A 72,089-nucleotide genomic window follows, 5' to 3' on the forward strand; every position below is an offset into this window, starting at 1 on the left:
AGGCTGACTCAGCACACAGGGGTGTCTAAAGAAATAAAGGGAAACAACATCCAGAGTCCTCTTTGTGAACCAAAAATATGCCCTCTAGACCAAACTTCTTAGCAAGAATACTAGATCCATCACAATCTCACCCAAACCTGCTTATAGCTGCATTTCATGTTGTTCTTTTTCCATGCCTAGCTTCCAATGTGGGTAACCCTCTGGATTTACAGATGTCTCTTTACTCAATGCCATGCTCTTTCCTTTATGCCTTGATCCTAGGCACATACAATTTTCTTCATTCGAAAGGCACTACCAACACTTACTTTAAAATCAGATAATATGTTTTCTGGAGAAAAAGCAGTTGCTTCACTCCAGAGAGGGTATGTGGTCTAAAGAGCTGTGAGAATACATATCTTCATGCTATTTTTCTCTGCCTCTTGCTCAGTGCCTGGCAACCGGTAGACGTTTGATAAATTTCTTTCAAGTGAATAGAGGAGATGCTAATTCACTCATATGAGTGCTTGCCTGTTGATCTGAGGTCAATCACTTTTCTGCCCTTATTGGGCTTTTCCAAAGTAAGCCTTGCCCCCACAATCTAATAATAATAATAGCTAATATTAATTGAGGACTTAGTATGTGCCAAATACAATGCAGTCTTAACATGAATCATTTCATCTAACTTCACAAGTTATCCTGCTTTACAGATGAGGAGCCTGAAGCTTAAGACACTAAGTAACTTGCTGCGGTTATAAATGAGGGAGCCAGGATTGAAGCAGAGCCTGTGTACTGCATCATTAAGCTATACTGCTAATCAACACCACCGGGCTCATGGCTATTGGCTCGTTACTGGTGATACTGATCTCCGCTGAGAAGCTCTTCCGCCTCTAGCCGTGCAGCATCAGTCTCCCTACTGCTGGCAGAGAGGAGTGCTGAGCCTTTCTTTTTTTGTTTGGTTGTTTGTTTGTTGCAGAAAGGTGATTTTATTTAGGTAGAGAAAAGAGAAGGAAAAGGAGAAGAGAAAGGAGCATTTCATATTTATGTAGGAAGCATGGCAGCAGCCTTAGTATTGGAACCTGCCGCTGGAAATGTCCACAACACACTTGGCAGGCTTTCTTGGTGGGCCCTGGCATGGTAAGTGCAAGTTTTGTTATTCCTTATGGGTTCCGAAAAACAAGACCTTACCTGTTAGTGACTGGCTTCACATCATGTACCTGGAGGAGCTGGCTTCACATAAGTCATAAAGATGCACTCTAATAATGTATTTAGAAGTTGTTGGCTAAAGTTCTAAGCCTGATTCTAATAGTACTTCCTCAATGAAGCTTTTTTTTAGCACTCCTTCAACTATATCTATTTTTTTATCACCCACTCAATTCCTCAGTATTGTATCTATCACTGTTTTATAGTTCTTTACTTTCCACACAGGGCTTAAGAGGATATTTTGCTATAAAACATGGCAAGCATTCTATTAAAAATGCAAATAGCTGCATCAAAATGCCAATTCATAAAATTTTTAGATCAGATAAGAAAAGAGCGATTTTTCTGGAAAAGACCATTGATCTTTTTTTTTTTTTTTTTTGAGATGGAGTTTCGCTCTTGTTACCCAGGCTGGAGTGCAATGGCGCGATCTCGGCTCACCGCAACCTCCACCTCCTGGGTTCAGGCAATTCTCCGGCCTCAGCCTCCTGAGTAGCTGGGATTACAGGCACGCGCCACCATGCCCAGCTAATTTTTTGTATTTTTAGTAGAGACGGGGTTTCACCATATTGACCAGGACGGTATCGATCTCTTGACCTTGTGATCCACCCGCCTCGGCCTCCCAAAGTGCTGGGATTACAGGCTTGAGCCACCGTGCCCGGCTGACCATTGATCTTTGAGAGTTAAGAATACAGCTGTTTCCCAATTTAATTTCTCACTGGTAAATGGAACAGGAATGGTTTGGCAGTTCTACAGGAAAGAGCACGTGTGCCTTGTGCTTCTGGTTTTTCCAGATGTCCGTTGCTGAAGGTTTAAGGTGTGAGTCTGTTCATGTGTTTCTAAGGAGCAGTCCCTGTTCAAAAAGGCAGTGGGAAAACTGAGTGGGGCAACTCACACATGGACGCCCTGTGCATCAATGTGCGTTCAATTCAAAGACAGACCTCATTTGGTAGCAATCTTAGTATGTCATTCTAATGAATTAGAAAAAATGAGAAAATGGGATATGAATCCCCATCTGGATTCATGGGGATAGTATCAGAAAGATTTCCAGTGCCTTTGCAGAGTGCTAGCAACATTTAGTTAATACCTCCCTGGGTGCTATGTGCTTACATGAGAAGCCAAAGGTATCTGTTAAGCCACGTAGGAACTGCAATCGGCTGGTTGATTCTCATTTGGAGAAAGCAAGCAAGTGGGCAGTGATTGGAGTGTCCAGCAGGGGGCTGGCATTCTCTGTCTATAAGTAACCCTGTTTCCTCTTCAGAGCCGCGGCTCAACGGAGCTGCTGTTTGCTGGTGAAGCCTGTGACGTGCAAAGCACCCTGCCTATAGGATTTGAGGATTTCTCAGTGCAGTTTTTTCATACCCACTTTAAACCTTCAGATTCTAAATATCAGGAAAGACAGCAAATGCTGTGTGAAAATAGCAGGCCAACTCAGACTAGAATGGGGGTAGAAAGAGCTGATGCAGAGTGGGTTTAATTCTAAGGTTTTTTGTTGCTAAGTTTTTGTTGTGGTTAACTTATTGAATTTAGAGTTGTACTGCACTAGTCAAGTGAGGGCCAGAGCAGCACCAGTGTCAAAATAGTGACAGACAGTTTTGAATATATACTTAGTATATATGTACTCAGAGTATTTTTATTAAAGAAGACAAAGAGCCCAGCATAGATCTCATCTTCATCTTCACCTGGTTGCAAAATCAATAGTTAAGAAATAGCATCTAAGGGAACTTTTAGGTGGGGAAAAAAATCTAGAGATGGCTCTAAATGACTGTTTCCTTCTAAACTTGGAAGTGGACCATTTCATGCATTGCAACATCTCCAATCACAGTGCGGATCTCCCCGTGAACGACGACTGGTCCCAGCCGGGGATCCTCTATGTCATCCCTGCAGTTTATGGGGTTATCATTCTGATAGGCCTCGTTGGCAACATCACTTTGATCAAGATCTTCCTTACAGTCAAGTCCATGCGAAATGTTCCAAACCTGTTCATTTCCAGTCTGGCTTTGGGAGACCTGCTCCTCCTGGTAACGTGTGCTCCAGTGGATGCCAGCAGGTACCTGGCTGACAGATGGCTATTTGGCAGGATTGGCTGCAAACTGATCCCCTTTATACAGCTTACCTCTGTTGGGGTGTCTGTCTTCACACTCACAGCGCTCTCAGCAGACAGGTAAGTACTGGCTGAAAGTTACATGCTCTCCAAGGGTGGTAGATGCCTCGGTAAATGAACTACCATGTCGGGACAGGGAGCTGTTTGCACAAGGGGAAAGTTTTACTCAAACTCGGATTCCTATCCAGGCAGGTTTTGTTCTGGGGATGACTTCTTGAGTAGAACATTGGTTTGAGAAAGAGAAGTGAGAGAATAATGGGGACAGAAGGAGAGAAATGAAAAAAAAATCTCTAAGCAGAAAACTGAGGTGGCTTTTCTGGAAACATATCTATTTAGCATTACCTTTTCCTAACTTCTCCCTTCTTGCAAAATTAATTGACCAGTGAGAAAGACAACCATACCCAATAGAGTTTAAACCTCAGGCAAATATTTTTTAGAAGCAATTCAAAACCTTCAGAGAACAGGAAAGTTCCACTGCATTTCTTCAAAACATTCTTTCAGAAACAACCAAGAGGAGAAAATGAGCCTCATTTCTCTGAAATTCATTTTTCTCAGACAGTTTAACTTTTCCCACAGCTGATTTTGTATTTGACTCTCTGTGACAGAACAATCGTTTGCCGGTTTTTCTAAGTCTCTCTTAAATGAAATCAAGCATTATTTGAGTTTTTAAACTTTTCTGGAGAAAGCTCTATTCAAGGTTGACTTCTAATTTTAATATCTTTATTGACATACTTCCATATACCATGTTTCTGGGACTTATTGTGGGGAGGAAGAGGGAGTTCACTACAGTTTTTTATTCTGTGAAATATACATATTTGCAAACTGCATTTCCTCTGTGAGCACATTGCATAAAAGCTTACATTTATCACTCTTAAAACTTCATATTCGTTCTTTGAATATTTATCAAGTGTCTAGCATGTAAAAAGCACTTGCCTGAATTAACAAGTCAAGAAATAGCTGCAGGTTGTTCACACAAATTACTGAACATACTTTATGTACTTCTGTTCTCTGGAAATTGGACATAGTAATGAATAGACTTTCAGACACAGCATAGACCATACGGTGAAACAAACAACCCAGAAAAACTGCTGCAATAAACCTGATTATAAGTGATTATATTCACTTATAATAAAGTGTATGTTATGTGTTAAAGATAAAGAAGGATTTGAGAGTGTTCCGGAAAAGACATAGACGCAGCTCTTGAAAGTTTATACTCTGAAGAAAATGTCCCGCATTTTAATACATGTGGTGCTGGATTCTCATTTTATAGAGGAACAAACAGTTCTCAGATGATCTGGCTTTGTTAAGTAATGGGCAAATAAAGATAGTGTTATTGGTATTTGTAGACATATGTTTATGCTTAGCTACCTGAAGCACACTGCCCGGCACACAACATTTTCAAAGACTGAAAAGTAATGGTCCAGAAGCAAGGTTTGCACATTGTACCGACTTGACAGAGTTTCTCCATTCCCTCCATTCCCCTTTGGCTTGCTCCTACCCTGCACATCTGCTGACCAGATACCAATGACCACAGACAATTTCATGTGTTGATTCAGGGCTGGCAAACTCTGGAGCTGGCAGAAGGGCTGTGGCTTGTTACCAATGGCCGAGGGCACTTCAGGATGAGGGTAATTTTCTTAATGGGAAGGAGAAATTTTGGTTTCCGGGTTCGGGAGTGCAGTGGTACAGATGGTGTTTACTCTCTTCTTGGGGAGAAAAACAGAAAGGAAAGTGAGGGTATGGAACATAAAGAGGCAGCTGCAGGCAACTCTTCTCTGGAGTTTCAAAGCAGACCAAGTTCACCATCAGCAGAAAGGGAAAGCTCTTTCAAAAGCCAGGTTGCACTCCTTCACAGCTCCAGTGTGTTCCCAGTAAGTTTATAGTTACTGCCTGTCCTTGCCAAGTTCGGAAATTACTAGAAGCTCCCATATTGCTAACTTTTTGTGTTTTTCTAGGTCTTTAAAAAGCCGATGATCACCTGAATCACAGGTAGTGCATCTAACCAATTCCAATAGGAAGAATAGGTATTGAGGTAGTTAAATGATCAAGACTGTACTTTTCTATCCATCTCATTTTTTAAAGCAATGGGATTCTTATATCTTATATCTCATGAAGTTGGAAGGGGGAATAAAGATTCTATATTTTTTCTTCTCAACAAGGTGTAATCTATATACATGGAAACTGAACAAGTTTCATGAATATATTTTTACATATGTCTATAGAGCTGGATAACCAGATGGAGATGTAAAAGAGTTCCAGCATCCCCCAGTTTCTCTTATGCCCTGTCCTAGTTAATACCCCATACAGAGGCAATCACTATTCTGATTTCAGTCACCATAGGTTATTTTTGCCAGTTCTTTAATCTTATATAAATGGAATCATATAGTAAGAACTCCTTTGTGTCTATCTTCTTATGCTTATCATTATCTCTGTGATATTCACCCATGTTGATAGGTGTAACAGTGGTTTGTTCTTTTTAATTGTGTGTGGTGTTCCATTGTATGAATATACTTTGGTTTATTTATTCATGCGAACACTGATGGAAACTGGGTTGTTTTGTTTGGGGATGATGATAACCTGCTCTGGACATTCTTATTCATGTCTTTGGGGGAATGTAAGTGTTTATTTCTCTTGGGTATATGTCTGTCAGTAAAATTGCTGGGTCATAGGGGGCATATATTTAATAAATATTGTCGGTTTTCAAGGTGGTAGTCTGTATAGAGGTAGATTGATGAAAGAGTGAATGAACCAGAAGACCTTCCAAACCAGATGATCACCAGAATCACAGGGGAAGTTTAAAAACATACAGATGCCTAGGCCCTTTCCTAACTCTACTGAAGCCAGGGCTCTGAGTCATGAGTGGGGCACCTATTGATAATCATCCATCCCTGCCCCCATACGTTGCCCAGCATTGCCAGTCCTCATTCCAGCTTCCCTTCTGTAGTTCTCCCCTTCACTGAATTAACTTGAATCTTTGTCAATATGAAAAGAATATCAAGTTTCCAGAACAGTTTATACTGGCATCACCAGCTCAAAGGGAGACTTCAAGACAGTTTCAGAAACCAGAATTCTGGGGATTTGCACAGCTGAGCAATTCCAAGTTTACATTCAAGCACCGTCAATATTGATCCCCATCCTCCCTCTCCTCCAGTACTTTCTCTCCTTACACACACAATGATATCCTCATATACGGTGGTTGCACTGATGTGTTCCTGGCTCTGTTTCCTGTCTTATGCTGTGTCCCACCCACTCTCCAGAATGCTTTCTCCTTTCCTAAATACAAGATTGTATATCTCATTCCATGTGGAGTATGGGCTTGGAATGAGCATCGACAAACCTGTGTTTTAGACATTTTCCTGCCATTACTACCCATATGAGAAAGTGGGACTAAGTCACTTAACTCGCCGACCTTACTTTAATCATCTATAAAATGATGGAGTTAAACTAGGCAATTTCTATGGTCCCTTCAAGTTCTAAAATCCTAGGTTTTTTTTTGTTTGTTTGTTTTTTCTGTCTTCTTGCCTGCCATTCAGAATTTGACTCAGGTCTCCTCCTTAAAACCCTAAGTTGGGCCATTCTAGCCCAAATTTCCTGACCCTCTTGAAATATGAGACTTATTATCTGAGACATGAATTATCTTGTGACACCTTTTATGTTTCTGTTTTGTTTCTTTATTTTAGTCTTCATATATTTATTGCTTTACATTTTTAGGTAGATTATTAAGAATGTTGAGGGCAGAGGTTTTTAATATATTCTTAGATCTTCCATAGTGCCCCACAAGTTTTCTTGTGCCAAATGGGTGATCAATAAATATTGACTAATTAAAATTATGTTTAGTTAATGCATACTATTTTCCTCATTTTTATTCTTTATTCTACTTTTGAGGATTAACCTGAAAGCATACTCTTAAAAATAATGTATCAGCTGGGCATGGTAGCTCGCCTGTAATCCCAGCATTTTGAGAGGCTGAAGCGAGTGGATCATCTGAGGTCAGAAGTTCGAGACCAGCCTGGATAACATGGTGAAACCCCTGTCTCTACTAAAAATACAAAATTAGCCGAGCATGGTGGTGCATGCCTGTAATCCCAGCTACTTGGGAGGCTGAGGCAGGAGAATCACTTGAACCTGGGAGGCAAGTGAGCCAAGATTGTGCCACTGCACTCCAGCCTGGGTGACAAAGCATGACTCCATCTCAAAAAAAAAAATGTATCACATAGTCACCTGCTTATCTGTTCTCTATCAAGCTCTCATTATCTGGGTAGATAAGAGAAAAACTATTTTTTGTGAGTCAGTAAATAGATTCAGGGGATAAATAGATGGGTGGATGGATAGATAGATGGCTGACTGGCTGGTTGGGTGGGTTACATGTATGAGTGGACAGTAGGGTGAATAGGTGGGTGAACAGTTGGATAGATGGAGATTTTTTTGCATACGGTTCCTTGCTATTAGATGTCCACCTTTGTGCTAGATGCCTCATTACTATGTAAATGCAATTTGAGAGCTAAAATGGACCCTCAATAGAAAAAGGGTGAGGGTGGTTTGTGTTTTCTTTTCCAGTAAGTGTAAGATTTAAAGTTGAACTTAATGTTGACAACATGTGTAATGCCCAAGTTATATGAAGCCTGCTTCAGTACTATTATTCGTTGTTATTTCTTACTAGAATGGGGCTGGGAGAATGAATTCTAAAGACAGATGGCTATGGCGGTTCCACTGTAACATGATTCTTCTTTGATTCTGTGGAAAGACTGGTTATAAGTTTCTTTGTCATTTGGAATGTGGAAAGAAACAGGAAGGTGATATATTTCTGTAGACTTCTTGAAGTACAGATTCTTTGAATTTTCCGCAAGGAATGTATGTGATTGTAGCTTTCCCAACATCTAGAGCTGTATGATCTAACTTGGTAGCCACTAACCACATGTGGCTATTTAAATTTGCATTTAATTTAAGTGAAATGAAAAATTTCATTTCCTCCTCATACCAGCCACACATCAAGTGCTCAGTAGCCACATGTGGCTAGTGGCTACTCTATTGGACAGTACAGATAGAGAACATTTCAGTCATTGCAGACGGTTCTATTAGACAGTTTAGAAAGAGTTTGCTATATGCTTTGGGGTCCAGATTTCTTCCCCAGGATACACGTTTGCTCCCCTCTCTCACAGAGGGTATAAGGAATTGCTCAGATAGGCAAATATCAAATGCCTCTCAGCTGCACAGGCTCTTTCTGTCTGTGAAATATCTTCTATTGGAAGACATACACAAGTGAAGAGGGAAGAACTGAAGCAGCCCAATGTCATGTGCAGTCACAGACTTGGGGAATTTAAGCACCCCATTGATGAGGTTTTGAGACTTTCCGAAGTATACATGAGGGGTCAACTTTCCAAGTCTGCACTGTGAACTTGTGTCTGATCCTTCCATTCTTTTTTTGTAGGTCCTCTTCCAGCGGCTCGTCTCTCTTTTATATCCTCCTGCCCCAAGACTTGCCAGAACAAACACTGCTCTAGCCAAACTCTTCTCATTGCCTCCCACATGTGTCATCAGACTTCTCCCCTCTCTAATTTCATTTTCCCTTCTCCGACGGCTGGGCCTTATTCTCTCCATCTACCCAGATCCTATCAGTCTTTCAAGGGATATTTCAAGTCTTTTCTTTATGAAGCATTCCCTGATCTTTTGCTTTCATTGATTTATTTCCCTTCCCAGGATGTTTCTGCCTGTATTGTTCATTATATGCCAAATCTATCCCGACTTGTACTGCTGGGTCTTTGTTAGAGATGTGTTTTAAACTTCCTTAATCATATGGGGTGATCCACAGGGATCTGTGTCTTCTACAACAGCCAGGCCCACTCTGCATTCAGTAAGAGTACAATAATTACATCTTCATTGATGTTTGAGCAGTGACAAAAGGATAAAGTCCAGCAGCTAGAAGTAAAAGTCATCTTAAAGTTCACACCCTTGTTTGACACAGAGACCAGAAGAGGTAATGGGATTGAACTTTGTCACAACAAATTCAGAATGGAGTCAGATTAGAAAGAACCCCTTCACCCTCATTCCATGTCTTTTTTTTTTTTTTTTAATCCTGCCTCAGGTTTATTTGTACAAATAGCACAGGAGGACCCCAGCCCCATGCAGATGGCAGCCCCAGGGGAGTTACACCAGTCCTTCTGTCCTCGCATTGGCAGACAAAGATATCTATTCTGAAGCCTTTGTAGGGGCCTGGGCACCTTTGAGAGCCTGAGCTGGAACTGAAACTGGAGCTGAAGCCTGGGCCTTGGTTTGATCCTTGGCCTTGGCCTTGACCTTGACCTTTGGCCGGCAGAGCCTGAGCCCCTTGGCAATGCGTGCCCGAGCACGCTTCCCAAGCTTGGGGTGGGCAATGTAGGCAAGTCGATCAAGCTTGCGGCTGACACCCTTTGGGATGTTGGGCTTAACCTCCTTGGGCTTTACGAGGGCCTTGATGGCCTCAGCTCGTGCACTCATGGCCTTGGCATTGTTGGCCTGCATCTTCTTTAGGCCCTTCTTGTTGTGCTTCTTGGCAAAGCGCATGTTCCTCAGGAACTTGGGGTCCACCCCCTTAAGAGACTCGTATCTTTGTGATCGGGGTTTCTTGATACCATTTCTGTGCCATTTTCGGGACTGGTTGTGTGTGGTGTGGTTCTTGGACTTGGCCATGTCTGCACCCAAGCCGCGGTTCCCCAAGCTCCTAGGACCGGAAGAGCTCATTCCATGTCTTAATTTCTTCAGGAGAACTGGAAACTTTTCTTCAGAAATCATCGAACACAGAGTCTGATTCCATTTCCCTTTTCTGGACAATGGGGACTACTATGCCAAAACCTACCCTTCTGAAGGAAAATACGCTGAGTGACTCCAGGGTAATCCCCTTCTAATGGGTTCAGCCCAGTGATTCCAAAGGCTCCTCTACCATTCGAGAGACCCAGCTTCATTGATTGCAAGGAGACTGGCCCCTTTCTCACAAGAGAAGACTTATTTAATTTCATTTCTTGTAAAGCATCCTTCTAGAAATGCTTTACAGGAAAGTCCCTCTGTTGGAACCAGTTTACATGAGCTGCCAGTTCATAACTTCTTTATGCTTTGATTTTCCTGAAACATATGCTGCCTGTCTCTGGAAGGAAACAACTCACGTCTTTCCATGGCAGTGGAACTACCACAGCTGCCAGCAGCTTCTGGGAATGGTGAGAAGGCAGGTGCTGTGGAAGTAAGGTTTCCCAGCAAGACTCTTTCAACTGGATCTCTGTGGGAGAGGAAAAGGGCAAAAAAGAACTTTGACCTTGTCTCTCACACATTATCTGTTAAAGTGTTAGGCTTTTATGTGGCTAATTATCATTTCTGGCAACTTAATATGCAGAGAGGCAAAATGAAAGCAGAAGCATGAAACACAGAGTATACCCTGAAATGGCTCCCTGCTGAGGTTTTTTGAACTGTGTCTGTCAATAACATCCTTTGAAAATAGGCTAAATTTGCATTTTTGCACTTATAAGTCCTCCTATGTGTGGAGTTTGCATAATTAAAACACATGTTTTCAGAATAAAGGAAAAAATTTCTCCATTTCTTCTTTTTATCTCCTAGTAATAATAGAACAAGGGATTTTGAAGTTCATTTTACGTATTACACATCATTTCCTGAAGGAGGTCTTCCCTGACCACTCAATCTGAAGAAGTAACCAACACTATCCCATAATCTAATTTCTTTATTTCAGGTCTACTGAGGTGCAGTTTATATACAATAAATTTTTTACATGTGTATGAATTTTGAGAAACATACAGTCACATCACTACCACCAGCAGCACAGACAAGACAGAGAACATTTTCGTCACCCCCAAATGATCTCATGCCCCTTTATAATCTCTCCCCTCTCTCCACCTACACATACTGACAACCACTGATCTTTTCCAGAATGTCATGTGAATGACATCACATAATATGTAGCTGTTTTAAGTCTGGCTTCTTTTAACTCACTTTTTTGCATGTATCAGTAATCCACTCCTTATTGCTGAGCGGTATTCCATTGCATGGATATACTACATTTTGTTTATCCATTCTCTAGTTAATGAGCATTAGGGTTGTTTTTGGTTTGGGTGATTATGAATAAATCTTCCATAAACATTCTTGTGCAGTTTTTGTATGGATATATGTCTGCATTTGTCTTGGGTAAATATCATCCAGTATTATTTTCTTGAGAATTCTTTTGTTCATTTGTTTGTTTATTGTCTCTCTGCCACCACTAGAATATAAGCTCCAAAAAAGTGGGAGCCCATCTCGTTCTTTGGCATATTCTCCGGCACTAGAACAGTTCCTAACTCATAGTAGTAGGTGCTTGATAAGCATTTGTTGAATTGCTGAATGAATGGATGCATGAAGAGAGGAATAAAGGAATGAATGAATTCTAGTAGGTCCTACTGAGTAAACCCGGAATACTGGATTATGGTCTGTGAATCATATTGCTCATTTCCTTTCATGATTAACAGAGTGACTGCAGGAGAACAATGGTTCCAAACCTAAATGACAAGAGTTTACCCAGATTTTATGGGGACTCTTGAGGTGGGGGCATTTTTAAAGAAAAACCAAATAATATTACAACTGCAAAATTAGGAAGAGAAGTGGATATTTAAAAACCTTTAGAAATCACATGTTCGATTTAGAAATATTAATAAATCACAAGTTTAAATAAGCTGGTAAAATTCACAAACATCATAAAATCCAGAAAAATAACATATTATCTATTAAATAACTGCCTGACACACCTTTGTTATATTTGTTTTCTTAAATATTTTGGCTTCATCCTCATTTGTTTCCTTTTAAAATGACATTATTTGGTAAAATCCCTTTCTATACAGAAAACAGGAGGAGATCAGTCTTCTAGCATGATTGATTTAAATTGGCTTTTTATTAATGAGAGATTAGAAAACCTTTCTTTCGTTGTACTGAACTGAGCATAGAAAGTCAACACCAAGGCAAAAATATGCCAAATTGCAGGGTCTTTATTGCCGGCGGCCACAGAGGACTCACGTGTCTCCAACCCGTGGCCCCAAAAGGAGGGTGTCAAGACCTTTTATACCCATACAACCACCTCGGGAGTGAGGGTGAGGGGCGGGGGGGGGGTGAGGGTCTTCAGACATTTCGAGGGCTAGTAGAGTCTGTAAATCACCTCCTGGGCAGAGATGAGGGTGAGGGATTCTGGACATTCCAGCAGATTCCTGGGTGAAGATGAGGGTGAGAGGCTCCGGATATTCCGAGGGCCAGGGGACTTGACATTCTGATTGTTACTTAAGTGGTTCACAAAAGTCAAGATAAGCATTTGTTTACACATTGTCTGGGTAGGGTGGAAATTACAGTCCTTAATTACTTATTACAAGTCCAGGGGCCAAGGTGGCCTGGGTTTGGACTGCTTGCCTGTCACATTTGGGTTACAGAGAGCAGTTTCAACAGAAAGCTGAGGTATAGTTGAGGTATGCAGTTTTACGGGGCTTTTACCATGTCACGCTTTCAGCTTCATATCTCATTATTGGCAATGTCATGTATATGTTTAGGATTAACATCAAACTTGAAAAAGCCACTATCAAGTTTCTTTCTTATCTAGACTGTAAAAAACCCAATGCATTTCAAATTTTCTTGTGCCTTGAGTAATCTTAAATACTTATTCAACTGATGACGCCTACTAACCTATTTATCATGGATGTCTTCATATTATGAGTTTTGTGTTATCTCTATCAATGTCAGTATTCTGTGAGTATGCACAGCATCTGTGACTTTACACAAATATATTCACTATTTGTAATTTGGCTACATGTTTCTGCTCTATGAACACAGACACTCATAAACTCAATTTTACTCATATATTTGGATTTAAATCTACCACCGTATTGTTTGATATTCACTGGTCTCACCTGTTTCATAATATTTTTTCCTCTCCTTCTTGCTTTCATTTAAATTAGATATTTTAATTATTCTATTCCCCCCCTCTCTGAGCTGGTTAATTATACAAACTCTTTGCAATTTATTTTAGGGGCTACCCTAGAGTTTACAACAGCATGTATCCTTGACCTATTAGAAGCTACTATAAATTGAAACTTTCCTACTTCCTGGACAATGCAAAAATAATAGGACACTTTTAACTTAATTTAAAATTTCCTCTTGCCTTCTTTTTTTTCTTTTTTTGGTTATTGCAATTCTGTATTTTAATTCTCTCTAGATTTAAAAACTTACATTATTTTTATCGTTTGTACATATACACAAATATTTACCTTTAGATTTAGATTTAGATTCCACTTATTTACCTTTTCTGTTGTTCTCCATTCCTTCCTGCATCTCTCTGGCTTGATCTGAGATCACTCTACTTCTCCCCAAAGATCTTCCTTCAGTGTTTCATTTAGTGTACACATTTTTTCCATCTTTGTTTGTCTGAAAGTGTCTTTGATTCATGTACTTTTTGGAGGCGATTTTCAGTGGGCATAGAATCCTAGGTTGGCAGTTCTTATCTTTCAGCACATTACAATTGCCATTCATCGTCCTTTTGCTGTATCTGACAGTCAGATGCCAGTTTTATTGTTTCTCCTTTAACAGGAGATGTTTTTCTCTTGGACCGATTTTAAGATTTTTCTCTTTATTTTTGATTTTCAGCAGTATTGCAATGAGGTGCTTAGGCATGGTTTCCTTTGTATTTCTGCTGCTTGGGGTTCATAGCATTTCTTAAATCTGTGGCTTGAAGATTTTTGTCAGTTTTGGAAAATTCTCAACCATTACAACTTCAAATATTGCTTCTATCTCATTATCTCTTTCCTCTCCTTCTTTGTACTGGCTACACATAAATAGAATAACTACAGGTTAACTTTAAGCTTTTTTTTTTTTCAGTCTGAGTCTTGCTCTGTGGCTCAGGCTGGAGTGCAGTAGTATGATCTCAGCTCACCACAATCTCTACCTCCCGGGTTCAAATGATTCTCTTGCCTCAACCTCCTGAGTAGCTGAGATTACAGGCATGCGCCACTATGCCCAGCTAATTTTGTATTTCTAGTAGAGACAGAGTTTCTCCACGTTGGTCAGGCTGGTCTTGAACTCCTGGCCTCAGGTGATTTGCCCACCTCGGCCTCCCAAAGTGCTGGGATTACAGGAGTGAGCCGCCATGTCCAGCCAACTTTAAGCTTTTAAGGTGTTTTCCCCTTTGGTTGTCTGCTTTTACTAAGGCAGACAATTTCATACTAGAGTCAGACCGCTGTTACCAGGAAGTATTTTAAGCACAATTTCATGTCACCATTTTGCCACGTCCCATAAATTTCCTACTCTTTTCTGTATTTGCCATCCTTTTTTGTCTCACTGTACTTCAGTCTGGCCATTTTCAGTTCTCTAATCCTCTCTTCAGTTGTGCCTAGGCAGCTTCTGAAGCTTCCATTTAATTCTTCATTTCAGTTATTATATATTGAATTTTCATTTTGTTCCATCTTGTAGCCTAATTTCTTGAATTAATCAGAATATATTTTAAAATACCTTTCTGGTAACTCTAACATGTAGAACCTCTGTAAATCTGTTTCTATTTATGTATAAAGAATTGTAAATAATTTGAGACTCTAGATGGTATAATCTTCTCGAAGAGATTAGCTTTTATTTCTTGAAGGTAATTAGGAAGTGACATTACATCTGATGCAGTCAGAAATTGAACAGATTGGAGGGTGGGCTTTGGTCTTTGTGAGAGTTGGTCTATTTCTGGTTTTCCCCTGTCACTGAGGCTTACCCCTTTGGGCATCTCAGCTAGAAGCCTGCGGTGTTAACCTGGGTTTCTCTCCTTGGTGGGCCCTGGACTCTACTTGTTTTCCCCCTTCATCCTAAAACTGCTGGAAGCTCAGCTCAGCTCTCACTTTCTCTACTACTGCTTGACATTTGGTTAAGGCCTTAAGAGGGAAACGATGCAATAACAACTTCATGTTTTTGCACATCATTTCTCTCCAGGATTTTGGACTCTCAAATCCCTATTACCTTGGTATTTCTCTGATGCTTTCAAATAAATTTTTCTAACTTTTCATCCCAAGACGGTTGGTCAGCAACAAACTAGTTTGCCATTATCAAAAAGAGAAAATCCTATACTACTATCTCCCTAAAGACCTGATCTGCTGCCCTTAAAACTACACACATCCCAGTTTCTTTAAGGAGGCATTCAGAGCTACCTATTCAGGCCTGTGGCATCAACACTCACAGCCTCAAATTATCTCACCAATTTTGAGTGAGAGAAGTGAGTTCTGGCTAACGTCAAAGTGAGTAGGTCAGGAATCTCAATTGATGCCTGCAGCAGTGGACATTGCCAAGCATGTAGGTACATTAAAGCCTCCGGGATCTTTAAACTAAGCCAGGACTCTTAGCCCCAGTAAGCAGGAACTACAGGTGACATTTCGCTATTCAGTGATTGCTAACAGCTAAAATTTCATGGGAAGGAAAGAGCCAGAATGTTCCTAAGGTACATTTCTTTAAACTTCACATCTTTGAAACTTTTTCTTTCTTTGTCTTCTTTCTCTTTTTTCATATTGTTTTTGTATTGTACTCAGGCCAGCTGGCCAGTGGTGATAGCCGAAGGTTACATGAGAAAGAAATAGGGGGAAAATGCAAAATTTGTCACATAAAGAATTTATTTTCCAATGTGAGGAGAATTTGCTGTGACAATAATGTGTCTGTGTGACTCACTTCTTTCTTCATGCTGTCTACACATAAATAGAATAACTGCAAGTCAACTTTAAGTTTTTCAACGTTTCTTTTTTCCCTTTGGTGGTGGTGATTTTTTAATTAAGCTGGGCTACTTCATGCTAGCCACAGGCCTCTGTTATGAGAAATACTTTAAATACAATCTTAAAACAATAGAAAATTATGCAAAAAAACAAAATCACAGTAGTTACCCCATGAGTATGTATGGGAAGTACTTATTTCTTTTTAAATAAATGGTGATCAAAACAGGTTTCTAAGAGTTTCATTATTATCTTTTCTTCTCCCTTTACACTTTAGGTGATTGGAAACATCATAGAAAAACAGGAAAATCAGATTTTGGCATTGTTTCTTTTCTAGATTGTGAACAGAAGTGAAATTGAAGGTTAAAATGATGATTTAAGGACTACATGTACAGTGGGATGAAGACAAGTACAGTCAATATTTGGTTTTAAGTATTCTTTACTTGTGCTTTCAAAAGACCCAAACATCTAAATTGCTATAGATAAACATAAAAATCTCTGCTGACTTGGGGATCAAGAGACCCAGGTCTAGTCTTGGTTCTCAGCTAACTAGCTGTGGGACCTCTCTGGGCCTCAGTCTCTGGTCTCAGTCTCCTCTTCTATGACCTCTAAGTTTTATATTCCATAGTTACATATGAAACAGGTTTGCAATTAGACATAGACTTCTTTGTCTGTACCATGATAGCAGCACTTTATATGCTGACCTAGCAGCATCTTTTCTAAGAGTTCTTCATAAAGGCAGATGTAAATATTCTTATATGGTTCATTAAGGACTTTTCCTAAATGTATCTTGCTTCCCCAGTTAGATTTCAAATTCTCAATTGGCCAGGGACTTTTATATCTATAGTGCCAAGTGGAGCCTGAGATGCCAAATTAGTACTTAAATGTGCTGTTAGAGTAAGCATCCTGAGTGATAAGTGCTTAGTACTGAAAGAGCAAGGACAGGGGTCAGTGGCCTATTGTCTTCATTATCACAAATTAGTAAGTTTAACAGGTGGTGCTGTGTGAGATGGAAAATGAGCTTACCTCTGTTTAAACTAGGAACCAACAGCCTTGGTGTGGACAGGCAGAGAACAACAGAAACGATAAAACTTTTGGCAAACTTTGCCTGTAACATTTTAGGCTTTGTGGACCATACAGTCTCCATTGCAATTCTGGAGTCAGAATTCAATCGGTCTCCTCAATTCTATACTTGTAGGATGAAATCTGCCACAGACAATGTGTAAGCAAATAGACATGGCGATGACACAATAAAGCATTATTTCTGTACCTTGAAATTTGAATTTTATGAGATTTTTACATCTCAAAATATTCTTCTTCTTTTGATTTTTTTCTCAACTATTTAAAATGCAAAAACCATTCTTAGCTCACGGGCCATATAAAACCAGGCAGTGGACCAGACTTGGTCGATGGGTCTTAGTTTACTGTCCCTAATATAGAGTGTGCATGCTTTCTAGGGTGGTTATTTAGCAGTGAGAATTTCCTACTTGATTGGAGTGGGACCTAGGGGAATCCATGACCCCTTTTCAGTTAGCCAGGACAGACTTCCTAAGGAATATTATAAGGAAGAGACATACATCTATGTGATGTTTCGGGGTTTTGAGGCATTGTCCTATCATGCACATTAACTTTTTAGATCATTTGGAATCCTTATTATTATCTCTGTTTTTAGATGGTGAAATGAGGGTTCTACATCACATAATTAGAAAACAGTAAAATTGAGAATCAAGCCAAAGTCTTTAAGCCAAGTGTTTCTTCCAGCATGACCTGGGTCCTGTGTGATGCTAATAGCTGTTTAAATGAAATAAAACGAGAGAAGTTTAAATGGAGGCTTAGCTGGATTCCAATTTCCGTGGGTGGCAGACATGATGGCAGGGCCTGGTCAATTGTTCACTGGGGAAATAAAGGTGTAAATAGATGCTTTTCACCACCTCCTTTTAATGTTTCTCCCTAGTTTAAAGTGCTGCTTTCTCTAAGGTCTTTTCATTATAGGCTCAAGTGAACTATTTGCCTCAAAATTGTCAAAAAGAGGAATTGAATTTAGGAGAATCATGTCTTTGGAGTAAGTCGGGCTAATAAGCTGGTATCCAGAGTGATTTTTGGGTAAGAGGGCTTGAGAGGAGCGTTTGTGGCTAGGAGCATGGCAGGCAGGAGTGGGTTGTCTTGAGCATCTTGAACCTATTTCCTTATCTGAAAGTAAGCCATTATAGGCCAAACAAATTGGATGAATAGTTCTTGATTTTTAGTATTATTGTTTATTTATTTCATAAATAAAGTAGGCAGAAAATGAAGAAGACCTAGACCCTACTCTTAAGAAACTGATACTCCTGTTACTCAGGGTACATCAACCTTCTTAATTTCAAAAATGGAATGAGCAAAAATGTCACTGAGTGTCCCGGGTTTATGCTTTGTTTGAACTCTTATGTACCTAGTACAGGACCATGCAAAAGTAGCCGCCTACGATATGCTTTGTATTTGCATTTGTACATGCTAGAGATGTTACTTTTTGGGAAGTAGAGAGTTCTGTGTCATTTAATCATGGTGTGTTGCACTGAAGCTAATTGTAGGAAGAAGCTGTGAAAGCAGGGACGTTGCCCTCTAGCAAGCACCAGGGTTCTCTGAAAAGTCATGGTGCCCAGAAATATGTGCAGAGCACTGCCTGTTGGCTAGAAGGGTCTTGTGCATCTGTATGAAACTGGGAGATGTGTATGCTATAGATCATTAAGAAAAGATACAGAATTGTATGCTCTCAATTCTGTACAAAAGACAAAAGGAAAAAATTGGAAGGAAATATATCAAAACATGACATGCAAAACTTACAGATGATTGTTTTTAGAATTCTCTGCTGTCTAAGTTTTTACAATAAACTTTTTGTGGTTTGATGATAACTTTTTAAAATGAAAAATGTCCTTCAGAATAGCTAAATGCCTCTTAATGACCTTCCTTATTGATGCTTTTGCTGACTCAAAGCAACTATTTCAGTTAGTTTTTGTTTGTTTGTTTTTTGAGACAGAGTCTCAGTCTGTCACCCAGGCTGGAGTGCAGTGGCATAGTCTCAACTCACTACAACCTCTGCTTCCTAGGCTCAGGCGAGTCTCCTCCCTCAGCCTCCTGAGTAGCTGGGACCACAGGTGCCTGCCACCACTCCCAGCTAATTTTTTTTGTATTTTTTTAGTAGAGAAGAGGATTCACCATGTTGGCCAGGCTGTTCTCAAACTCCTGACCTTGTGATCTCCCGCCTCAGCTTCCCAAAGTGCTGGGATTACAGGTGTGAGCCACTGCACCTGGCCTCAAACAAGTATTTCAGTTATTTCTTAAGATACCTCTGAAGCTGCATGATAACAAGCTTAAGAACTATTTCATCTTTCTTCCCTTTCTTCCTTTCTTGCTGTTTCTTTTTTTTTCTTCTTAAAATTGTATTGGGGTAAAATATACATAACAAAATTTGCCATTTTAACCATGTTAAGTGTTCAGTTCAGTGGCAGTAAATACATTCACAGTGTCATGCAACTGTCACCATTGTCCATCTCCAGAACTTTTTCGTCTTCCGAAACTGAAGCCCTATGTCCATTAAGCAATAACTCCCCTTATTTTTGTCATTTTCTTTTGTTTGCTTTCTTTTGTTTTATTTATTAATTTGGGGGGATCACATTTAGTACAGCACTATTATTCATAGTGGGGAGAAATTCAAAAGCATTAAGTTTGAAGAGATGTCTGAGTTTGAGCTATGTGACTTGGGCAAATCACTTTATAAGCTTCAGTTTCCTACTCTTTAAAATGGGGAGAGGAGCATCTATTTTTAATTATCACAGGACCATTGTAATTTTTGTAATGATGTAATTAAGTAATATGTGTTGACGTCTTTATGACATCTTAGAATTCTTAGTCAAAAGAGTGAGTGCACCATTAGCATGGCTGCTATTTTTGTTCATAAGGGAACCAAGAGGTTGTTGCAGAAACCTTGACCAGTTGACATTCTGGTGGACTGTCTTTCCTTTTCGGGAAATACAATAATAACTTTTTTTTCCAATCAAGCTTGTCCAACCTGCAGCCTATGGCCCAACACAAATCCATAAAGTTTCTTAAAACATTATGTGATTTTTTTTTTGCTATTTTTGTTTTTTAGCTCATCCGTTATCGTTAGTGTATTTTATATGTGGTCCAAGACAATTCTTCTTCCAGTGTGGCCCAGGGAAACTACAAGATTGGGCACCCCTGATTTAAATAATGCTGTTTCTCAAAGTGGGTTTGAAATATTTAACTCATTTAACTCCTCACAGTAAGTAAGGTTGCTATCTTTAGTTCTGTTTTGCAGATGAAGAAAATGGAGACATGAAAATCTTGCAGTTTAAGGTATGGACTCAGGAGCTAGATGCTTTCTGTTTAAACCCTAGCTCTTCCACTTGCTAGCTGTGTGACCGTGTTACTTAACCTCTCAGTGCCTTCATTTCTTCATGTGTTAAAAAAAAAGATGACAATAGTAATAATTATCATCTTGTATTGTTCTGTAGAAGCAGAGGGAAAGCTTCCTCTAATTTTTGAAAAGTGTTGAGAACTTTGTGCTAGGCACACAGTGAGTACTATATAAATTTTTGCTAAATAACAAAAAATAAAAAGAAACTGAGACAACATGCTTTCACAAAAATAGGTAATCATAGAAGTGGGACTAGAGTGCAGGGCTCCTGGTCTTCATCTGTTCCCTCTCTCCTTGTCTTGGGCTCCTGCGCCATATGGTGGTGCCTCCTCAGCACTGCCAAGATCAACCTCCTGGGCCAATGGTCCCAGTAAGCTGTAAAGTTGGGTTACCATTTCACCATTTATAAAAACTCTCCCAAACATTTATTTAAATCTAGTGCTGTTAAATTTTTATAATTAGACACAGTGACTCATATGCCATGATGGTATTTTTGAGCTGTAATGATTCTTATTTTGGAAAAAAAATGATAGTGCATTTATTATGATAATTTAGAAATTCCATTTTTATCCTTAATGATTTGAAATATATTTAAAAACTGAAAATTATCTTGGATATTTCATTTTCTATATAAACTGACCAGATCATGAGAAAAAATGTACATAGTAGTGGTGTCCATATCCCCTGGCACACCTCTGAGGTCACTTACAGACCTGGGCTTCCTGTGTTTCTCTGATCAAGGGTGATCTCTGGCCATGGAAAGGTTTGGGGCAGGCTGAAGTGCCCTGGAATTACCACCACCAGACAGTTCTCAACCAGAGATGAGAGCTGGTGACTTAACACCCCACTCTCCTCATCCTTTGGGGGCACAGTTCTGGAACGTGTTCACTGTGTTCTCTCAGGGCATTCACAGTAAGCATGTGCTCCAGTTGCCCACTGTAGTGTCCTTTATTGGCTTTTCCTACCTCCCTGTGCTTCCTAGCATCCCATTCCAAATAAATTTCTTGCATCTAAATCCTTGCTTCGGGGTCTGTTTGGGGGTGAATGACAATTTGCAAAGGCAATTTATGAGCCTGAGTCTATTATATCTTCCATGTAGAGCATGGTTGATTTTTCTTTGTCATTGTGATTTTTTCCCCTGTTCTCTGTGTATCTTCTTTGCTACACAGTAGAGTAATTGCAGGCTGTGTCTAACTACAATTTGCAAATGGGATTTTGAAATGTTTTTCAAACATTTTGGCTCATAAAATTTTAACAAGTTATAAATATATGTTCTTCTCTCCATAACATTTTTGAGGAATGAACAATGTGTGCCAGGATGTTTGCACACCTACTGAAATTAACTGGATTACTACTTTCCTTTGTCATTTTAAACATATCCACTGGCAACTGTAATATTTCATCCTGCATATGCCCTTCTGATGCGCTCCCTTACAGGATTAGCATTGAGCTTTTAAATTGGATCACTCTGTTGAAACTTGTTTTTAGTCCAAGGGTCAATAGTCGCCCAACTCCTTATGAGAAAGTGCCGTAAGATGTCCAACAACTAATCGCATCTCTCTTTCCATTTTATCCCTAAGCCTCTACATCCCTCATATCCCAGGATCAGTACCTTCCCAATGTCTGTAGCTCTTTCTCTAGCCTTATTCCAGCCTGTGGTTTCTAGTCCTTCACTGGTGCCATTTTTCACCTTAGCTCTAAGGTCAAGGTCTCACTCAGATGACCCCTGCTGGCCCTGAGGCCTCTGAATATTTTAAAGAGCCCAGACACTACTCTAGGCCTCAGGCCATAGGGAACTGCAAGGCATGTATATGGGGGGTGAAAAAAACCCTTGAAACCTTAGCTAAATTCTCTGGAAAGTGTCTTCTGGAACAATGAACCCCCAAAGTGAAGTTCACATGCTCCCGGAGAGGTGTGGCCTGATCTAACAGGTAAGGGAGGAAAGTACCAAAACCTCTATTTATATTGATTTTTATTAAAATATAAGGATGAATTAAACATGAGTAATATGTAGAATCTAAATTGAGGCTCAACCTCTCAATGACTTCATGTGATTGGATTCCTTATCATGTGTGGCTCAGGCAGCAGGAATGGGTGGCCCACTATCTAGAAGACTCAAATAGGACACCCTTACTCTTCTTTGAACTTTTAGCTTAAGGGAAGGCATTGCCGACTGATGTGTATTGTGTGTAATCTAGTTTTAATTAAAATAATCTCCTCAAATGGGCAAGTGGCTTAAAAATATTCCTGCTGAACCAAAATAGAACAAAACAAAACCCCACAGATTGTAGATGATATTAAAATTGCAAACTCAAGAGACTAATATGAATATAACAGAGAAGACATTTCCCTCATTCCTGGTATAGGTTCTAATCAGGTATGACACATTAAATCACACCATAGTTATAATAAAGCTTTAATGATGGCAAAAGGTTCACTGTCAATAAACTAGGATAAAATATTTAACCAAAAATATTTAAAATAGTTTTTAAAATTGTATTTTTGTTAGCTTATCTTTTACAAATTCTACATTTTAGCATATATTTACTCCCTGACTTGTTTATGAACTCTTGTGTAAAACTACCCACATTCAGCAATGACCATTTCCTAGAATTTTTTTCTCTTTCTTTCTGTGTGTATATTGTTGTATTTTGTTTTGCTGAGCTTTGGAAAGTAAAGTACAAACGTCCTCACATTTCACCCCTAAGTATTTCAGTGTATATTTCCTGAGAACAAGCATAGTCTTCTATACAATCCAATGCCACCATCACATTGAATGAAATTAACAATAATTTCTGGTAACATAGAATGAAACTATTAGTACAGTAGTACATATACATAATTTATACATTAACATACATAGAATGTAGGTATATGTTCAATTTGTTATTACTTTCTTAGTTAAAGCTCTATTATTAAATAATTTTTAAAGAATAGGAGTTGGTATACTTCTCTAAGTGCCCCCACTCCCCCTCCAACCTCCAATCACCCTTACTCTAGCTTTCTCTTTGGCATCAGAGTAAACTGACAAGGTCCAGATCAATGTGTCTGCAGGGAACTGGCCCAACTTGTGTTGCTAGATGGAATATAATTTTTGGTCTTTTCTTCCCTTCCCCATGTCTTCTGTCTTCTCCCCTTTCCTCTCCTCTCCTCCTCTCCCTTGCCTCCTTCTCTCCTATCCTCCAATTTCCTTTCTTTTTCTCTTGTTCCTTTTTTTCCCTCTTCCCCTCCTTCTGTCTATCTCCTCAGTAATTCTGCTCTTTTCCTTTTAGTCCCTCAGGCTTTCCTGCCCATGTGTGAGAGCAGGAAAATTGGGGAATTATTTATTTAATTGCCCTTTTGCTGGAGCTCTTCACCCCTCCACACCCTGCTGATCACACACCCAGATCTGTGAGCTATAAAGCTGAAAGCTTGTTCCCTTCATGCAGGGACAGAAATTCTTTCCTGCCCCATATTACTGCTCTCTTTTTTCCCCATCCTGGTGAGAAAAACTAGAGTTTCACCCCTCTCTAACCCTTTACCTCTCCATGTTGAGCCAAAAGCAAATCCCAAGACATTTCTTTTCCCCAGCTCAGCTTCTACAGTCTCTCTGAATCACAGAGGTTTTCCAAGAAGTTGGTGCTCATGTACAAATTAAAGCAATGAAGAAAAGGAGCCAAAAGATGGAGGAATGCCAGAGCAAACAACCTGAAGACCCCCAAATATTAATACTCCCTAAACACAACAGGCCACCAAAGTTGTAGAACATCCTTGCTCTCCTTCCTTTGTTCATTCCTGCAGGAGAATCCCTTTTGACTCTTCTTAGCTGCTCTAACAGCATGTGGCTTTACCCCATTTCTCCCCATTCTTCCCTCATTGATGTTGTCAATATTACTTGAAATGACCACAGGGACTCCTTATTCCTTTCTTTATAGGTTCCTCAAAAGCTTGAGGCTAAGAATTGCAAGTCCCATGTGGAGGGTAGAATAGCGAAGTGGGATGTGAGTTCTGTGTGTTCACTCAGTGTAGCACCTCAGCTCTTAAAGTAATGGGGAATGTAATACCCAATACTTTCTGGCTATTTTGTTAACATATCCCCACGAGCTCCTTGCCAGTAAAGAATTGTCTCTTGTTCAAGGATGAGAATACTGAAGTGCAGAGTCCACGGTTCATCCAAGACCATACAACTAGTTGGCAGAATCACCATTAGGAACCACGTCTCTCGATCCTAGGTCTGCACTGGATCCCAGAAGAAACTAGAGTATATTAAGAAGGGGTGAAAAGGAGCATTGGAGATATTTATCCTGGAGAAAACATAAAAGCATAACTCCAATCTCTTACATACTTAAAGATAACAGTTGGATGGGCACCAAAGACCAGTAAGTTCTCCATTTGCAGAGTAATAACTCTGAGAGATAAGATTCCATTGCTCTGGGTTATAATCATCGTACAAGCCAGCTAATAATTTCCTTACTCCTTCAGAGAAATTCTTGGTGCTATTCTCAGGAGAAAATAAAGCTGCTGTTTAATAGTTTTGTCAAATCTCATTAGGTAGAATTCTAATTTTAAGGCAAGCAGTTACCCTAGAGACCATTTAGTTCATTTAGTTATCTTCTTTACCTCAGTATTCTCCACATAGCGTACATTTGGATCGCAATTGAGATTTAAAAGTATTGTAGTGCAACAATTCCTACAGACTTCAGTAGGTAATTATGGACAAATAAGGGCTGAAATGCTGGATTCTTAAAAATAAACAAACTGCCCATATTTGAATAAAAGACATACCTTTCTGTGGGCAAAGGTTTCCAACCCTGAGTGTGGGAGCCAGCTACTTCTACTTGCCAAGAATCTCTTTGACACATTAATCTTGCCACAGAGAACATTTTTTGACCTTTCCAATGTTTGCATAAGAAAAATGAAGCACAGTTGTTTTCAGAAGCGGGAAACAATTGTTTGAGCCCCATATTGTCAGAGGATTGAATTTGTCTGTCTATTGAAGAATGATTTTTACTGACTTAGTGTGTAAAAGAGAAATTTCTTTCTCTCCCTTGTGAGAAGTTGGAAATAAGAGACACATCGGCAAGTCACATATAAATCATCAATTAATTAGCGAGTATTTGCTGAGTCCCTACTTTGAAATAAATGATTTGCAGAGCAAGGAACCTGGGGCATTGTTAGTGAGACAGGAAAAAGAGAAGAGGAGAGGATGTAAGCTTCTGACCTCAGGAAACTTAAGAAAAAATCAGGTAGAAAAGACATACCTGTAGAATGTAAATTAGTATAAACACTATGAAGAACAGTTTGGAGGTTCCTCAAAAACCTAAAAATAGAGCTAACGTATGATCTAGCAATCCTGCTGGGTATATATCCAAAAGAAAGGAAATTAGTATATCTAAGAGATATCTGCACTCCCATGTTTGTTGAAGCACTGTTCCCAATAACCAAGATTTGGAAGCAACCTCAGTGTCCATCAACAGATGATTGGATAAAGAAAATATGGTACACATACACAGTGGAGTACTATTCAGCCATAAAAAAGAATAAGATCCTGTACAACAACATGAATGGAACTGAAGATCATTATGTTAAGTGAAATAAGTCAGACACAGAAAGATAAACATTGCATGCTCTCATTCATTTGGGAGATCTAAAACTCAAAACAATTGAATTCATGGACAGAGAGAGGAGAAGGATGGTTATCAGAGGATGGGAATGGTAGTGGGTTGGGGGGAGGTAGTGGTGGTTAATGGCTACAAAAAGTAGTTAGAATGAATGAATAAAACCTACTATTTGTCAGCACAACAGGGTGACTATAGTCAATAGTAACTTAATTATACATTTTAAGATAACTAAAAGAGTATAATTGGATTGCTTTTAACACTAAGGATAAATGCTTGAAGGGATGGATAACCCATTCTACATGATGTGATTATTATGCATTGCATGCTTGTACCAAAACATCTCATGTACCCTATAAATATTTATACCTACCATGTACCTACAAAAATTAAAAAAAGAAAGAAAAGACATACTCATAGAAAACTAGCAAATAATTCAAGATAGTGTATAATAAGTAGAAAACGAGAGGAGTTGATAATCTTGTCATAAAAGTCACACAGGTTGGGAGAAAGAATGGGAACCATTAAGGCCTGGATTGTTCAGCAAAAGCTTCATCAAGATGATACTTAAACTGAAATTTGGAAGGATTTGATTTAGATGAATCAAGAATCGGATTGGGCATGATGAAAGGGGGGAAACAGAAAAGTAATGGAAAATTTAGGAATGCAGCATAAACTAGCCTATCTCTTGAGTACAATGGAAAATTGACAGCTCATTCTTTCAGAGGGTAGCAACTGGGGGATGATCTACGCAAAATGATCTTGGAAATAAATCTGGTGATAACGTTAAAGGGTTACCACATCTAATTGTTTTAGATGAGGTTCTTTTGTTGGCAAAGAACAGAAGCCACTCAAACTAACTCAAGTAAAAAGGAGATGGTAGTATTGTAAAATTGTAAAAGGAGATCTCTTGTACATTCAAAATTAGTACATAAGCCAGAAACCATACCCTCTGTATGACTGAGAGCCACATTGTCTCAACTTCTCCTCTTATTTCTGCCTCATTCTTTTTCTCTTAGTCCATTTACTACATGTTTAAATATGGCTGCCCTGATCTTTTCCTTGACATCAAAATCTTGTATTTCCAGCGTCTGTCTATTACTAACTATATTCTCTCTCTTTTTCTGGTGAAATGCTTAAGAGAAAGAGAAACTCTTTAGTAGTTAGCCAGGCAGTTCATTGGCTGGTTTAGATCTGGTATCCACTCCAGCCCAACCAGCCATCACTCCTAAACAGGAACTACCCAGTGGTGTCTCCCTGCATTGGGAGCTCTGGGCAGAGCAATCTAGGCCAGAAGAGGAAATAGACTGATATGCTCCATGATACTCAGAACCATTAGGCTTGCAGGGAACATTTTGTATGTTGTATATACATTTGAGAAACATCTGGTCTATGTCTCTGCCTCTAGCAAGAATTTACCTAAAGCTCTCTTCTGAAGGAACTATGGTGTTCTGAAAAACATTGGTTCTAAATTGAATGTGGACTCTACCACCTCTTAAACTGAGCTTCAATTTCCCATCTGCAGAATGGAGATAATAATGTCTACCTACTGGAGTTGTCTGGAATATTAATGAGATAATATAGATTCTATTCCCTGCTTGGAAAAAGGCAAGAGCTTAGTAAATGGGATTTCTTTCATTTATTTGATGTGTTATGAACATACCATAACGGAAGATTGTTTGCAATGCATTGCAACTTACTTTTAATTGCACAGCTCATATGAATATGTCAATACTTTAAAGCAAATACTAGACATTATATTATTTCACTGGTAAATAATTTAGCATGTGTCTTTTATAAACAAAGTCTTTTAAGAAACAGCCACAATACCATTATCACACTCAATACATTAAAAATAATTCCTTGATATCACCAATAGTACATTTATATTTGATCTTCTTCAATATTTGTTTCACAAATATCTTTTTATCATTGGTTGGTTTGATTCAAAATCCAAAAGGAGTCTACATATTGCATTTGGTTGATATGTCTTATACATTTCAGTCTGTAACATTCTCCCTCCTTTTCTATGCCATATATTTGTTGAAAAAAATGAGGTAATCATTCCTGTAGAATTTTTTAATTCAGAATTTGACTGACTGTATCCTCATAGCATCATTTAGCAGGTTATTCTATCACCATTTTCCCGAAGACTGGCACATAAATCTAGGGGCTTAATTAGATTTAGATTCAAATTATTTTTCTAGTAAAACTATAAATGTTTTATACTATATATTTTTTAAGTTGTGAAATTAAAAGAGCAACTCAATAGTTCTTATGGTATTTTGCAGCTGGAAAGACAAGATTCCTAACAGAGAAGGAAGTAAGCCATTTACTCTGGTTTATGACTGAGTTAATCACCTTTACTCAGAGAGTTAGTAGTAATTATGACTGCTATCTGCCAGAAAATGCAGATAGAAGTCATAGTTATCATTTTATCTCTAAAAAATTTATTAGAGATATCTCTAGTCATATGCATCTTTGGCTGAAGATGTTCACATAAGTTTAATTAAAGATACCAATTACTTGCCTACATTCCATGCTAGGAAAATGTTTTAAATGGCTAATGAATAAAGAAGATACTAGAGGAAAATAGAACTTTCTTTTAAATTTTTATTTGTATTTGTTTAAAATTAAAGCAAACACAGATCCATTGAAGCAGGACTGTAGTGTTGTTGTGGAATGTTGAGGCTTGAGGGTGTCTGATAAATAATAGCTTTCTCTTCCCTACCTAATTTGAGAACAGAGAGATAGAAAAAGAAATCAGAGAGACATAAATATAAAAATAGCTACATCTACGTCTGCTAAAGCTGTTTCGGGAATGTAACTCAAGTCTATAGCAATAATGGACTTGCAGACACTCTCTTATCTTCTATATTAGACTTCCCATTCTTCTAGACAGGGTCAGTTAAATAACCATAGGCCTCCCTCAGCCCAATGTACAAGCCAGGTTCTTTTTCCCAAACTTGCCACTGAAGAATTCATTCCCCCTTCCCTGGTAGGAGGAGGAAAGTGAGGGAGGAGTCAGGGTGCAGCCAAGATTGATAAACCAATGGAGGTCTAATCAACATGAAAACAAGTAGAAATAAGTACTCCTCTTCCCTGAAATCTGTGATATAAAAGAGTATCATAGGTAGAACCCAGTTTAAACACAGTATCGCCAGCAATAAAGACCTTCACATGTAGTTGGTCTCAACTCATATCAACTTCCACACTATAGTAGCTTATGTTCAATTGAACGAACTTTTGTGGAGTATGTGCAAATCACAGTGCTGGCAGATTCCAAGATGGAAAAAGACATACTCTTTGCCCACCAAAGGCTCATCCTCTAGTGGGTTCTTTGCCCTTATCTTGTGGCCCACTGTGCTAGAAACTGTATGGGGAGTGTGCAGACACAGAGATGTGCTGCCCAGACCTCCCTTGAATAAGAGACTTGCCCCAGCTGCAGGAGGTGTGGTTAACTGAAACCTCCAACTACGAGCTCTTTCAGGGTCCACTTCAGCTTTCAAGCTGTGATCATGTTTTCTTGGGTGGTTCCTGCCCAGTGACTGAGCCAGGTAGTAACTGAGATCACATTCTTCTTAGGGTGACCCCATGCAATTACTAAGCAAGGTGATTATACATGGGCCTGGAAATTTCCACCCAAAGCAGGATTTCCCCACTGGGTAATCTTTGCTCCTAAGCTTCCTGTTGGGTTGGTGCAGAATGAGCAGCTGTCCCAGTCTGCTTGGACTGAGATATTTCCCAGGATGTAGGACTTACCATGCTAAAACTGGAAAATTTCCAGGCCAACCAAGATGTTTAGTTACTCTCATTGGCGTAGCTCTTGTCAGGTCTACCTTAAGGACTGACAGCTCCCTCTTTCTATCCTACTTCCTCCCCTTTTTCCTTTCACAGGTATTGCTCCTCAATAAAACTTATACTTCTTACTTCATCTCAGTGTCTGTTTCCCAGAGCACTCAACCCAGGACATGGGCACAAATAGCTCACAAACCAGGAAGAACCTAAATACTTCAAGAGAAGATAAGGCTGAGATTAGGAAGGCACAGGAAAAATCAATTTGAAAATTACAGGGATTCTTCCGGGTATGACTTTTTCAGGGTATCATTTATTACACATCCTTTGAAAAAGAAAAGAGGTGGCTGGGTGCAGTAGCTCACGCCTGTAATTTCAGCACTTTGGGAGGCCGAGGCGGGTGGATCACCTGAGGTCGGGACTTCGAGACCAGCCTGACCTATCTCTACTAAAAATACCAAAAAATTAACAGGGCATGGTGGCACATACCTGTAATCCCAGCTGCTTGGGAGGCTGAGACAGGAGAATTGCTTGAACCCAGGAGGCGGAGGTTGCGGTGAGTCGAGATTGCGCCATTGCACTCCAGCCTGGGCAACAAGAGCTGGGCAACAAACTCTGTCAAAAAAAAGAAAGAAAGAAAAGAGGCATATTTAAAATACTCAGTGACTTAAGGTTCCCTGAAGTGGATCTGAATACTCAAAATGAAGGTTTTGCAAAAAAAAAAAAAAAAGTCAACCTCCTTGTCTCTCTGTTCTTTAAGCAGCAACATGCTTTGTTACTAATTTCTGTGATTTCAGAAGAAAAACAAAAGGAACTTCAGAGCTTTCCTAAGAGGTATTCTTAAAATCAAGAGAGTGTGAATTGTACAACATGGTGACTATAGTGAATAATCATGTATCGCACACTCAAAAATTGCTAAGAGTCAATTTTAAGTGTTCTCATTTTAAAAAGATAAGTATGTGAGGTAATGTAGATGTGAATTAGCTCAATCTAGTTATTCCACAATGGATACATGTTTTAAAACATCATGTTTTAAAATATATACCATTTAAAAAAATATATACCATGTTTTCAAAATATATACCATGTTAAAATATATACCATTTTTATGTTAAATTATTTTAAAAATTAGCTTTAAACTAAGAAAAAAAGAGAATGTGAGTGGAATGGTTCTTCTGGAGAAAGGAGAAGGCATCCTTCAGGGCTAGGTTAGAGTGAGGCAATTGGGGTATTTGTAGTACAAAATTTAAGGAGGCACTCACTCTCAGGGTCATAGAGCTCAAAGCTGGCACCCTCATGGACTTGAAAGTTAGCACCTCCTTAAATATTGTACTCTAGGTGTCTCGCCTGCCTCAACTTAGTCCTGACCCTGTTATTCGGAATAATATTATGCGACTGATGGGGATCCTTCTTTCCTGCCCTAGATACAAAGCCATTGTCCGGCCAATGGATATCCAGGTCTCTCATGCCCTGATGAAGATCTGCCTCAAAGCCGCCTTTATCTGGATCATCTCCATGCTGCTGGCCATTCCAGAGGCTGTGTTTTCTGACCTCCATCCCTTCCACGAGGAAAGCACCAACCAGACCTTCATTAGTTGTGCCCCGTACCCACACTCTAATGAGCTGCACCCCAAAATCCACTCCATGGCTTCCTTTCTGGTCTTCTACATCATCCCACTGTCAATCATCTCTGTTTACTACTACTTCATTGCTAAAAATCTGATCCAGAGTGCTTACAATCTTCCCGTGGAAGGGAATATACATGTCAAGAAGCAGGTGGGTGCTTAAGATTGCTTCATTTCCTCCTTGGGGATATAATCCCTTGCATTTCTTTTGGACCCCACTGAAAAGCCAGGACACTTGATTCTGCAGTTAGATGAGGTGGGTGATCTGTGGCCAGATGCGAAATGGAAATACCTAGCCATGGAAACTCAAGGTGTTTTTTATAATCTTATTCTCCTATTAAAGACCTAAGCTAGGGAGGTGTTGTGAACCTGAAATATTTCAAGTGTGGGTTTCTTTTTGAGGAATAATCTGAAAAAGAGTTGTATTTTAAAAATAAGTATATAAATTAAATAAATAAAGCTTTGAGGCTTATGAAGATGTGACTTTTTAAAACTTCAGTCACATCGTTTGCCTAGAAAGAGGGTTACCACATGGGAAAAAAGCAGAGGAGGCTGGAAAATGAGGCCAGTTGAAGAAAAAGAAGTAGTTTGAGTAGGATAGGCTCACACTGATTTGGGCTCAAATCCAAGCTTCATAATGTACTCAGCCTCTCTGAGCCTAAGTTTTCTTACCTATCAGATAGGCTAATAATCCCTACATTGTAAAGCCATTGGAAGATTACAAGAGAGAGTATATGTAAGGCCCACAGTGCCCAGCATGCAAAATGCCCTCCATATGATTAGACGCCCTCTCTTGTCTCCCATAACACCCCATAATTTCATCCTTGAGGTCCAAACAAATAGAAAACAAGAGCTCTGGCTTCCTCCTCTTCCTCAGTTCTTGCCTTCTAGCCTAGATGTAGATCATGTAGCATCTATGATGGAAAAGCAGAAACACTCCCCAACCCATTTCAGTGAATTGTTGACTCACTTGGAGACCTTACCCTTTCAAGTTTATTGTTTATTTGTCTCAATTGTGGGGGAAGAGTGGCAGTTCCCAGTGAAACTACCTTCCTACTTGAAAAACCTCTCATTAACCAACATCCATTATACCCCAAACTCTTTAGGGAGAAACATGTTTCCCCTTGAGGTAGTAGATGGAGAAGCAAAAGGAGATGCTCATCCCTCTTTGTCGCAGTCCCTTCCTACTATAGTCCAGAAATAACTCAAGATTTTAAAATAATAATACTAGAGAGTTATCTTCATTTAGCCAGTGAAGAAGAACAAAGCTGGCTGGTCTTTTTGAGCATCAGAGAGAATAAGAAATTATTAGCTGTGGAGCAAAGAAAGACATGAAGTCGTGTGGCTGATAGACTGCACCAATGCTCTCCTGAGGAAAAAGGGGGCACTTACTAGAACTGCATTTTGCAATCCATCCAAACATGTCATCGACTTTGTTTAAAGATCTGTTCTCAGTGGTGTGTTCTAACTCTATTCTTCCTTGTGGGTGTCTGCTTCCTGGCTGATCTATTTGTGTGTTTCTGACCCTTTTTCTTCCTTTTCTGCTTCTGTTGCCTTTCTCTCATTTTATTGGATTCTATCTTACCTTCTCCTTTTTTGTGAACTCCTTTTCTGTGGCTTTGTGAAATCATCTATTGCCCTAATTGTTTTTCCCTGTCTCTTTCTCTGACTGAATCTTTGTCTCTCTGCATTCTTCTGACACCATCCCTTGGTTCCTCTATCTCTCTCCATGTGACTCTCTCCTTAGATCGAATCCCGGAAGCGACTTGCCAAGACAGTGCTGGTGTTTGTGGCTCTGTTCGCCTTCTGCTGGCTCCCCAATCACGTCATCTACCTGTACCGCTCCTACCACTACTCTGAAGTGGACACCTCCATGCTCCACTTTGTCACCAGCATCTGTGCCCGCCTCCTGGCCTTCACCAACTCCTGCGTGAACCCCTTTGCCCTCTACCTGCTGAGCAAGAGTTTCAGGAAACAGTTCAACACTCAGCTCCTCTGTTGCCGGCCTGGCCTGATCATCCGGTCTCACAGCACTGGAAGGAGTACCACCTGCATGACCTCCCTGAAGAGTACCAACCCCTCTGTGGCCACCTTTAGCCTCATCAATGGAAACATCTGTAATGAGCGGTATGTCTAGATTGCCCCTTGACTTTGCCCCTTGAGGGACTCTTGGTTTTGCTTTATGGCTAGATAGGAACTCCTGCATCTATTGTTGTGTTTTTGCCTCCAAAGACCCTTCAGAATGCTTGTGAGTGGTGTAGGTGGGGGCGGGGGTGGGGGCCAAAATGGTGGATCACTGTTATATTTTCAAAGAAGCCATCGAGTCAGGTTTTTCATTTCAACTTGAGAATGTTTCTTGTGATGTGAAGCAAACCTTCCCTTTTCAGAAAAGTGAACAAGTAGAAAATTATTTTTTAAGCATCAAGCCCTGTTAAACGGTTGTGGCCAATTTTGTCATAGAAACTGTATGAACAACGAGATTTATATAGCAGAGAAATCATATATTGAATGCTTATTTTGTGAAAGACTTCACCTTGTCATTTCTTCAAGCAGATGCTAGTGCTTTAGAAATATGACTTGACTTTTTTTTTAGGAATATCTGTAAAATACGAACCAAGGAACAACTTTTATTTATACTCCTAATATGAAAAGTCAATCCTGTGAATGACCTCCAGGTATGAGGGACACTCTCCAAGTTGATAACAATGGAAGCTAGTTTAATATAAAACAATTCTCTAAACATTCATTTAAAAAAAATACGTTACTGAGGACCTAGGAGAAATGCTCTATACATACCTTTAAAGCAAAAATACAACCAAACTCATTGGCACATATATAAAGATTCATGTGTGGCTGCACAGTGATATCTCACACACTGAATTCTTACTTCATGGAGGTTTTGTTTGCTGCTACACAGTTTTCATCATCCAGAATGCTGTTCCACCATAGAAGAGAAATCCATTTAGGAAAAAATTGATCATGCTATTAATTCATCAAATATCTATAAATGGATAAAGTACAGTATTTATTCTTGATACATAGGTTTTGAGCAAGTGTATTTACTTAGATTTGTCTGACTGCTACACTGAATAAGTAGTTTCACTATAAGAAAGAAGTGATTGTATCTGAGTAGAAATAGGGACATGTTTATATTTAATGTATGCTTCTCCTAACGTTTGTGGGAGGAAGTGAATAAAATTTCGGTAACATGTATTTTTGTCTGAATATGCATAAGAAAGTCACAGGGGTCTTAACTTTAGGAACTGATTAAAAAACAGCTACAGACTTGTTTCTACTTAACAAGAATATTTATGAAAGAGCCCATGCACAGAAAAAGACTTGGCTGAAATATTTTTCTTTTTCTGAGTTTAATTGGCTCTAAAAAGATTTGATTACCTTACTTTAGAAACCCTGAATCGAGTTTTTCTTCACTCAGAGGCAGGGAAATTTTGACAGGTTGCAAACATATTAACCCACTTTCAAATGAATTCAAATTTTGCAAATGTGCCCTTACACATTAAAATTCTGACAATTTTAGTTCAGGTTTTCTTTATCCAGATGAGATACAAACAGTTGGCTCTCATTTTTACAAGGCACATATGAAAAGATTCTTGTCTCTTGATACGAAGAAGTACCCACTGTCTATGGAGCTTTAGGAGTTAGGACCAAAACAGTGAAATTTCTTCAATTCTGCTTGCTACGTGCTCTTCTGTACTGTACACACCTGCTTTCCTGTTAGTCCATAATTACATTGAACAGTTTGAAAAGCAAGACGGATAGTATCACTTAAAGAACCAAGATTTCTAGCTTCAGAGTCCAACTCTGCCTCTAGCTATGTCACTCTGGCTGTCAATTTCACTTCTCTAGACTCATGTTTTCATCTCTAGACTGAGAAGACAGTGCTAAGGTCTTGTCTCTCACTAAAATTCTGAGTCTCTTCATTGTCTCCAGTCCTGTCTCTGCAGCATTTCTGTAGCCCATTTGGTCACAGTAGCCCCACTTCTGCTACCCTTGCAACAACTCTTTGGAGATCCTTCAACCACTATTATATGCTCGTGTTCACATTAGTGGTATGAAAGGAGTCAGACTATTCTATTGCTTCCAGGGGCTCCTTGGAATACTTTGCATGAATGATGAGTTAGAGCTGGAAGAGACATAAGAAAACATTGCTGAATCTTATTATTATACAAAGGACACTCTTCCTATTCACCCTTCTTCAACCTCCATGCACCTGTTATCTTGCACTAGTGGTCCACGATTTTGCCCTTGGCTTTCTTCAAAATGCTTGAATATAAATGAATCTATGCTTAGTTAGTTGCCAACATGTATAGCCTTCTGAATACCTAGCATAACTTGTTCAAGCATCTGTGATCTACCTACCTCCAGAGACATTTTGGAAGTAGAGCTCATCTTCATGTCTTCTTCAGTTAACATCATGGCATAGAGCTCCTGGATAAAGAGTGAAGAAATGGAGGTCTAGGTGTAGCTGTGTGTCCTTAGGCGAATCTTATTACTTCTTTGAGACTCTTGAATGAAAGGACTGAAGGAGGCCTTTGCCAGCTAGTGACCAAGGACTGGTAAAACTATTTCGTGAATCAACTAATGGATTTGACTTAGAGCTTCTTACCAGGAAGGACATAGCTGGGCCCTTCTCTGGGGAAGTCAAAATTTTATTATTTTATTTCACCTCAAGAACCTAAAACTATGTGAGAGAGACCCAAGTCCCCACATATATCACTTCTCTGCCAAAGCAGAGTATGGTAGGGGCTGGAGCTGAGACATTTCACGCCTGGCTTCCAAAGATAATCACGTTTAGCACTTATGTCTTTGGCAAGGAAAAAAAAAATCAATTTTTGCTGTGGAAAACCATCTGTGTTTATTCAATTGACAGACACTACCTTTCAATCTATCTTAAATTGAGCCTCCCTGAGGCAGGCAGCTCAACAGTGATAGATTAAGCAATAAACAAAGCAGTCTTCCCACCAACGGCTGCTGCTGGCAGGGAAGGTGCAGCTGCAATTGGGAGTGATATTCTTTAGCAAGATGATCCTCCCTGCTTAGTGCAGACAGGGCCCCTCCCCGTTGTTGATTTGATGTTTCTCCATAAATGTGGATGGCTAAACCCTGTTCTTCTGACTGCCTTCATTCGCACTGAACCTACCTTCTGCCTCATTAACAAGCTCTGGATTTCCCTCTTTGTCCACAAACAATTTGGTTTCATCTGGGAGGATGGAGAACCCTTAGGTAAGTAAACTGTTTAGGGGCTGCTGCAGATGAACCAGGCTCATCTCGTTATGAAAATGCACTGAACAGAAGTAAATGAACTTGACGATAGCACATGAGCATTCTTGCATTGTAAAGTCTTCATTTATGTCAAAAGTAGCAGTTGGTTACTGGTTTCAGAGTGTTTTCATGCATCAAATAGCTTCTGGTAATAGAGATTAACTTTGTTTGGGGAGTACACAATGAATGACATCATCTGTGGACGAAAAGGTGGCTAAGTCACTTTTCCTGGAAGCCAGCTAGAAACCATCACCCTGGGAAGCTGACTGTATGGGAGTTGAATGAATAGCCATCCACTTGTATCATGGTGAGATGCGAAGCTGCAAACTTTCTTGCCATTTGTGCTCTTCACATCCACAACAGAAGGTAGCTGTTGTTAGAGAGTAGCTTAGGATTATCCCTGGGTTTCTGGGGAAATGAAGCACATTTTGTGCATTTGTCTAATTTTTGGCTGCATTTTCATGAAATGGATTAACAGCTGAAAACAAAAGGATTCTTTTACTTTCATGGGACTAGGCTTTGTGCACACTGTTGGATGAAACCAAGGCTTAACAAGCTCTACTTTGTTCTGTATCTGGACTGTCATTTCTCCCAGCCCACACCCAAACATACACTCCCCAAACACAAACACACAACAATTTCAATGTCTCATAATCTCTTACTGTAACTTTGGCCTTCAGAGGCACCCTTTGTTAGGTTGCAGGGGACCAAGCATTAAGTCCAGCTGAATATATTCAGAGCAATCAACAAATAACACACTGAGAACAGACTTTTCTCTTATGAGACTTCACATTAGAAATTCATTCGGCAGAATTTATCTAAATTGTTAAAAAGCTTCAATGTTGTACATGTGTTAAATTTAAGAACCCCTGGGTCAGAATATTACTGTGGAATCACGTCCATGACTAATTTTTTAAAAATTTTGCATTTACATAGTGTTCATGGTCTATAAAGTACTTTTATATTTATTACCTTATTTCATCCAAGCCTTCCCTGCTGGCCAAAGAGCCGCTTTACATCCTTTACTATAGAAATGTAACCATCTACCATTACATTAAAAGGCCCATGGAACTATGAAGCTGAAACATGAAACCGTTGAGACTGGACCATTCGTGAACTACAAAAAGGCAATTTCATCTGGTTCAGCTTAATTTGATTTCATATTGTTTCGAGGTGAACTAACAGTACTTCATTCTCATGGGCTATTCGGTGATACTGAAGAACAGTGCTCATCATCACTTCTCTAGTTTACAGGATAGTCTCTTTTCCCCAAAGTGAATCTGTTTAACTTGGCACAAGGGAGTGGACAGGGTCATTGTTGGCTGCCCAGGAGAGACATATTGGTGGGCACAACATTAAATGTCAGAATGAAATGGAAGGCTAAGACAAAGGAGGGTAGGATCCTTGGTAGCAAAAACATTGGCCATGAAATACATCAAATTTAACCAAAACCTGAATGGAGTGCTATGGCTCTGGAAGTGCTGGAAAAGAAGGGGCTCAACTTCACCAAACACTGACAATATGCAAAGTCCAGTGCTGGGCACATGAAGGTGTGGCAGGGAGCTTACTTACTGATCCTCAAGTCACATGGGGAAGTTGAGTGGCAGAGTTTAAGTGTGGACCTCATCTCCCCATGTCTGTGTCCATTCCACTGCTTAGCATTGCTTCCAAAATCCAACCTGTGTGAAAAATTAAGTTCACAGTACTTAGTAGAAAACTCCACTCTCTAGATTTTGTCCAGAGGCCTGAAGTAGTGATAGAGTCAAAAAATGTATGCAAAGAGCATTGAGGCACGTAGTTTAAGGAATTGCTAAGGGCAGAAGCTGAAATGCAGCACTAAGTGGGTGACTAGGAAAATCCCTTAGGTCAGTTGTTTGCAACCTTCTCCCCTACTCAGAGACACAATTCAGCTGTAACTGGAAGCGCTGGGAAGAATTTCCCACCTGTGTCTGAGGAGAGAAAAATCTTGCCAAGGACCAACTTAGAAGATCCAAAATGAGATCAGCGAATCTAGCCATCTTTCTTTGAATCAGAATTAGTTGGAAAAAAGTGTCAGGTAGAGATAGAACCACTTAAGCCCCCATATTCCCCAAAATAGAGGAAGATATGACAATGGTTGATTTCCTAGTCTGGGGCCCTAAGCCACATAAATAGCCTCTAATAGAAAAATATCTCCTGGACTAAGGGGCCAGATAAAAAACTCAGATATGGACTTGTATCTGAGTGCCTAGCTCTAGGTCCCCTGTTCTAAACACAGACACACTGTCTCTCTGCATTCTCTGAACTCACATTTCTAGAAGATAAGATTATTTTCCTTTTCCCCCAAATTGAAAATTCACTCACAGAGTCATATAATGAAATGAAAGGACTCACATAATTGTATGATCTTTTAAAAGAATCATTTAAATGGTCAGTAAAACCTCATACATTCAAGGCCTCATTAACTCCGAGACAAGCTTTAAAATGTTGGTATAACTCAGAAATTCAATGTTGAAGGTACGTTATATAATTTGAACCTGTTGTGAATCCAGATTTTCATCACTTTGCTTCCATTTTAGCTAATGACATTAATAATACATGTACAACATTAAGGAAGTAACACTGGTTAACTTCTAAAAAGTCTTCTTTTTTTCTGCAATTTGGACTTTAGTGATTCGAACATGACCTTTTTTGCATTCAAGTCAGCAGGGTTCGGGGTAATAAAATTCGTCAAACAGTCAATTCGGTGAGTTGTAAAAATAAATGGCACGAACTTCTTTAATGTCATTTTATGTTTTGTTTTAAATATTAGACTCATATTTCATAAATTATAGTTGTACTTGCTACTATTAACTGTAAATATTTATTGCATTGAAAAATGTACTCTGTGTTAAATAACTCAGAACAAGTTCCGGGTGTGGTACTTAGTGTAAGTAATGGTGATGGCTTGGCTTTGCCTGGACTCCTTGTGTTCAATGAATTATTTATAAGAAATTCACAATATTAATATGAATGGTTCAGATCCCCTTAAATGTGCAAACTTAACTGTGTAACCATGTAAAACTCTATCTATAAAGTGTGCTTTGAGTAAAACTGTTATTTTTCAAGAAATGCTTCCAATGCTTCTATTACATTGTAAGTGGTCTGTATGACATTAAATCAAATCCCGTATCTATAAGCTGAATGTTCAAGTTGTAGAAGAAATGCAGTTTATTCTTTAATATAATAAAGTGTAATTTGTGAAATGGACAGAAACATGTATCCAATGCTCAATAAAAAATAGCTGTTGCATGAATGCAGTCTGTGGCTAAGTGCCCCACAGTTATGTGCCCCATAGTTCCTTGGTTCCCTGGACCATCTACATTAGAAGCACCCAGGCTGCTTGTTGGAAAATGCAGATTTCCCAATCCTCTACTGACTTGGAACAACGTCAGTGTTTAGGCTGGGCGTGTGGCCTAAAAGTCTGCATTTTAAAAGACACCCACCACGTGATTTCTCAGAACTAGAGTTTTGTTTCATTAAATTTTTAAAATACGTATTTAGCTTTTGAATATGTAAGCCATCCTCATGGTTCAAAACCAAAAGCCTAGAAAGGAATCCAGTGAAAAGTTATTCAGCTACCATAGTCCCCTTTGTACAGTTTTTGTACCCATTACCAAACCCTTCCAAGGAGTGACCATTGTTATGTTGTTATTAGTTTCTTACTTGTATATGCTACCGGCCATTTTTTACACATATGCAAATAAATACAAATCTGTGCTTTCCTGAAGCCACCACCATTTTACAGAAATGGTGACATAGACATTGTTTTGCCCCTTGTTTACTTCACTAAATACCATATCTTAGAGATCTTCCATATCAGTAAGCAGTAGTCTCCCCTTATCCACAGGGGACAGGAATTTAAAATCCCATTATTTCACTTTCCGCCATGTCAGCTACCCATAGGTAAGTACAGTACAAAAGATAATTTGAGAGAAAGAGACCACATTCACATAACTTTTATTACAGTACATTATTATAATTGTTTGATTTTCTTGTTAGTTTTTGTTGTTATTTTGCTACCTTGCCTGATTTATAAATTAAACATGATCATCTATATATATGTTTATGAAACAAAGATACTATCTATAGGGCTTCGTACTATTTGCGGTTTCAGGCACCCACTGGGAGTCTTGGAACAGATCCTCCACAGATAAGGGGGGACTACTGTATAAAGCACTTCCTCATTCTTTCTTGCACCTGCACAGTAGGCCCTAATCTATTTATCGATTCTCCCGCTGATGAACATTCAGGTTGTTTCCAGTATTTGGCTATTATCAACCATGTTGCAATGAATAACATACATAATTTCATGCATGAGCAAGTGTTGCTGTAGGGAAAATTCTTAAATGTAGAATTGCAGAAACAAAGAGAATATGCTTTTATAATATTGACAGTTATTCTAAATTGTTCTCTTTAGGACTTGAACACTAAAGTTTGAAAGTGTCTGTTTCCTGGGCTAATCATAGGCCTCAGAGAGCAGGAAAGCTCATACAAATTATAAATCAAAGTGAGGAATTCTAGCTGAAAGTTCCAGGTGTTTAGCCTACTGCCTACCTGAAGCCTACTTTTCTTTCTTTCCATCTTGGATACTGCTTATTGTGAAGGAAGAGTAATTGATTCTAAGGTTAGCTTTCCAGAGACAGTGAGGAGGGTTGGCATTTAGTTCACTTATCCATTCCTGCAGGATTAATTATCAGGAAGCAAATTCTTTCTCTCTTTGTTACCAATTCGACTTATTTGAAGTCTGCCCAATGACTAAGCCAGTGATCAAGTCTCTGGGAATATTTAAAATACTCAGCAGTAAACATAAGGTAGCATGAGCAATACCACAATCGAAAAGTTGTGAACAAGAGAAACTGACAACAAAGAAATGACACAGCTACAGTGGATGCAAATTAGAGCTGTCCAAGCTCCTTGTGCTCCAGGTGAGAAGAGGTAATACCAGTGATGTCTATTAGATACAGTCACAAAACTCCTTGAGAGGCATATTGACAGCCAGGTCAAAGGAACCCCTGTGTGTGCAGTCACGACCATGAAATCATCTTGGGAGAAGGCCCTCTGCTTCCCAGATATCTTACCACTTCTGCCATGTATCCCACCCTCTTGAAAGTGTGGCCTATCTAGCCCATGATTAAATTGTAAAGAGTCAACTTTTTAAATAGATAAAGGAGATCACTCATAATTGTGTCTGAAGTAGACCCTGTATCTCTAGTTTTCCTGGATTGGGTGGGAAGATAAGTAGACAAAAATCTTTCAGATATTCAGGCCATAAAAGGCCAAATTGACATTTCAGGTTGGTCAAGGTTAATTGCTCAGAGCTCTGCCCAAAGTCAGGTGACATTTTCCTATTAGAAAGCCTGTATTCTCTCTGTAAGCATGCTGCCTACCATGTCAGAAAAGAAAGCTTTATTAATGCAGACTGTAATACAGAGAATTTAATATTCTCTTAAAAGCATGAATTATTGGAGTTAGAAGACACTGCAGAGAATGCCCAGACATACCCCCTCATTTCACAAATGAGGAAGTTAAAGGAAAGTGTCATGATTTGTATCTCCACAAAGTAATAAGAGTTTAAAAAAATGAAAACTTAGTGACTTGGAGAAGATGTGGATAAAGTAAGCCGATTCATCAGTCCCTTCCACTAGAGGGAAGGCAAATCTATGCAGGACTATGTTGTAACACAACAAGCAGGGACCATTCCTTTTCATTGGGCTCAACATTGATAAGTAATGAGTCATACAAAAGAGATAAGCTAACATCTTGTCAAGAAAATGACATAAAAGCAGGACTCCTGTCCCTTGAATATGGACTAAATCATGCTCAACATTAAAACAAATGAATTTCTTCTTTTTCTTCAACTTTTAAGTTCCAGGGTACATGTGCGGGATGTGTAGGTTTGTTACATAGGTAAATGTGTGCCATGGTGGTTTGCTGCATATATCATCCCATCACCTAGGTATTAAGCCCAAAATTCATTGGCTATTCTTCCTGATGCTCTCCCTCCCCAAATCCCCGCAACAGGCCCCAGTGTGTGTTGTTCCCCATAATGTGCCCATGTGTTCTCATCATTCAGCTCCCACTTATAAGTGAGAACATGTGGTGTTTGGTTTTCTGTTCCTGCATTAGTTTGCTGAGGATAACGGCTTCCAACTCCATCCATGTCCCTGCAAAGGACATGATCTCATTCCTTTTTAAGGTTGCATAGTATTCCATGGTGTATATGTGCCACATTTTCTTTAACCAATTTATCATTCATAGGCATTTGGGTTGATTCCATGTCTTTGCTATTGTGAACAGTGCTGCAATGAACATATGAGTGCATGTGTCTTTATAATAGAGTAATTTATATTCCTTCAGGCATATACCCACTAATGGGATTGCTGGGTCAAATGGTATTTCTGCCTCTAGATCTTTGAGGAATCACCACACTGTCTTCCACAATGGTTGAACTAATTTACACTCCCACCAAAAGTGTTAAAGTGTTCCTATTTCTCCACAGCCACACCAGCATCTGTTGTTTCCTGACTTTTTAATGATTGCCATTCTAACTGGCATGAAATGGTATCTCATTGTGGTTTTGATTTACATTTCTCTAATGATTAGTGATGCTGAGCTTTTTTTCATATAAAATAAATGAATTTCTAAAAACACACCCCCTTTCCCGGAGCAGAAGTCATTTCCTGAAGAGGGAGTGCTGTCTCAGGGAGGTGGATTCCTTGCTCTAATGAGTGAGGCCTCATTAAACAGAGAGAGAAGATCAATGATTTCCCCAAGATCTTTTACCTCTTTTTGTGTCCCTCTTGCCTTCTAATGGTGTCAGAATTCCCTCAATTGTCTAAATTCAAAACCTTACCATCATCTCTGTCTCCTTCCACTCAGCTCACTCACTTCCAAGTAGACTCCAAAATGTCTTAGCTGTAAGAGACCATCTCCCAAGGGCTGTATGGAGGAAAATAGCTGCTAATGCAAGTGGCCAAGTGCCTCCCTATAGCCTCAATTTCTCCCCCAGGAATCCATATTTCTCCAAGATTCAGAAACAAAAGGGTAATGCCTCCAGAGCAGGGGCTTCCAGCACTGCAGAGTGGGGGCCATTCTCATGGATTGGTGCCCATACCATGCCCAAATTGTTGAAATTTTAACCCTCACTCCTGAATCTGCTGAGTCACATGTTGTATTAGTCCATTCCCATACTGCTAAGAAAGACATACCTGAGACTGGGTAATTTATAAAGGAAAGAGGTTTAATTGACTCACAGTTCAGCACAGCTGGGGAGGCCTCAGGGAACTTACATCATAGTGGAGGGAGAAGCAAACATGTCCTTTTTCACATGGTGACAGCAAAGAGAAGTGCAGAACAAAGCAGGGAAAAGCTCCTATAAAACCACCAGATCTCGCAAGAACTCACTATCATGAAAACAGTATGGAGGTAGCCAACCCCATGATTCAAATACCTCCCACCAGGTCCCTCCCACAACACTTGGGGATTATGGGAACTACAATTCAAGATGAGATTTGGGTGAGGACACAGCCAAACCATATTATTCCACCCCTGGACCCTCCCAAATCTCATGTCCTCACATTTGAAAACACAATAATGCCTTCTCAACAGTCTCCCAAAGTCTTAACTCATTCTAACATTAACCCAAAAGTTCAATTTCAAAGTTTCCTCTGAGACAAGGCAAGTCCCTTCTGCCTATGAGCCTGTAAAATCAAAAGCAAATTAGTTACTTGTTTTTCTTTTGAGATGGAGTCTCACTCTGTCATCAAGCTGGCATAAAGTGGTGTGATCTCAGCTCACTGCAACCTCCACTTCTGGGGTTCAAGCAATTCTCCTACTTCAGCCTCCCAAGTAGCTGGGACTACAGGCATGTGCCACCATAGCCAGCTAATTTTTGTACTTTTAGTAGAGATGGGATTTCACCATGTTGGCCAGGATGGTCTTGATCTCTTGACCTCGTGATCTGCCCACCTCAGCCTCCCAAAGTGCTGGAATGATAGGCGAGAGCCACTACTCCTGGCAAAGTTAGTTATTTCTTAGCTATACTTGGGTACAGGCATTGAGTAAATACACCTGTTCCAAATGGGAGAAATTTGCCAAAACAAAGGGGCTCCAGGCTCTAGGCGAGTCTGAAATCTTATAGGGTAGTTATTAAATCTTAAAGTTCCAAAATGATCTCCTTTGACTTCATGTCTTACATCCAGGTAACATTGATGAAAGGGGTAGGCTTTCACAGGCTGGCATTGGTGTTGAGGGGCTCTGGCTTTTCCAGGTGCATGGTGCAAGCTGTTGGTGGATCTACCATTCTGGGGTCTGAAGGACTATGGCCCTTTTCTCATAGCTCCACTAGGCAGTGTCCCAGTGGGGACTCTGTGTGGGGAATCTAACCCCACATTTCCCTTCTGCACTGCCCTAGTGATACAGGAGATGGTCAGGGAAGTACTGGGTAGAGAAAGCCCTGGCACGGTCCCTGGTGAGGGCTCCACCCTTGGGCCTGTGCCCACAGACCTAAGTGAGGATGGGCATTCCTGTTTTTACACTCAAATATTACATTTTCTAAGATCACTCTGGCCCACCATGCCCCCCTCCTGCGCCCATATAAGCCCAAGAGACCATAGTAGACATAAAGTAGCTGGACGTCAACAGGAACACATTAGCAGGAGAACACACCAACACACACCAGCAGATGCTGGTAGGCCATCAATGGTGGTACAGTGTGGACACCAAGGGGAATTCGGCCAGGACAGTCAGAGGAGGATCTGACCATTGCATGGCCTGACTCCAGGGGAAGACCACCTTCCCACTCCATCCCCCTTCTGGCTCCCTATCCATCTGCTGAGAGCTACTTCCACCACTCAATAAAATCTTGCCCACATTCTTCAAGCCCACATGTGATCTGATTTTTCTGGTACAGTAGGGCAAGAACCCAGGATACAGAAAGCCCTCTGTCCTTGTGATAAGGCAGAGGGTCTAATTGAGTTGATTAACACACAACTGAAATAACACACTGTAACACACACCTCGACTGGGGTTTAGGAACTGTAAACAACCCTAGATGTTGCTATGGGGTTGGAGCCCAAAAAGGCTCCCCATGACCTGCCCATCTGCATGCTCCCTCTAGGAATTTGAGTAGCGGGGCACCAGAGAAGTGAGCCAGATTCCTCTTGTGCACCCTCTGAGGGGGATAAGGGAATACTCCTCCCTTTTCAATAGCAGATGTTTTCCATGACGCCCCTGCCCCTGCAGCAAACTTCTGCCTAGACATCCAGTGGTTTCCATACATCCTCTGAAATCTAGGCAGAGGTTCTCAAACTTCAATTCTTGATTTCTGTGCACCCACAGGCTCAACATCATGTAGAAGCTGCCAAGGCTTGGGGCTTGCACCCTCTGAAGTCAGGGCCTGCACTGTACCTTGGCCCCTTTTAGCCATGGCTGGAGGGGCTGGGACACAAGGCACCAAGTCCCCAGGCTGCATACAGCAGGGGGGCCCTGGACCTGTCCCAGGAAACCATTTTTTCCTCATAGGCCTCTAGGCCTGTGATGGGAGGGGCTGCTGCAAAGGTCTCCGACATGCCCTGGAGACATTTTCTCTATTGCCTTAATGATTATCATTTGGCTTTTTGTTGATTATGCAAATTTCTGCAGCAGGCTTCAATTTCTTCCCAGAAAATGGGGTTTTGTTTTCTATTGTATGGTCAAGCTGCAAAGTTTCCAAACTTTTATGCTCTGCTTCCTCTTGAATACTTTGCTGTTTAGAAATTATTTCTGCCAGATACCCCAAGTCATCTCTTTCAAGTTTAAAGTTCCACAGATCTCTAGGGCAGGGGCAAAATGCCACCAGTCTCTTTGCATAGCAAAAGTCACTTTTACTCCAGTTCCCAACAAGTTCCTTATCTCCATCTGAGACCACCTCAGCCTGGGCTTCATTGTCCATATCACTGTCAGCATTTTGATCAAAGCCATTCAGGAAGTCCCTAGGAAGTTCCAAACTTTCCCACATCTTCCTGCCTTCTGAGCCCTCCAAACTGTTCCAACCTCTGCCAATTCACTTCCACATTTTCAAGTGTCCTTATAGCAGCACTGCACTCTCTTTGGGTGCAAATTTACTGTATTAGTCTGTTCTCATGCTGCTAATAAAGACATGCCCAAGACTGGGTAATTTATAAGGGAAAGAGGTTTAATTGACTCACAATTCCTCAGGGCTGGGGAGGCCTCAGGAAACTCACAATTATGGTGAAAGGGGAAGCAAACATGTCTTCCACATGATGAAAGGAAGGAGAAGTCCTGAGCAAAAGGGGGAAAAGCCCCTTAAAAACCATCAGATCTCATGAGAACTCACTCACTATCATGAGAGCAGCATGTGGGTAACTGCCCCATGATTCAATTACCTTCAACTGGTCCCTCCCATGACACATGGGGATTATGGGAACTACAATTCAAGATGAGATTTGGGCAGGGACATGGCCAAATCATATCACATGTCACTGCCCTAAACAAGATATGCTTCTTGTTTTGCTTAAACTCTTGCTAATAACCTCTAACGGGCTCTTATTTTTATTATTCCCATTTTTTTATAGATTATATTTCCTTATACATGCCTCTAATCATGCTGCTCTCATGCTTACGTTTCCCAGAACAAAATCTAATTCCTTTGACCTTGATTTGACTCCCTACTTCCCAGGCTTATCTCCCACTGCACTATCCCTTCCCTCTGCACCCAGAGACTCCCTCCATTCACACCTTGCTCCTAATCGTTCCCTGATACTTCCTTGGCCTAGTGTTTCTCAACCTTGGCTGCCCTTAGAATAAGCTGTGGAGTTTTAAAAAATCCCGATGCCTGCCAGGTACAATGGCTCACACCTATAATCCCAGCACTTTGGGAGACCAAGGCAGGAAGATCACTTGACCCTAGGAGTTTGAGACCAGCCTGAACAACATGGTGAAACCTTCGTCCCTACCAAAAAAAATACAAAAATTAGGCATGGTGGTGTGCACCTGTAGTCCCAGTTACTCTGGGGACTGAGGTGGGAGGATTGCTTGAACCTGGGAGGCAGAAGCTGCAGTGAGCCAAGATTGGGCCACTGCATTCCAGAGCAAGACTCTATCTAAAAGAAAAGAAAAAATCCTGATGCCCAGGCCCTACTCCTGAACAGCTGAGTCAGAATCTCAAGGAGGGGAACCCAAACAACTCTATTTCAAAGCTCTCCAAGCAATTTCAATAAGCAGACAAGGTTGAGGACCACCTCACCTAAAATGTCCTCTTGTCTCTCAGCTGGCCTGAATCCAACCCATTCCCTAAAACCCAGCTGCAGTATTCTCTCTCCATGAAGCCCTTCCATGCTCCTGTACTCACATGGGTGAATACTCCTGTACTTTCTACATGGGTCCTATTCCTTTTCTTTTATTGTATCCTGCTTTGAATTATATTTATTTATGTAACTGCTGGTCTCTCCTACTAAATCAGGAATTGGCCAAGATTTTCTGTAAAGGGCTAGAGAGTAAATATTTTAGGCATTGCATGACATACAGTCTCTGTCATGATTACTAGATTCTGCCTTTGTAGTGTGGAAACAGTCATAGATAACACGTAAATGAGTGAGTGTGGCTGTGTTACAATAAATCTCCATTTACAAAAACAAGTGGTGAGCTAGATTTGGCCTGAAAGTTGCCATTTGCTAACTCCTGCATGAGATTAATAAAGCTTCTTGGGGGTAGGGACCTTTTCTTCTCTATAAAGCTTTCCTTCCTTCCTTCCTTCCTCCCTCCTTCCATCCCTTCCTTCCTTTCCTTCTTTTTTCTTTCTCGTTATTTCTTTCCTTTCTTTGTCTTTTTTTCTCTCTCTCTTTTCTTTTCCATCCCTCTTTCTTTATCCCTCCCTTCCTTCCTTCCCTTCCCCCTATTCCTCCTTCTCTTCCTTCCTTTCCTCCTTTTTTCTTTCTCGTTATTTCTTTCCTTTCTTTGTCTTTTTTTCTCTCTCTCTTCTTTCTTTTTTCTTTTCTTTCCTCTTCCTCCAACCCACTGTCTCCTTTCTCTTTTCTTTCTCTTTCTTTCTTCTTTCTTTCTTTCTCTCCCTCCCTCTCCCTCTCTTCTTACTTTCTTTTTCTTTTCTTCTCTCTCTGTCTTGCCATCCCTCATGTCTATTGCAGTGTTTGAACCAGAGAAAACAATAAAATTCCGTTTGTAGAGCTCTATGTGATCAGTTTCTCACAACCAGAGCCCTAGAGCATGAATAGCCAAAGTGAAGCGGGAAGTATCAGGGTTAATTCTGCCTTTTAGGCAACTACTAGTATTTATCTTACTTGTCATGCCCAATAGGACCATCAAATAAACAACTGCCATTTGTGGTGCACCGATTAGCAACAGCAACCAATGTTGACTTAATTCCCCATTATTAAAAATGGTGCCCACTCCAAACAAGAAGTAAAGGAATCATGACTCTCTGGCCTGTAGTCAAAGGCAGGGTAACATTCTGAGAGCTCATTAATGTACATCACTGTGAGTACTCAAACTTGTCATAGGGGGTCATATTAATCAGGAAACATGTTGGGAAATACCATGGAAAGAAAAAAATAAACTGTCTTGCTAACCATCTCCAAATATTGCTTATTTAAAATAAAACTATTCTTATACCATCACACTCATCTCAGCCTGAGATGGACCTTAATTCACTTTTCTTCTTCCTACTCCAAAATGTATATCAAGTAATAATAAGAAAAATGCTGTGTACAAACTACTGGTTTGGAATACATAGCCAGAGCAATAATAATAATACAAAAATAAATGAGAGTTATGAATAAGGAAAAGAAAGAGACAATATTCAGTGACCACATGATCATCCGTATATGTGATGTCAGAACACCTGAAAAGATTGGGGACTCACAAAATCATGTGGCCCTGCTCCTTCTTTGGAGAAAGTCAATCTATTAGAACCTAAGTCACAGCAGAGGCTAAGTCTGGCTTGTGAAGAAATGGAATAGACCAGCTGGCTTTATCTTTGACCACCAACCACTTGTCCTGGTCCCCTGCCTTGAGCTACAGCTTCCTGATTTCTCATCATTACAGGGCAAGGAGCCATTCTCTGCAAAGTTTGCAAAAGAAAAACTGTTTGAGATTGCAGGGATTTGGCATTTCCCAGGAAGCCTTAAATTAACAAGACAGGAACCAAGATGTGAAACCCCATGTACAGGAATGAGGATACCACCATCCCAGAATATTGAAGGTCCAACAGAGACCAGCCTGTGGCTGCTCTTAGACTTAGAGGGCCAAAGGCAGGGCTGAGGCTGAGTATCTCCACAATTATCCTTCAGGGTTCTCAGCAGCATGAGAGTCTTAAGGAAGACAAACTCAGGTCAGTAGAGGAAGGACTGTGAGCTTCCCAGAGATACCAAGATGATGAACCTGAATAAAGAATAAAGGAAGGAACAAGCCAGAGCAGTGGGGTCCCATAGGGTCCTGCCCTGGCTGACAGGTCTTGTCATTCTGGAATAGTCCTGGTTGGATTTGGCTCATCCTGATTAAAAACTCTGTAGCCCCAGGAAGGTGAGGGTCTTGATCAGAAGGGAGCAGCCTCAGGTCCCAGGATGATTGAGTTCCAGGAGTAGTCAGGTGTCAAGGTGAGGAATTTCAGGGAGGAATTAGAAAACCACACACCCACACTAGACTAGAGAAAGATACAAAAGCTTTTACCTCTGCCAACCCACATCTCCCCTTCCCCACACTGCCACTACCACACTATCCCATCCCCACTCCTGCCACCGCATCCTCACCCCTCCTGTGACTTGGGAAGCCCAGGAAGAGCTGTCAGGTTGAGGTGACTGTCATTTTGGCCTGGAGGGTCTCATGGAAAGGAGAGTCTTGGTCTAGTGGCGGCAGCCCCAGCTGTGCATAGCAGAGCCCCAGAAACTGACTTGAATCAAAGTGAGGACCCTGAGTGACATAAGGGAATGGCTATGAGCAAAAAATAAAAACAAAAATAAAAAAAATGATTAATCCTATCAGGAATAGCAAACACCTCAGCTGAGAATTGCCTTATTCCTGCTTAGATGCTCTAAGGAGGGTAGTGACTCTCTCTAAAGGCAGAAGCACAGTTCAGCTGAGGGAGGAGAACTGAACACTAACAGGAGTCCCGGAGAGGATACTGAGTACAGCGGAAAGGACTACTATGCAGAAAGGACTTCTATGCAGAAAGGGTCCCCGAGCAGACCCCACAGGGCTTCGGCCGGATGTGACTCACTCAGACTTCCGCCTGCCGGGGAAGCTGACAGAAGGTGAGGTTCTTCGTCTGAGGGACGCCAACTCAGGCTACTGGAACCCCAGGACTGGTTGGGTATTAAGGTGAGGACCCTGATCTCAGACTGAAGGGTCCACCCGCATGCAGCCAAGGCGACCCCACTGCGTCTTCCAACTCCCACTTCTCGGCACCTACCTCCCTCAGCCATGGGAAGTTCCAGTCAAGCTGTGGCGCTGACTTCTGAGAGGGCATGGGGGGAGGGAGGGCTTGGTGTGAGGGTGAGGCCCCGATTCTGCAGAGGGACGGACACTTAGGCCCTAATCATAAGGAGGTCCCTGATGCTGATAAGGGGACCTCTCCCGAACATGGGAGGCACATAAGGTGGCGTGGTGGCTGACACCTGTGATCACAGTGCTTTGGGAGGCTGAGGCGGGAAGACTGCTTGAGCCTAGCAGTTTCAGACCAGCCTGAGCCACAAAGCGAGACTCGCTCTCTCCAAGAAAGAAAAGAGCAAAAACTAGCAGGGCATGGTGGCCAGCGCCTGGTGGTCTGAGCAACTTGGGAGGCTGAGGCGGTAGGATCACCTGAGCCCAGCAGGTCGAAGCTGCAGTGAGCGATGGTCACGCCATAAGCGTGGCAACGGAGTGAGACCCTGGGTCTGTCACAAAGAAAAAAAAAGTAAGGGAGCCAGAGAGCCAGGTTTCTGCTGCCCTGTAGTCAGCTCTAGGGGACCCCGTGCAGGCATAGCCAGACGGGGCATGCCCTGACTTTTCCCTTTAACAACTTTAATACGTGAGAGCTTGGGCCTGGGCCTGGCTGAGTGAGGTCTGTAGAGTGACGTGAGTCGCGTGTCCCAAAGAGTTGGAGGTCCCACCCTGAGCCAAGTTCAGAACTCTGAGGTAGAACAGTGGGGTCCCCTACAGTCCCACCCCTGCCCTGAAGGCCCTAAACAGCCTTGAGAAGATGCGGCTTACCTTGAAAGTTCAAATCTGAGGTCTCATGGAAGCAAGGACCTTGCTGTAAAGGATGTGGCCTGTCGTGAGGTGAGGATGGAGTCCCAGGACTGGTCAAGAAGCAAGGCACATGGTAGCTCGCCTGTAGTCCCAGCTACTTGGGAGGCTGAGGCAGGGGAACCACTTAAACCTGACAGGTGGAGATTGCAGTGAGCAGAGATTGCACCACTGCACTCCAGCCTAGTGACAGAGCAAGACTCAGTCTCAAATAAATACTTTTTTTTTTTTTTTTTTTGAGACAGAGTTTCGCTCTTGTTACCCAGGCTGGAGTGCAATGGCGCAATCTTGGCTCACTGCAACCTCCGCCTCCTGGGTTCAGGCAATTCTGCTTCAGCCTCCTGAGTAGCTGGGATTATAGGCACGCTCCACCATGCCCAGCTAATTTTTGTATTTTTAGTAGAGACGGGGTTTCACCATGTTGACCAGGATGGTCTCGATCTCTTGACCTCGTGATCCACCTGCCTCAGCCTCCCAAAGAAATAAATAGATTTTTAAAAAGAAGTTCTGCATGAGGAGGGAGGAAAACAACCACGCAAAAACACAGGAGACCACATAAAGTCCCAGCTCTTCTGTGTGCCTTGGGAAACCATGCCCAGAGCCATTAGCATTTGGTGACCCCTTGTGTCCTGAAGTCGGGGGGGTGGCGACTCAGAAAAGTGGCTCTTTTGCACCAATGAGCGAGGCCCCATTCATGGTGGGGTGGGGAGGAGGAGTACCTGCTGGGAGTCAAGGGGAGAACACTGAATGAGAAGAGGGAGCCCCTCCCACGGAGAAGTAGTCCATATAGAGCACCACCCCCACCTTGACCCCTGGGAGACCCAGGCACATTGGCATGGTGAGTGGCATTTCTCCACAGGGCATCTTGGGAAGGTGAAGAGCCTGGGTAAAAGGGACAGCCTCAAGACAGCTGCTGGAGGTTGTTAAGCTCTTGCCAGGAGTCAAGGTGAGGACCCTGAGGACTGAGGGGACCACCCATGTGTAACTGTGGGGCCAACACAGAAAATCTCCACTGTTTCCAGTCTTGGGAAATGATGAGCATTTGTGGCCAGCTGAGGTGACTGTCACTACTTCCTAGAGGTATTACAGAATGGAGGAGCTGGTATGAGGGACTAAGTCTCAGCTTAAGACAGGGGTGTTTTCCAGGTAGTGACGGGAGTCAGGGTTAAGATTCTGAGTGAGGGCTGAGGAGAGCACTCACTGGGATCCAGGGGCACCACAAAGTCTGGCTTCCCTCTCAGGCCTGGGAAACCCCAGGAAAGGAAATCAGATAGAGGGCCCCCCACTTCTAGCCCCTGAGTTTGCAGGGTGAACACAGCCTGGGGCTGAGGCTGGAGGAATATGGTGGGCTGAGGGACATGTCCCATATCCTGCCTAAGTGAAGACTAACAGGGCCACCAAACCCAGAATATCAGAGGCTCTGAGAGTCCAGACTTGGCTACCAGTCCAGAAAGACAATGAACAGGAGTGGCTGGAGGGGACTCATGCTTTCTTTCCCCTTGGGGTGGCGGCAGGGTCTCCACAAGGTGAAGGCCTTGACCTGAAGGGAGGGGCCTCAGACAGTGAAGACCCTGAGGAGTGTGGAGCCACCTGCCCCAAATTAGCAAGAGCACCTCAGGATCCCTCTCTGTCAGCGGTTTGAGGCCCCAGATAGGGATGTCAAGTCCAGGTGGCCTCAGTTTCCCCTCAGAGGAAACAGAGAAATGAGGATTTTGGTCCCAGGCAGGGCTGGCAGGCTCCAGGACAAGGAACACTGTGACTTCCTCCCCAGGGTCCCCAGGGGATAGGCTGACCTGGAGAGCAGGAGCCAGCTGGGGGTGTGGAGCAGGGTCCTCAAGGACGCCTGCATAGGGGCCTCCCTATAGCCAAGGTGGTACCTCCTTGCTGAGGGGCTCACATCTTTTGGTCCTCCTGCTCCAGGTGCGTGCCTCCTGTGCCCTCTTGCCTCCTGCCCCTGAGCACAGTAATCATGCCTCGCGGTCAGGAGAGTAAGCGTCGTGCCCGTAAGAAACGCTGCCAGGCTCGAGGTGAAGACCGATGTCTCAGGGGTGCTCAAGCCACCGCAGCAGAGGAGGAAGGGCTGCCATCCTCCTTTCCTGCATGCCAGAGTGCTTCCCAGAGCTTCCCAGCTGAGGGCATTCCTCAGGAGTCCCAGAAAGCTAGATACCCCAGCTCTCCAGCTGCAGCTGTTTCGCTCACAAGTTCTGATGAAGGTGCCAAGGGCCAAAACGGGGAAAGTCCCAACTCTTCCCGAGGCCTGTCCTTCTCTGAGAGCTCAGGAGAAGACCTTCTGGATGTGAAGACGGGCCAACTGGTGCAGTTCCTGCTCAACAAGTATACGAGGAAAGAGCTCTTTACGAGGGAAGCCATGCTGAAGGTTATCGACAGAAAGTACAAGCGGCACTTCCCTGAGATCCTCCGGAGAAGTGCCGAGAATGTGGAGTTGGTCTTTGGCCTAGAATTGAAGGAAATGGACCCCAGACATCACTTATATATCCTTGTCAGCAAGCTGGGCTTTCCCAATCAAGAGAGTCTGAGCGATGGCGGGGACTTTCCCAAGAGCGGCCTCCTGATGGTTCTCCTGAGTGTGATCTTCATGCATGGCAACCGTGCCACTGAGGAAGAGATGTGGGAATGCCTGGGTGCATTAGGGATGCATAAAGGTACGGAGGACTTCATCTTTGGGGAGCCCCAGGAGCTTGTCACGAAAGATTTGGTGCGCGAGGGGTACCTCGAGAACCAGCAGGTGCCCGGCAGTGATCCTCCACGCTACGAGTTCCTGTGGGGTCCCAGGGCCTACGCTGAAATCAGCAAAATGAAAGTTCTGGAGTTTGTGGCCAAGCTCAATGATACCGTTGCCAGTACCTACCAGCCCCAGTATGAGGAGGCTCTGAGAGATGAGGAAGAGCGAGCCAGAGCCAGAGCGGCAACCAGAGCGGCAGCCAGGGCCAGATCTAGCAGGTCCTCCCAGCCCTAGGGAAGTCTCAGGCAGTCCTCACTAAGAGTCTGAAAAGGGCTGTCCACCATCTGAGTATTTGAGGGTGAGGTGGGGCTGGAGAGAGTCCAAGGCTTGTGTCTTTCTTGTGTTCTGGTTATTTGCAAGCTACTTGTAGATTCCTCTTTCTCTTCTGTGTCTACCGTATGTTCCTTTGAAAGAGATTGACTTTGATTCAGAATCTAAGTTCATGAATTAGGTGCCTCACACAATGGTTGCTGTTTATCACATTAAAGAGTGATGTTCTTACATTTTGTAAAACAAATTGGAAATTTTTACTTATTAGATTGTGATCTAATGCCAGAAGAAATAGCATTGGAATAAGGACTGGCTTTAAACTGAAAAAACTGAACACTGAATCAGTTGGGATCACAAGATGGTGGGGAAAAAAATGTCAATTGATTGGCAACCTTTGACATTTTAAAATCTTATTTCTTTAAGTCTTTTGTTGTGATCAAATGAAAAGCTATATACTTATAGTTACTATGTGTATTCAAGAATGTTGGCGAAATTAAATCCTCATAAAGGAGAACACTTGTTGACTGGCTCTTTTGTTCCTTATACTTACTGCTCTAAAGGCATACCTGAGATGGGGTAATTTCTAAAGAAAAGAAGTTGACTTGGCTCACAGTTCACCAGGCTGTACAAGCATGGCACCAGCAACTGCTTCTGGAGAGGCCTTGGGGAGCTTTTCCTCATGCCAGGAGGGGAAGAGGGTGCAGGCATGTCACATGGCAGCAGTAGGAGGAAGACAGCCAAGAAGAGCGGGGGTGGGAGGCGCCACATGCTTTCAAATGACCAGATCTTGTGAGAAGTCACTTACTATGGCCAGGGCAGCAGGATGCCATGAGGGACCCTCCTTGATGGTCCAAATGCCTCCCACCAGGCCCCACCTCCAACACTGGGCATTACATCTCAACATGACATTTGGAGGGGACAAACATCCAAGTTATTCATTCACCAAACAGGAATTGAACATCTGCTCTTTGACAGTCTTCATGCCAGTTCTGGGAAAGCCCCAGCCCCTGCCAATGATATTTCAGAATCCAAGAGCAGCTCTCCTATTAGGAACACAGTGGAGTGGAGGGTGGGCAGGGGAGATACACTGGAATACCTAAGGGGCAATCAAGGGACTGGAGAGGAGGGAGGAGATTCAAGATAGGATCCTCCCCGCATCACCTCCTCCCCCACTATAAATGCCCTGGGACAGGGCAGGCTGGGAACTTGGGACACTGCCAGTTCCTCAGTAGGCGGGCATTTCAAGTTAGCCTGCATCGGGGGCTAGATGAGGCTATTACTGAAATGGCAAGCAGAGGCCAGACCCTCAGGTGGTGGGTTTCAGAGTGGACAGACTAGGACTGCAAGGCAAAAGTGGTCCCACCAGTTCCTTAGGGATGAGGTAGACCAGAGGTGCATCCCCACCTGGGACAGGATTGGAGGGACTCCTGTGCTGTGTCCCCATGCCAGTGAGCACAGCGTACTATATAGGTGGTTTGCCCTCTGTGTCAGGTTGTTTCTGAGAATGAGGGTGATGCCCCCTTCAGGTAGGATGTCCAGCAGCCACTGACCTGGTCTATTTGTCCCTGGCCTGGGGGAGCTGGACTGCTCCATTAAAAGGGAGTGGAAATGAGGTGAACTACATAGGATGGCCAGTTCTTAGCATGGTCCAGAGTTTTGGTGGTGGTGAATGAAACTAGGGATAGTTTCAATGCAAGGGCAGCTGGAAGGCAGGAAAGATGTCTGTCCTCTGCACACCTTCTAGCATCTTCGTGGTGCATCTGACTGGGGAAGTCTTCATACCCAGTTGAAATGACTGATCCTCTCATGGGAATGATTACTCAGTTGGATTCAGCACACAGCATTTTGGCTGATTTGGTTTTCTTTGTCACAGAAGAAAGACTGCATAGTCTTTGACATCCCCTAGGTTAAAAAAAGAAGAAGAGGAAGAAAAAAAAGAGAAAAAGAAAATATCAATGTAGTGCATGGTATTTTCTGGGGTCCAAATAGTCAAGGTAAGTAATTGCCATTTAGAAACTCTCCATACTTTCCAGACACTGTCCTGGGTTCACAGTGTCCATTTTACAGATGCCCTCAGTCCAAGAGGATAGGCCTTATCAAATCTGCTTCACAGAGAAAGAACCTGAGGCTCCTAAAAGCTGCCAATATACCTGAGTCCATAGTGCTGGTGACTGGCAGGGAAGTGGCGGTGCCAGGATCTGAATCTGTCTAAAACCCACACGACCTTACTCCTGCCATCCTGAGGCAGGTCTTGTGTGTTATAACTCACATTTCCTTTTGCTACTCCAACATATATCTTGGGCTATCAGAAAAGGACTTTTCATAAAGCACTGATTGGGAATACATGACCAGAGCAATTCAAGTATCAAACAAAAAAGTGGAGTGGGATGGGGTAAGAATGAAGAAAAAAGAAAATAGTTGGTGATAATGGTTACCTCCATTTGTATGCAATGTCATATCACCTCAAAAGATTAGGGGTGCACAGGAAGATCTTGCTCTGCCCCTTGCCTGTAGAAAGTCAATGAACTAGAAACAATGTTCCATCAGAAGCTGTGTCTGACTGCTGAAGGGAAGGAAAAGAGTAGATGGCGCCATCTCTGACAGCCTACCCCCTGTCCTGGGTCCCCTGCCCAAATGGCAAACAGTCTCACCTTTGCTGATAGCCTCAGAGGCCCCATACAGCCTTAGCTGGATGTTGCTAACCCTGAGGTTTCAGAAAGGTAATGACCTTGGTGGAAGGGCCGTGGAATCAGGAAAATGAAGGATGGAGAACCAGGACTTGTTGGGTATCCAGATGAGGACCCTGAATGTGGACTGACAAGACCACTCCGCCCATTATCCAAAAATCTCTGTCTCCCAGTGCTCCGCCCCTGTACTCAGCCCTGCGAGGATGGACTGAGCTGCAGGCTGCCTTCTGCCTGTGGTTGACTGGCCTGCTGTCCCTGAGTGCGGTATATCAGACTGCTCTTCAGAAGAGTCAATTGGAGCCCTAAGTGCAGTCTGAATGAAGACCCTGAGTGCTTTGGCGAGGACTTCTCCCCAAAAGAGTTCACTGAGCCAACCCTTGCCCAGGACCTTGGTTTAAGGAGTGCTGCAGAGAGGAGACCTGGATCCTACTTGGAGTCCAGGTGAGGAAGCCAAGTGTACCATTTGGACCCCTGTTCAAATGGTGGAGGCTGGCAGGGCTCCAACTCTGTTATCAGGACTTGGAGCTCTAGACAGGGGTAGCCAGGGTATCATAAGCCTCCAATTCCCCTTCCAAGGGGGTAAGGATGTGATGGCCTTGTGGGGAGGCTTTTAGATTCAGGTCACTAAGGAGATCTCTGACAAGCCCAGGATAGAGCATGTCAGCTCCAGGGCTGTCAGCAGTGAATGCCCCCTGGCAGGGTTGGTGGCTGAGATGCCCCTTCTCTTTCTTGCAGAGGATTCCAGGCCAACTTTGAGATGTCAGCTTCAGCACAGTGGAGGGAAGGGGCTCAGGCCCTGTCACCAGCTGATATGATGACACTGAATGTGACTTAAGAGGTCCACCATCCCAGAAGAGCAAGTCCACACTATCAGCTCTTTCCATCACTCCAGGAAATCCAAGGCAGGGCTGGCAGGCTGCAGGACAAAGTACACTCTAACTTCCTCCATGGGGTCCTCAGGGGACAGACTAACTGAGAGAATAGGAATCCCACAGGGTCCTAGAGCAGCACCCACAAAGATACCTGCACAGGGGCCTTCTGAAAGCCAAGGTGGCACCTCCCTGCCCAGGGGCTCACAAACCTTCTGTTCCTCCTCCTCCACATGGCTGCATCACATGCCCTCCTGTGGTTGACTGGCCTGCTGTCCCTGAGTGCGGTATATCAGACTGCTCTTCAGAAGAGTCAATTGGAGCCCTAAGTGCAGTCTGAATGAAGACCCTGAGTGCTTTGGCGAGGACTTCTCCCCAAAAGAGTTCACTGAGCCAACCCTTGCCCTGCTCCCAGCCCTGGGAGACCCCTAATGGCCTCAGCTGGGCTTGTCTCACTCTGATTCCCACCTTGGAAGCTTCCAGGACCAGAGGACCTGGGTCTAAGGGATGCTGCCTCAGGCTACCAGAATCCCAATGAGAGGAGAATAAGGTCTGGAGGCAGGGAACCTAAGGCTGATTCACACTGACTTTCTAAAATTAAATCAAAAGGGAAACCCCAACTTTCCACTTTTGTCCTAAGTAACAAAAAGACCAGAGGCTACTCCCTTTGCAAACCACCCTCCCTTTTCTGCTTTCCCTAACTTTGTATGCAACTCCCACACAAAGTTGCACAGGAGTGCAAACTTGTAACTTTAGCCTCTGATTGCTTGCTTCCTGCAACCAATCAGACATTTGCATAGGAATGTAACCTTTGTAACTTCACTTCAGCCTCTGATTTCTTGCTTTCTGCAACCTCATTTGCATGGGGTGAACACCAAGAAACCAATGGGAAACCTTTAGGTTAGGGAAACCTTTAGGGGGTATTTGGACCCCAGAAGATTCTTTAACAGGGCCTCAGGCTGCTGCTTGGGTCACTCCCACCCTGTGGAGTGTACTTTCATTTTCAATAAATCTCTGCTTTCATTGCCTCATTCTCTCCTTGTTTGGCTGTAGGTTTTATCCAATTCTTTGTTCAAAAGGCCAAGAACCTGGACAGCTTGCCTTCAAGACCCTCTACCCGTAACACCAGGACTGGTTGGGTATCAAGGTCAAGACCCTGATTGTGGACTGAAGGACCTACCTGCACACAGCCAAGGCAGTTGCGTGAACTGCCCACCCCAGCCCCTCTGCCCCTGCCCCTTGCCGCCTCAGCCCTGTCCCAGCTGTGGCTTTGAAAATTCCCTGGAGTTTTCCAGGGAGGGGAGGGCTTGGTTTTAGAGTGGGGACCTGATTCTGCAGAGAGACCTAATTCTACCTAGGTCCTAATCGAAGCAAGGACCCTGCTGCTGATGAGGGGACCTCTCCCAAACACAGAGGGCCCACAAGGTGGGGTGCTGTGGCTCACAACTGTGATCTCAGCGCTTTGGAAGGCTGAGGGAAGAAGTTTGTTTGAGCCCAGCAGTTGGAAAGCAGCCTGGGCAACAAGGCGAGACCCTATCTCTCCAAGAAAGAAAAGAACAAAAATTAGCCAAGTGAATTAGCAGAAAGCAAATGGCTCAGCAGAAAAAATAGGGAAATTTTTTTCCTTCTCTTCTCCCAAGGATGCACTTAACAATGTCAGGAGACATTTTTGGTTGTTACACTAGGGGTAACTGTGTGTAAATGGGATCTAGTGGGTAGACGCCTAGACTGCGGCTAAACAGTGTCCCACGACAAAGACTTCTCCAGCCCTGAATGTCCTTAGTGCTGAGATTGAGATATGCTGGGAAGTGACAACCCATGAGGGTTTTGCCCATGAAAGGACGACTTTCTCAAAGAGTGTAGGTGGCAAGAAATACGGGCTAGATTATCAGCCAAATGAAATTCTCTTACCTCATGGAAGGAAGGTCAAATTGTTAGGTCCCTCTCCAATGTAAAAACATCAGTATATCAAACTGGCGTCATCTCTAGGCTGAGGGAAACCTTTCACAGGAATATTTAAGCCATGCATGTTTTATTGACTGTGATACATACAAACTGTCTTTCCAGTCCCAATTGTTTCCCACAAGAGTGGAAAAATCCTTAATTGCGTAGTGAGTGTTAAGACGAATTAGGGTAATTTGGGGCAATTTCAACTCCCACAAGAGGGAATCCGACCAAAGGTCTCTCTGGCCAGCCATTTAGTAATCTAACTGAAATCTGATTATTAGAGTTACTGGATCGATATACATCACCAACAATTTCAGTGGCTTCCATTCAGGAGACCACTTTCCCTCAGAAAAAATAATGAACTGCCATTGAGAAACAAAGAAAATCTCAGGATGACTCAATCACATTTTAGTTTTGATGTTTAACTTAGGGCAAAAAGTATAAACTTTTGATGATTCTGTAACAAATATTGTATCAGCAGACTTCCTCCGGTCATTAATGAGAAGAAGTAAAATAATCTTTATGAGAGAATCTGAATCAGTCAAGATTCTGTCAGAGAACAGAAATACAATGTAGCGTGCGGGATTTATTTCTGGGATTTGCCCTTATGCAATTGTGGAGGTTAGGATCAGTTGTTTCTGCATCTAGCGTTATGCTCTAAGTAATTATAGGTTACCCAGACCAGAATTTGGAGGTGAGCTAGGTATGGATGCAAGCAAAGACAAGCTAGAACCTGCATTTCTCAATACTTCCCACCTCAATGCCATGGATGACCTTCAGAAGTTGACTTTGCCATGGCACTGCACATGCACTTGCCTCCAAGAACTCTAAGAAGGGAAGCTGTCAGGAGCTGGATGAGCTGGTTGTTCAGGTATTGCCCAGTGTTGACAAGGTGAGCCAGCAAATTGGTAACAACCTGCCTGGCACTCTATAGCGGAGTGTGAACACAGCTGCTGCTTCACTTCTCCCTTCTAAATCTCACACAACTTTCTTTTGTGGCCAATCCTAACCTGAAACCACAAAGGGAAGGGGAATATGGAAAGCACCGTACAAAGCCACCACAAATATCCTGCTCTCCAAAGGAAGGGCAAAAACTCATAGAAAAGCATTTCCCACCATGAAACTAGTGGATGATTATATGAGAGGATGGCAGCAGCCTTGGGATTGTGGATGTCAGGGAATACAATTCCAGTGGATGATAAAGATAAAGTGACATAAGGAGTCTTCAGGGAATTCTCTATCCAAGAGGATGAGAACTGTGAAACAGACCATGAATACGTTTAAGCTGGCAGGTAAAACTGTGATTAGAACTGGGCAGGGCAACAGTGGAGGCTAGAAGGTAATTCCTTAGGGGCTATGATGTTTTATTCTGTTTTATGAATGTTGGACTGTAAAAATTTGTTTGGAAGAGTAAGCAAGCTAGAGGATGGAAGATTAACAAACCAAAAGAAAAGGACATATGATACTTTCTGCAGAATCTGAGATGGTATTTGGAAAAATTTAATATCCATTTGTGATTTTTAATGAACTATTATTAAAATAAGAATTGGTTGGGTGCAGTGGCTTACACCTGTAATCCCAGCACTTTGGGAGGCCAAGGCAGAAGGATCATTTGAGGCCAGGAGTGCAATACCAGCCTGGCCAACATGGTGAAACCCTATCTCTACTAAAAATATTAAATACAAAAATTAGCCGGGCGTAGTGGTGCATGCCTGTAATCCCAGCTACTCAGGTGGCTGAGGCATGAGAATCACTTGAATTGGGGAAGCAGAACCTGCAGTGAGCTGAGATTATGCCATTGTACTCCAGCCTGGGCAACAGAAAGAGACTCTGTTTCAATAAATAAATAAATAAAATAAGAATTGATGCATTTACTTTCTTATCATGATGAAATATATCCAGAGTCAGCATTGTGATTTATGAGAAAATGCTAGCAACATCCCTATTAAAATGAGCGTAAGACAAGGATAGTTTTTGTTACCATTGCTATTTAACTTTTAGAACAGATTTTAGCCAAAACAATTAGACAGAAAAATAAATCAAAAGTCAGAAAAAATGGAAAGGAGTGGGTCAAGTTGTCATTATTTATGGATAAAATGTTTTGCTTTGCTAGAAAACCTAATAGAATGAACTAAAAAACTATTACAAATAATAGGAAATTTGCGTACATTTCTAGGTATAAAGTTAATATACAGAAAACAATAGCTTTCACACAAATAAACAACAACTAATCACAAGATGTACTGGAGAAGCCAGGCACAGTGGCACACATGGTAGTCCCAGCTGTGCCAGAGGCTGAGGCAGGAGGACTGCTTGAGCCCACAAGTTTGAGTCCAGCCTGGACAATATAGCAAGATCCCTTCTCTAAATATATATACTGGAGAAGACCCTACTTGCAACAGCGACAATTGCCAAAAAGAAAAAGAAAAAAAAGAAATGCCTGGAAATAAACAATAAGAAATGTACAAAATTTATACAAAGAAAATGTTTAAGGGATCTTGAGGGATAAAAGAAATATATACTATATCCTTAGATAGAATGACTCAATATTATAAAAATGTTGGTTCTCCCTAAATTAATCTATACATTTAACAGAATCCCAACAAAAATTCCATGGACTTTGGGGAAAATATACAAGCCAAATCTAAGGTTCTTATTAAAAAAATTAGCAAGCAAGAAAACCCAGTAAACCCTTACCCATTATTAGGTTTTCAATCTTACAAGACCTGGAACAGCAACTTCTCCAAGATTGTATATTCCACACCATACATAGCAAAGAAATAAGGTGGTTAATATAACAGAATTGGTGTGGGAACTTTGCTTACACTGGACATGAATCCTTGATCTATCATTTACTAGCTGGGTGACCTTGGATATGTTACTTAATCTCTCTGTGTCATATTTTCTGTATCTATCACATCATGATGATAATCCCTAACTTACAAGATTGTTGTAAGAATTGCAAAAGGCATGAAGAGATGCAGACTTAACTAATAATTAAGAAATTTAAAGCCAGACTGCAAGGAAATACCATTCTACACCCATACAATTGGGAAAATAGGAACCCTGACAATATCAAGTATTGAAAAGGAGATGAAACAATAGGTCTCTTATGTAATGCATTTCTCATACATTGTATGTTGGTCCAAGTGATTTGGAAAACAGCATAACATTATATCGTAGAGTTGAACATTTTTAAAACTCTGTGAAACAGCAATTCTACTCCCAGGTATATACCCAAAGGAAACTCTTGCACATGGTTATTCAAAAATATATACGAAAATGTTTATGTTAGCACTCTTCAAAATAACAAAAATTTTTGAAACAACTCAGATGCCCATTGACAGGAGAATGGGCAAACTAATTATGATACATTCACACGATGGAATATCAAACAGCAGCGAAAATGATTGAACCACAACTATTTGCAGCAATATGCTGAGTGAAAACCAAGCACAATACCCTTTCACAAAGTTCACTGCAAGTGAAAAACATATGTTTATGTTAAGGCATATGACATATGTCAAAACAAAACAAAAAGGCAACGGGACAATAAACACAAAATTAATACAGTGGCTATCTCTGAGGAAGAGGCAGGATGGGAAAGGGGCAGAGAACAGAGTTAAAGTCAGTTTTTGTATGTTCAAATTCCTGCTTTAGGTAGCAGGTTCATGGATGGTTATGGAATAATCATTAACAGATATGATTAACATTATAAATGTAGCTGAGGTGGATCCAGGTTTTGTAGGGGCTTCTTTTAGAAATATAATATGAAGTTATAAACATCCAATATCCTTGGCCACTCCCATGCTCCTTTACATGAGGGGGAAGTGTGATGGAGAAGTCAGAATGGAAAGAGTTCTTAACTGATCCTGTTTAAAATATCTTTCTTTTGCAGATTTTACAAAACTGGTATGGCTATGATAACACATTGCTCATGTTCTGCAAGGGGCATGGACGAGGCCTCTGCAATTGAGGGGCCCTGAAGCTTAAGCTTCAGTGGCTTCATGGTAAATGCATCTCTGCCTGATCAAGGAAATTCGATGTAAAGCGCACTGGATGGTTCTAGTCCTGGCTCTGAAACTAGAGCTGTACATCATCAGGCAGGTCACTTACCTCCTCTGAACCTCAGCTTCTTTCTCTGTGAAATGATGGATCAAATAATATCTTCAAACTTAAACATCCTGCAACTCTGTTAGTGAAGTTTATAGACTCATTTAGCAGATACACACAGTGTGGAGTCTATGTCATCAACATAGTGTGTTTACAATGGGTTTGAAGTTAAAACTCTGTCATCTCCTATGTAGCCTGTGATAGTAGAATTTATACTGAAAAGGTTAATAGCGCACGAAAGAGAGTTTCCTTAGCACAAAGTTTTTGTTCCTTCAGAATGTAAATATTTTAAAACATTATGAAAATGCAAGCCTATTTAATGAGATAGGTAAAGTAAGTTATATATGAAAAGAGGGAATGAAAATAAAGTTAACCCCAATTAACATGCATGTTATCTTAAAAAGTTAAGACATTATAATAAATAATTACAGTTACTAATAAAAGAATTCAATAAGAATAAAGGCTGATAACAAAAACAGACAAAAATTAATTACTTTTTATTTAATTCCAGATACAGAATTTGAGTCTTCTTTCCCTACACTGGGGGCAATACCGTCACCAGGGGGTGGCACATGGTCATTCTCGTTTTTTGTTTTTTTTTTTTTTTGCTTTATTTTATTTTCTTTCATCACCAACCAGCAGCCCAGTGGCTGCATTTCCACTCCAACCAGAAACCCACTTGAACATATTTGTTATATATCCTTTGACATACATACATTTTTGCAAACTATAAAATGTATGTATTTAAGTTTATATAATGGTATTGTCTTGTAGATATCATCTGTTTCTCTTTTTTTAACTTGAGAGTGCATTTTTAAGATCTTTCCACTATGCAATTGCTCCTAATTCCTGTATAGTATGCAATTCATTTATCCATTTCCCTATTGATGGATGGCAACAATGCTCCAACGAATAAGCTTATTCATATACAGTTACACAGCTGTGTGAGGGTGTTATCACATTCTACACAGAGTGGGATTGCCAGTTCATTGGGAATTTGCATAAGTTCTCTTAGGATACCAATGCTTTTGTTCACAATAACTGCACCAATCTACTGCATGCCAGCAGTGCATGCGTGTTTCTATTTCCTCACCTTTTCACAGACCCTTGGAATTTTCTGACTGATTTTTTGACAATAAAACGAGAATAAAGGTGTATTGCTGTTTTACTTTGCATTCATTACCTGAGGTTAAGCATCTCTTCTTATTGTTGTTTGCCCATTTAGAATTCACTTTCTGTGACTTTCCTTTTCATACAAATTGCCCATTTTCTTATTTCTCTTTTCTTTATCTTGTTGATTTGCTTTATTTCCTTTTATCTTGTAGTATTAATCCTTTGACTCTAGTTGTTGATGTTACAAAAATTTCCCATTAAGCCATTCACTTATTAATTTTATATGTGATATCTTCCATTCCAAAATGCCTTTGGGTTGATATGAACATTAGCTGTTAATTAGACAATAATTATTTTTTAAATAATGGTAAAAATTCATTTACTGATAGAAAATCATATGGAAAGAGTGTGATGTTGAGAATTTCAAGGTGAAAAAGTTCTGCCTATGTTTCTGTAAACTAATTTTGAGCTACTTTTTAGTTTTTCTGAAAATCAAACACCTTATCTGGATGCAAACACCTCTCTAAAGTGTAGTGAGTCAAATAATCATATATGCAGATTGTGTGACTTAGACAAAAAGCAGAATTCTGTTTAAGAATGATGTTAATTGTAATCCCAGCTACTCGGGAGGCTGAAGCAGGAAAATCACTTGAACCCAGGAGGCAGAGGTTGTGGTGAGCTGAGATTGCACCATTGCACTCCAGCCTGGGCAACAAGAGCGAAACTCTGTCTCAAAAAAAAAAAAAAAAAGAATGATATTAAATTCTCTTTTAAAAATATGTTCTTTAATTTGTACATATTTTACATATGTTTAACTTATATGTATGTTTTACACACAATTTTTGTATATATTGCACAATAATAAAAATTAATAAATACAATGTTCACTATAGGTGTTTGGTTTGGTTTTGATTTTTGAGGCAGGGTCTCACTTTGTTGCCCAGCCTAAAGTGCAGTGGCGCAACCATAGATCACTGCAGCCTGGAACTCCTGGGCTTAAGTGATCCTCCTGAGTAGCTGGGACTACAGGCGTGCACCACCACACCCGGCTAATTTTTAAATTTTTTTTAGAGACAGGTTCTTATTTATATTGCCCAGGCTGGTCTTGAACTCTTGATCCCAAGCAATCTTCCCATCTTAGTCTCCCAAAGTGATGGGATTACAGTTGTGAGCCACTGTACCCAGTTTATTGTCAGTTTTTAACAGAGCTTTTATCAAATTAAGAAGTTACTTTTTCTTTTCTTTCTATTATTTCTGGTGGAGTTTTCCTTTTGTGTATATGATGTTTCTCTTTATTTCTAATAATAATTTTAATAAAATTTCATTTTATATATTGCTATTATTATCCAAGTTTTAATTTGGTTAATATCGATCTAATGTACTTTTTTCAGGTCTTTATTTTAACCCTTTATATATGGTTTTGTTTTAGGAATTTCTCATAAATTAAGATGGCAAATTTGGTTTTCACTTTTACTCTAATCTGATAATCTGTTTTTTACTGGGTGAATTTAATTTATATATATATATTTTTAGAACTCATCACTCTTAAAAACATATTTGCATGTAAATTTTCAAAGCAATACAATGTTAACCAGTTTTATTTATCTTCCTCCCAAAGGCAAAGATTTTAGCTTGCTTTAACCATGCATTGAACAACTCGATCATCTTATTGTTGCTTTGAAATTTAGTTTTACTCTTGTTTATACAAAACAATTACTTCTTTCAGTCATTAATTAAACTTACTGGCATATTTTACCAATTTATCTGTTCATTGTGATTTCACACATCTTAAGCATTCCCTCTGTTCACTTCTCTTCTTGATAATGTACATAGTGTAATATTTCTTTCAACAAGAGTCTGTGTGTCATAAATACAGCCTTTGTAAATCTGAAAATATTTTAATTTTTCCTTCATTCTTAAGAATTTATATGCGGATGAATTTCTAGCTTGAATACGTTGCTCCATTGTCTCCTTGCAACTATTGTTAATGAGAAGTCTGCTCTCTAATTGTTTTGTTATATCTGCCTTTTAATTTGGTAGCTTTTAAGATAGGTTCTCTATGTTCTTGCTGCTCTTCATTTCCACTGCAAATATGTCTGTGGCTTGAAGACTCATGTCTCTTGTCAATTATGAAAAATCTTCATTCTTTTCTTTTCTTTTTTTTTTTTTTTTTTAGACAGAGTCTCACTCTGTTGCCAGGCGCCAGACTGGAGTGCAGTGACTTGATCTCTGCTCACTGCAACCTCTACCTCCCAGGTTCAAGCAATTCTTCTGCCTCAGCCTCTCGAGTAGGGACTACAGGCGCCTGCCACCATGCCCAGCTAATTTTTGTATTTTTAGTAGAGACAGGGTTTCACCACATTGGCCCATTATTTTCTTAAATATTGCCTCTTCAACTTTCCACTCTCTTTATGCCTGTTTATTCCTCAACCTTATTGTGACTGTTCTTTTATATTTGATATCAGTATGTGTGTTCAGGTTAAATTCTTCAAGACTGTTTTCTCATTCACAAGTTCTCTGTTCAAATACATCCAGATTTCAGGTTATTTTATCTTTTGAGCCTTTAGCACAATTAACTATATGTTTCATTCAGTTTTGTTTTGCTTCCTTTCATATCTACCCACCCTTGTTCTTTCAAGTCTGCTTTGTTTATAACTTTTTGTTCTTTTTATAAAAATGTAGTTTTCAATGTATCTTAGGCATGCTTATGATCAAGTGTTTTTTAAACTTTTACAAATTATTTAAATTTCATCCTGAGTGAATTGATGTTTGAGTGGTGATTTTGTCAGCCATCTTTCTTAACACACAATTTCTCTACATTCTTTGGAATTTGGGTTTATAAGACCATTTTGAGTCTTTGAGACAGAGCTCTCTCCCTTTCTCTCCTAGTGCTGCTTCCCAGCAGGTTTTTAGTACTTCTACCACTGGACTGATAATACAGAAACAGGAGGTTTTTTTGTTTTTTTTTTTTATAGTTCTGGGTCTCAACCCTGTGATGGTATCAGAGATGTCTCAGATCCAGTCACTAAGCCTGTGGACATCTTGGCTCCATTCTGGTGTGAGAGCTGCTTGTGTCTTCCCTTCTGTTAGAGCCCCACCTGTGAACTACAGCCAATAAACCACAGCCCTAGGTAGCAGTGAGCAGCAGATCTTTATAGCTGCCTTTCACCTTTTACCACTTTTTCTCCTGCTTCTCTAGGCAAACAGAGCAGGGCACAATACTTGGCACCTATTTCTAAAAGGGGGCTGAACTTTGTGCACCCTGCTGCCTGGATAATGTTTTAAGACAGAGAAGCAGACAGTCTATCCTGCTGGGGAGCTTCAGGAGTCAGGTTTTTAAAGTCCAAGAGGAAATTTTACTTGAAAATGAATCTGATTTTATATGGGGTTATTTGCCCACAAATAACAGAAAGATGTTCATTATAACTGCTTTTCTTTGGGAGATATATCAAGGATTCAATATATGAACCTACCTTAAAGAATGTCAGAACATGAGAAAATATTCCAAGGACCGAAGGAAGGACCAGAGCAGAGGAAGGTAAGCAGGGAAAGAGAGAAACTAGAAGGAAAGAGAGAAGGGGACAGAAAAATGAGGTAGGGAGAGAGGAAGGGAAAAGAGACAGAAGCAGAGATAGAGAGACAGGTCAGGGGCAGAAAGAGCCAATGAGAGAAATACAGACAGTGTGAGACAGAGCCAAAGGCAGGGATAAAAAGAAAACGCTTGCAAAAAGTTATGTCACTACATTGAAGGGATTCAATTTTCTGGCTTTTATAAAAGAAAATATGGCCATAGCCCTATGAGTAGATGTACCCTACTTGCTGAGTCTGTTGAGAGGATAACCCAGAAGGGGGAAAGTAGTAAAAATGATTAATCTGGTAAAAATGACTAATCCTCCTGTCAGTTGACTGACCCCTTCCAAGCCTGAGACAGAAGGCTGCTCTACACTAACTGTTGCCCAGCACAGACAAGGAGCCTTCCCACTGCCTCTGGCCACTTTTAACAGCCAGGCTGATTCGATAGTCTTCAATAACCCATTCATCCACAGCCATATATTCGTTTTCATCCTGAGTAACACTAATTGCCCTTCTGCCGAGAGCATGTGGAAGGCATTGATTGATGACACTGCAGTATTTTCCACCTCAGCAGCAGCAGTCATGTGTGTCTTGGCTGATGCAGACTTTTCTCCCCACATGGCAGGTGAGCATTTTCCAGGATCAGTGACTGCAGGAAAAGTGAGCCCTCATCAGCAAACTAGTAGTTGGGTTAATAAAATAAACCACAAAAGATTAACCCCAACATAATGACTGATCCTTCCCTTTGAAACATCACAGTAAACTCTCATAATGAGGCCAAATACTCACTCTTCTTAAGACTGCCTCCATTTATCCAAAGCTGTCTTTGCTTGGGTTTCCCCAAATGCAGACTCTGAGAGAAGGAGTGCAGGTAGTTTACTTGGGAGGTGCAGATAACACTGGTAGGAGAGTGGGGAAACGTGACAAAACAGAGAAGGCATCCAATAAAGGATGCATTCTCAAACCGGCTTCCACTGTGGGCAACTAGAGCTTAATTCTACAGGGAAACTCTGAGAAGTGGTGTAAAACCTATGCCTTGAGGGTTTTTAACCCAAAGAAAAAGGGATTTTTATATACCAACTTCTGTCAGGCATTAGCCTCTCTTGGGAGAAATTGTTTCCTGGAAGTTCCAGCCTGCCTTACATATAAGCAGAGTGGCCTCCCACTTAAACAAGAAAGGCAGACAGTTGCAGTTGAAAGTTGGATGGGGTAGACTAAACTGTTAAGGCCTGAGGAATATGTGGCACTTCTGCAAAGCTTGCCCAAAAACCTTAGTGGAAACACTGAAATTTGCTTCCTTTACTGAGCTCCTCTGAAAACAGCTTTCCATTTCTAAAGGTTCACAGCATGAGCTCATTAATAAGTAGTTTAGCAACCTACATTTGTAGTACACCTAAATTGGTCCCAGCATTTAGGTTCAACATCAACTCTTGATATACAACTAACCAGGCAAAGACATTTAACCTGAGTCTCAATTTTTTTCATCTGTCAGGATGAGATACTAAGTTCTGACCTCCCTCACACTCATGAAATGAGGCTCAACATATGATAATATGCATGAGGTGTCAATAAACTTTACTGAAGATCCAGATAGTAAACATATCAGCCTTTGCAGGCCATGTGCTATCAGTGGCTACTCACCTCTGCTATTTCAGCAGGAAACAGTCTAGACAATAGATAAACAAATGAGTATGGCTGTATTCCAATAAACTTGATTTACAAAATAAGGCAGCAGACTAGATTTGACCTACCAATCCATGAGCTGTGGTTTGCCAACCTCTTATATACATGAAAGACTTTTGTAAACTTTAATGCTATGCACATTCTCTGTATCATTTATCCCTCACTCAATAAATCATTGGAATTCACTATCCCTGTCATCCTGGGGGTGGAATTCTTAGTTTCTTCCTTCATACAGCACATGTTGACTGAGCTCCTCTTCTGTGGAAGGCATGGTGCTGACCCTGGGATTCAGTGCTAATAAGACAGATACAGTCCATGCCCAACACCTAGAAAGGCAGTCCTAAATCTGTTCTCCCACCAGTCTGTACAAAATAGCTATGCCTTTGGATGAAGAAGTGACAACTGCAATTGAAACTCCATCCGAGCCTGGGAGAGCTGGAGGCACTGGCAGCATTACTAAAACAGCTTAACCTCAGGGCCCCACGCTTGTACTGAGTCCTTCCAAGGCCCCGGAAGGGGCCCTAGCAGTGATTTATATGGTCACGTGTTTTTGTCAAATTCGCAAATACAAGCTATTTTTTTTTCCACTCTGACTTATCCTCCATTACACTTCCCCTATGTTAGATGGTTTCCCCAATTCTTCCCTTTGAAACAGCATTGTAAGCTATGAGTGGTCATTCCAAACTATTTTTAATGAAAAACATTATCACTGTGTGGACTTTGGAGTTATGGTCTATTGGAACTTCTTTCAGATAGGCCCCCTTTTGAGAGACAAGAATGAACAATAGTTAAATAATAATTCACCACTGCTCTTTGGTGCCTCTGTAGCCAAAGCACCATGGGAGACAGCTGGTATTAACAGTCACGATGACTTCTGGGATAAGAACTAGTGGGAAGATGAAAAATGACAACAGGTGCTGTCAAATTATTTAAGGAAGTAAACTTCTAAGTTTAGGGAACGAGCTCAGGAAAATCCAAGTAAGATATATCATCACTAAGATTTGGAAATGTACAAAGTCACTGTTAGCCTTTTTACAGGTTTGTATTCATTCCTGAGCTAACCTGAGCCCCATACATTGACAACATTTAGGTGGGTAACCTTAGGTGAGTAACCTAAGGACCA

The 72,089-nt window shown here is 41.2% G+C and overlaps 2 protein-coding genes across 2 annotated transcripts; both read left to right on the forward strand.

Moving 5' to 3' along the window:
* Positions 1-2,441: 2,441 nt before the first annotated feature.
* On the forward strand, positions 2,442-39,984 carry GRPR (gastrin releasing peptide receptor). Its single transcript, XM_008989005.5, has 3 exons — positions 2,442-3,340; positions 31,227-31,578; positions 33,175-39,984. The coding sequence occupies exons 1-3, from the start codon at positions 2,928-2,930 to the stop codon at positions 33,562-33,564; spliced, it is 1,155 nt and encodes a 384-aa protein (XP_008987253.1). The 5' UTR covers positions 2,442-2,927; the 3' UTR covers positions 33,565-39,984.
* Positions 39,985-50,990: 11,006 nt separating this feature from the next.
* MAGEB17 (MAGE family member B17) lies at positions 50,991-55,469 on the forward strand. Its single transcript, XM_035288693.3, has 3 exons — positions 50,991-51,062; positions 52,828-52,914; positions 53,889-55,469. Exon 3 carries the CDS (start codon positions 53,938-53,940, stop codon positions 54,943-54,945), a length of 1,008 nt encoding a protein of 335 aa, XP_035144584.1. The 5' UTR covers positions 50,991-51,062; positions 52,828-52,914; positions 53,889-53,937; the 3' UTR covers positions 54,946-55,469.
* The last annotated feature ends 16,620 nt before the right edge of the window (positions 55,470-72,089 follow it).

The sequence above is a fragment of the Callithrix jacchus genome, chromosome X (genome assembly GCF_049354715.1).
Source record: "Callithrix jacchus isolate 240 chromosome X, calJac240_pri, whole genome shotgun sequence".
Classification (NCBI taxonomy): domain Eukaryota; kingdom Metazoa; phylum Chordata; class Mammalia; order Primates; family Cebidae; genus Callithrix; species Callithrix jacchus.

Excerpts from the sequence above, each read along its gene's own strand:
- GRPR (XM_008989005.5), top strand. The coding sequence starts at position 2,928 with ATGGCTCTAAATGACTGTTTCCTTCTAAACTTGGAAGTGGACCATTTC. Across the intron at positions 3,341-31,226 it reads ACAGCGCTCTCAGCAGACAG|ATACAAAGCCATTGTCCGGC; the intron begins GTAAGTACTGGC and ends TTCCTGCCCTAG. Across the intron at positions 31,579-33,174 it reads ATATACATGTCAAGAAGCAG|ATCGAATCCCGGAAGCGACT; the intron begins GTGGGTGCTTAA and ends CTCTCTCCTTAG.
- MAGEB17 (XM_035288693.3), top strand. The coding sequence starts at position 53,938 with ATGCCTCGCGGTCAGGAGAGTAAGCGTCGTGCCCGTAAGAAACGCTGC.